Genomic DNA, 72089 nt, shown 5'->3' on the forward strand with positions numbered 1-72089 from the left:
AAGTTGTGATACAAATTTCGATATGTTAAGAACATTATATATGTGTTCTTGAATAAGCCTTTGTCTGATAAGCGTATTCTTAACAGCTGATACACTTCAACAAAGCTAACGCTCCGATATAGCGCTGCAAGTATAAGTAATACGGTCTCCCATAGGACGTACACCATATATATACACTTTATGCTTCGTGACATTTCGAATTGTCGGAAACAGATGCTTAAGACCGAGTATAATATACATCAAAATCCATAGCTTTCACGTGAAATATTCAAAGATGGTAAAACTCGTACAGACGAGAATCTTAAAAATATATAGATAAAATGTTTTCATCAGACAGCCTCAATTATTTTTAATAGCTTTTATCGGCAAGGATGTATATTCCACGATAAAATCGATGATTCTGTACCGCATAGACTTCTGAATACCTGGTGAAATATACACAATGGGAATAAACGAAGCGTTTCACATATCGTTATAACACTGAGCTGTTTGAGTGCTGTTCTTCTGATCTAGCACAACGCATTGTTGATGAACAGATAAACCATCCAATTAAGTAAATTAACTTTAGAGTATCGTCTACACATCAAAGGGTGATGCATACATCATGGCTGCAGTCCCATTTTGAGCTCATTTTTTAAGGTGTGATAAGGAGATTACAAAAAACAAACGTCAGTAGGGAGACATGTACGTTTGTGTGAAAGCAATCAACCACGGAGATGAAGACACCAGAACACGCCACGACATTTTACATTTAACTGCGGGTTGTGACTGTGAGCTATAGCTATAATGGGAAAGGACAGCTTAGGACAGAATATGTCGCAATACAGGACGATAACAAATTACAGAATAAGTGGTGAAAATAATGCCGCAACATTGCAATATTTAGAATAGTAGTTAGTATTGAATATGTTAAGTCTGCAACTGGAACGGGTTTTTTGGCACTGTTTTGTGATATACACAATCTGCACCTGTATACATTTAATAGATTAATTCTGTCAAATTGACTTTGGGGTCCGCACCCAAAACTCAACTCCAAATATGACCATGATTTCAATTTGTTTCTGTACTACTTATATATACAATCGACACCTAGCTAATGTGTACAGTGCTTGACTATTGATATTTGAACAATTTTCAGTGAATAAATTGTTGGCTATACTCAAATTACAAAGACAAAGATACATTACGAAAAAAAACAGGCTATACTAGTACATGTCATGTCCAATTGTGATAACGAAAATTAAATTAAGGTACCTTTCACAATAGTATTCGGTATCAATGTGCCGTTAATCTCAACTATACGTTTAGTGAAAATAGTTCTATATCAATCCAAAGCTCCAAACGGCACAGTGATTCATAAATAGCTATCAACGCAACGCGACACAACACAACACAACACAACACAACACAACAACACAACACAACACAACACAACACAGCACAACACAACGCAACACAACGCAACGCAACGCAACACCACAACGCAACGCAACGCAACACAACGCGACGCGACACGACACAATAAACACAACACAACACATGTACAACACAATACAAAACGCAACGCAACCCGACGCGACGCGACGCGACACAAAACAACGCAACGCAACACAACACAACACAACACAACACAACACAACACAACGCAGCCAACACGACACGATACGCGTAACGATACAATATACGGCAGGGCACGACTCGATAAAGCATAACATAGTACGTTGTAGAACCGCAACAGCTAAGTTATAGTGTAATTTTATATATGAAAGTAAAACAGTGACCGAACAAATGATCACGATATTAATATGGAGCAAGACGAATTCACAAAATAATGATCCTTGTAAGTTGTAGAATGAAATTCAATACAAATGCAATACAACATAAAGTATAATATATAACATAATCGAGTTGACGCCATTCTTCGTTTGCTCTACGTGCAACAGAACTTCGATCACCACGGTATACGGTGTCTTTTTACATCATGGATACACCGTGTTTTATGCACGGCCAGTTAGTTTTAAAACTTGCCAAATCATATACATACACAATCTTATTACATTTCATCATCTCAACAGCAATTCAAATTTATATAGAGAAGCCAATTGCGTCACGCAAGTCGACAAGAAGGTCCCTTTATAGCCACAAGCTGAAATATTCAAGTCCAAGTTCGGTGTTGAGTAATTTACATTCAAGTCTTATGCTAGTGGTATTAAACAGATTTGGCACGTGTTTAGATAAAAACACATGTCAATTTCATCCAGGAGTCGGCAATGAATTTGCAGACAGATACAAATGTCCTTCTAGTTGACAATCTTAGGAAACAGCTCGCTTTTAGCAGTAATCCACCATCCCTTGGGCTCAAAGACGTGTTCTGAATGCATCGCCCCAAGGCCTGTAAATATACGTATTCAAAGGTGCGCATCAGTCATGTACTCAAACATTTACAGGAGGCCAAGGTTATACCCTCTTTCAGTACATTGAAGGAGGGGAGTTAACAAATTGAAATGTAACACCGAAAGCGATGCACTATAGTCGTACGGTGACAATACAGCTCTGGTGGTTGGTTCCACGTGGCGTGGCTTCACAACAACGGCTATCACCTTCATGTATGACATTTTGAATTTCCACACGTGTTTGCCAATAAACAATCAACTTAATATGATTTATTTAACATTTCTTCACGGCAGAAGAACGGTGGAAATAAGTTTTGTCGGTCTGATTTTTTTTCAGCAGAAAGAAACGGTCGTCACAAAGTAAAATCGCTGCGAGATAACACTAAAGCCTGCGATAAGTCGACTGTATTTTTCATAGTGAAATCTTGGAACAGATAAAATAGTCCACCGTAGTTTGTTTTTTAGGTTATGTCATACACATATGCATTAGCCTAGGGTTTAGACTATATATGTATTACCGGGGTTCATTTTCCTGTCATATACTTGACCATATGTGTTGCCGATATGGATGAACAGCTTCCATAATATTATAAGTTCTTGTTCCGCTCTGTTACACTTAGAATGATATATAACACTGTTGACAATTTGATAATATGATGGTTATCAGTTTCATAAAATACGTACACATCGATAAAATATTGTCTACAATTAATTCATACCCAAGATGCAAGACGCCAGATGAAGGTCGCGCCATACCGCAATTGAAAAATAATAAGGGTAAAGTGTTCATTTTTTATAGACACGATAGAGGTATCTCGTCTACTACCAAAGAAACATCACTTTCTCTCTTCTGTATAGATTACTCTTCTACATATACAATTCCTTAGGATATTAAGTGAAGATGTCTTTATTGCTACTAGTGTACTATGTAAATGAAGAACCTATCATGAACTACTTTCATTGCATTTATTACTTTTCTAATTATATTACCTTGTAACTGTCTCCGCTTCCTGACAGCTCGCTTGTATTTGTGTTAGCAATAAAATGGTTAGGGAGAAATTAGTTGAAGGCATAATACACCGAAAACATAATGATGTTAAAAGTGAAAAACTAACATTTTTCAGGGGTGACGTCTGAATCTAAGTGTATATGTTATCATGCTATGTGTGTGTGCCCATGATGATAAGGCTAGGAACAAGTTTACAAGAACAAATCGTTCCATAACTATCCACAGTGTTATGATTGTGAAGCTCATAAACATATGCCTCGTCAATCCATTATTCAATAGTCTCATATAGCCATAGTTTTCGACATCCTCGACATTATCATTACATACATACATACATACATACATACATACATACATACATACATACATACATACATATAAACATACATACACAAATACATTAATGTGTGTTCGGGTGTTTGTTTGAACGTGTGCGTCAATGGGCATGGTTGGTTTATATACACACAGACGGGCGGGCGTGTTGACGGACAGGGAGAGAGACATAAAGACAGATATGGGCGAAAAGACGGGCGGACAGATAGACAGACAGACTGACAGACAGACAGGCAGACAGACAGACAGACAGACAGACAGACAGACAAACAGACAGACAGACAAATATATACTCATAGATATTGTCTATAACGTGTATACCGATCCATCAGACTTTCCTTAAAACAAATATTTGAGTGGTAATATTCAAATGAGCACAATTATTGTTGTTTATATTGAGTTTTAAACCAATCACATAGCTTATAAACCTATTTACATATGTAAGCCTGTGGAAATTACCGTTACATAATCTAATAATGTAATCCGATAATGCGTCTCAAAGATTACTATCCTTGATTTAACAAAATTATAATTTATGTAACATGGCACTCAAGTATTTATGTTGTGTCACCATACAATTGTAATGCTAGCTAACTTGATAGCCTGGATAACTCCTCTTAAAATGAACTTTCTAGTGTATTATTGAAATGACAGGCCCAGTGACTATAGAATAATGCTGATTTATGTATTCACAAAATCGACTCTATACGTGTGTTGAGTAACATGGTTATTGGATTTCGTGCGTCAGAAAGGCGTTAAGCTAATACTTAGAACACCACATTTCACGTTAAATGAAAATGAATTCTCGTTGTTATAGGTCTTAATTCTTTCCATGTGTGAATATCTCGTATGTGTAAAAAGCAGGTGTAGACGAAGGAAGCAGTTTGTATTATCGTAACGTTATACATGTTACAGGTCACGTGATTTCCTCATATTTATTCTAATTGGTATTAATGGCCTGTGTTGTATATAGTTTGGTTGACAATAAGTCTGCCTCGTTGAATAGAGATGGCAGAGTTTTCTAATTGTGTGTTTATCGTTAAATGTTATGCACCTGCTGGTAGCTAACTGACTGATATCCTTGTTAACAAAACTGCATCGTCTAGCTCTGCGGATTTGTTATCTATGCAATAACAGGTTCATAGACTTAAAACTAGGCACAGTCAAAAAGAGCACGTGCGTCACGCGGTGAGTAAGATAGATATTGATCAACAAATTACTGATTGTATCAACATGTAGTTGTATCTAAAGGGTAATTGTATCTATGATTATTTCTATGGAAACGCTAATTTGAAGTAAAAACGTTCGTTATTGCAGAATTTGCATAAGTTTTGTCAAAGGCACGTAGCAGTATTTATAATCTGTGTTAGACCTTTGTGCCAAATTTTCGTACAGTAATGTTATATTGTCCTACCTTCTAATGTTTATCTGTCTGTCACATTAGTCACTTCTAGAACTTAGCCACCATATATGGGAGACAGTATTTTTTCTGCAGTAGCATTACCTCCTTACCCTCCATCCATTCACTATTGAACTATATATACACAATAATTGGGGTTTGTTGTAGAAGGAATCGTTTTATAGAAAATATTATTGATGGTTATCTCAACAAGGCTTCAACTTAGCATACGAACTCAAGTGCGTCCCCTTATGACAGTTTTTTTTAAATCAATACTGTCATCATTTTTTTTCAGAACTTGTTTTATATCTAAATCACGTAGGAAAACATCTAGAAATCTTTTAATTTTAAATTCGTTTCTTAAAGAAAAAACTACTGAAGTGTGAGGCTCGAACATTCTCCAAATCACTCTATACAGATGTTTTCAAGAAATAACTCAAGTTCACATTTTAGGTCACAACTGTGTTTTAAATAAATCAGATATAAAAAAAAAGACTTCGATGTATGTTTGTTGTTTGTGTTAACTTATGTTCACGTTGATCATTTTATATGCTTTCGCGCTATCAGTGTCTGTATTCTTTGGTTTAATTTGTAATTAAATACGTTGTGCAAGGCTTTCAAAAAACACCATGCCACCTAACGGAAACTCTAAAGTTACATAATGTTCGCAGCGTGTCAAACTAAAACATAATTATCAATTCTTCAAATATCATTTTCCTTCTACACAGTTTTTTCCTGAAACCATATACTAGTATCATATATATATATACGTGCTCCAAAAACTCGATAAAGGTTATCGCTAACTGTGTGGATTATTCATAGTCGATAAATTGCCAAGTGGTGGTTACCAAGAAATCAATATTTGACATCGTCGGCTATAAAGACATGCCTACTACATTGACATCGACTCCACAGCATTCAACGTACGTGTAGATACTTAATGATTACTAAAACCAAAACGAAAGGCAGTATGATATTTAACCTTTGATCTCATGTATACTATAAATCATTTACATACACCGACATTTTCGGTAGACGACGCTCAAATAAAAACAAATATCTTTTAATATCCGGGGCGAGTTAGGACTTGTATTATGCCCAATGTAATATTGCTATGGTATGAAGCCCTTTACATTACTACCACAATAAAAGCCCAATAAGGCATTTATATGTGAAGGATCCACAGAGTTGTCAAATTCTTAGCATGTTTTGACATTATATTATTTTGTATGATTGTACTGTATCGTGTTTTCTTTTTTTTAATTGTTGGTTTCTCTTCTTGTGAAGGCTTAAAAAATAAATTAATTAATTAATTAATTAATGCATGTCCTTGAAATAACTATTTATGTTCTATATTATCTCTTTTAATGTCACATATCATTAAAACCTTGTGTATTTTTTTCCTTACAGGTGTGTACATTCATACAATCTTGATCCAAATCCCGGTGCTATTGAAATGATTGACAACCTAAATAATATATTAAAAATGTACGACAGTCGTATTAGACCGAATGGCGGCGGTAAGTTCCCTCTTCAATGATTAATCTATTAATCTAATTACCATAACTACCAGAACAAAAAAGCAAGACTTAGTGGGTACAAATTGTCAAGATATGTCTATTTTATTGTTGCGACAAGCAAGGTTTAGTGCAGTAACTGTTATATTAGTAATGGTGTCGAGGTCTACTGAATTTCAATACATTATTTTGAAGTAATATAGCAGTACTGTCCTCCTACTAGGAGACTGTCATATCATAACTATCTCTTGTTTAATTCAAAACCAAAACTTTTATACTGGTGGGAAGAAGCACATATAAATAGAGTCATTCGCGGTCATTATGAGCGGGTCCAGTTGTTTTAAGCTTATGATTAGATTAATATAATTATTCAGGAGTAGGATTTACATCATATAGTAAAAACCATGTCCATGGTACTGGTTATCAAGTATTGTGGCAAACGTTATTTCATTTAGCAACTTCAAAGGTTCAGTTACCCCTTGTCAAGTCACACAGTCATATAATTAAGAACCCAGAGGAGATTAGAGTTAATGACTACATGAACTTCAGTAGATACCTCGTAATCGCCTATTGCCAAAGAAGTTAATATATATATATATATATATATATATATATATATATATATATATATATATATATATATATATATATATATATACATATATGTATATATTTTCATATATATATATATATATATATATATATATATATATATATATATATATATATATATATATATATATATATATATATATATATATTGTGTGTGTAATACGTTATCGAGTATCCAGCATCTCCCTCGAACAAAAGTTTGTTTGAAAAAGCTGTCACATTGCCTATCAACCAATGTAGTATACAGTGAACAAGTCACAACGAATAACAATTACACAAAAATGTATTTCGGACATACAGAGAATGCGTTCAAACAGCGATTTTCAAACGATAAGAATACATTTACTCATAAAAGACTTCGGTTTAGCATGAAGTAATGTCAAACACATTTGGAGCCTGAAGGAAAAGAATCAACCACACAATATTAAGTGGGCCGTCACTCAAACAGGGGCTTAAACAAATTAGACGAAACGCTATATTTTTTGTTTAATTGAAAACTATGCATAATCAATACTGAAACAAAAACTGCTAGGAAAAACCCTCATAAGGTGTAGTTTGGTCCTACCATCTTGTTATGCAATGAATAAGTGCATAATGCTTAGCTACTAATGTTATATTGAGCACTGTTCTCTCACATGAGACACTTATATATACATATAAGTATATATATATAAGTATATATATATATATATATATATATATATATATATATATATATATATATATATATATATATTAATATATATTATATTATACAAATGTCGACTGGCCATGAGGGCAATAGCATACGTCTGTTCACCGCGAGGGCCTGTCGATCACCTCATATCAACCTATTTCCCGAGGGCGAAGCCCAAGGGAAATAGGTTGATGTTGCGGTGATCGACAGGCCCGAGGGGGGAACTGACGTATGCTATTGCCCGAACAAGAGGCCAGTCGACATTTGTTTTATAACACATCTCAAATTACGTAGTAGCGTACACAGTTCTGTAGGATTATCCTCCACTACAGGCAATACCGTTCCTACTTCCACACAGTATTTTTCTAAACTACTCATAGTATTTTTGATAACACATTTTGTGCGCTTAGCATCTTTGTGTGACACCAGTTCTGCAAGATCTTCTTCAGACACTTTCCGAAAACGTGAATTATCGTTTGCCGCCATGGCCATTGACCCGTCTGAATATTTGTCGTCTGCAAGGAAGACGCTCACGCATGCGCAATGGGCGGGCAATAGTCCACTCTACTTTTCATTCATGGAACTATTGCCCTATGGGGCAATAGATCGTCATTTCCCGGGCAACAGTATTCAAATTACGCATACCACTTGACAGGGCATTGACCAATCGCAACACGACTCACGCAGATGGTGTGTTATAAATATATATATTGCCTACCCAATATTACAGCATCATGAAAAAATCCATATAGTTTTAATCAAAATGTTTACTTGACAGCCTTAGCGGATGTAGCTAAATGAAATAAGAATGTTCCTGTTTCCGGTCGTCTGCTATATCGGTCTAGATCTACGTATATCAGGTTCATCCTCGGAGTTGGTGATATAAGTCGAGTTTGAAATCGCAACATAGATGGACGCCATCTTTAATACGCTGCTAACGCAATAGATATGCATACTGTTGATGAGAAACTATTCTATAAATAGTTATTGAAGCCAGGAATCGAACGTCACGAATGACTATAAGCAGGCAGCAGGTGCACAAAGCCCACATCATCACTACTTTGTATTTAGTGTTGTTTATTCCATAGGAATATGAATATTACCTAATCAGGTAGAAAACTTATGTTTATTAAAATTGCTGCTGTACATCAATAATCGATTTTATTAGATTTTCTTGTAATGTCAATAAATTGTGAATTCCTAACTATCACCAACTAGCTTTAACCATACACATAATGCAACATCAAGTTTTATCAGGTTTAAAATGTGTTAATAGAAATAGCTATTAAGCCTACAATTTGTCGGGTTACACTGTAGTAAGGTACTTTTTTGCCATCAATCGATGTGGTTGACATATAGTGAATCTTTCGTTATATAAGTGTATCGATGTCGCATGCACATAAAGGTTACTCATGTCAATTCTTTTTTTTACGTTGAATGCCAATCTATCATTTTGCTCAAATTAACTCAAACCCATTCTAAGATAAAATCAATGGGAGAAATGTAAACGATTAGCCTCCCAAATGTCAGTTATTATTTCAAAAAGACCAACAACAAGCCCTTGAGAACTATTATTTTCAGAGGATATTGATTGAAGACGCATTTTACCTGAAATATTCTGTATTCACAAAAAGTCCTTTGGTAATGAGTCCATCCTCTTAAATTATCTATATTGATTAACTGTTTTATTTGCCTGTTTTAGCCAGCTTGAAACCAAAATAACTACAATCATACCATCATAATTCACCTGTCAAACACATGAAGCAGCCAATAATTTATTACCATAAGCCAACGCCAACTTCCGTGTATGCTTTATTAATAATATAATTTGTTAGATTTTATTTAATACTTTGGGTAAATAGTACTTGATGACTCTGAGTGGTAAATTTCAATAAGCTATACTCCTCTCGAACCCGTCTCCATTGTTTCAACAGTGCTTTCTGCGCAGCCTAATACAACAGTAAATGTCCGAGGACGTGTACCATAACGATGTTATACTTCGAATTCGACGAGCTTTTAGGTTTTTCACCTGAAAATCAACCTTGCTATTTACAGCTCTGTTATGTGACCTCTTACCCATTATCTTGTTAATTACAAGATTCACTATAGAAATCCCATCCCGCACATCCCGGCCAAATAATCCGATGTTTTCCCAATTCACGAACCTGGCAAAGACTCGTTCTGTAACAAAATGACAGTCCCAAATCGAGCAGTAAATACCTTGACCAGGTCTTGATCACTTTACCTCTAGTTCTGTATCTATCTATCCAAAGACGTGCTCTATAACCACGTCACTACAAAGTGACTTGTGCTGACAGTGGTATTCATATAGAATTTGTTCATTAACATGACGATATGTGCTACAGGGTTAAACAGAGCTACCGTAGAAAATGCCAACTTTCTTGGAGAGTTATGCCGAGGTATGCGGGATGGGATTACTATAATGATTTTTGTCATGAACACGTGATAATGGGTAACAGTACTCGTTTACATAAACAGGCTGTCGATAACTTTCTGATTGAAAAACCTAAAATCTCGTCGAATTCGAAGATAAATTAACCAAACGTGTCTTATTAAAAACAGCAGATGTCGTCTGACCTGTTCTATAACAATCAGTTGGTCTTTGGTAAATAATAAATACAAGAGAATGTACTAGAGTTAATGATGGTATTGCATAAATACATGGGATAGTAATATTTCACAATCCATAATTGTGTATAATCAAATACCAGATAGACTACCCTGCAAGTTGGTACACAACCCTCTATCGCTAAATCACCTGTTTCTGACTCTGAAAACAAAATTGTAATTTATTTGTTTATAGGTTTATTTACGATTTATCGGGTTGTCATTTTGTTGTTTGACCTTGTGGAAAAATTTTGAGATAATATTATATTTGCCTTTGACAAGTACATTATGCCAGTTGGTTAGCGCCGAAGGTAATTACTTCCGTTCGCTATGCTTTACGGGACTACCTGATTCCTACAAAGAAAGATGTTGAGTGGTGACATAAATTCTGTTGACGTATCCTGATGACAGGAGCCTGCTGCTTGCAGAATATCAATAGGCTGCCGACACTGATGAGCTACATGTGCAGCTTTCATTTTTACACGCTAGGGGTTGCTTGCAAATTGAGATTACACAAACAGATTCACCAATCCTGTCTGTCTCGTGTTTTCCACTTACCTTTCACACCCTTCTTCTTGTTTTATTTTACAAGGAAACATCAACTTATTGGTAAAATAACATTCTGCTCACGTCATGGTTGACGCTAAGTAAATGCATCATGAACATTATTGTTCAAAAATTTATAAATATAGGTTTATAAGAGTGAGAAATCTAGCTTCAATTGCAAGTGGTGCATAACAGGTCTAGTTGTCACAAAACCAAGGACAAGTACGTTCTGTGAATAATATGGACGATGACTTTGATGATACTGTATACAGCCATATTGTATTACACGCGCGTCGTCAACATTGTCACCCAATTCTACTTATCTAGACGACACGAATATTATTACTCAGATGTTTATTTACGTCCTTAGTTACACGCAACATAATGCACACATACATACATACATACATACATACATACATACATACATACATACATACATACATACATACATACATACATCCATCCATCCATCCATCCATCCATCCATCCATACATACATACATACATACATACATACATACATACATACATACATACATCCATCCATCCATCCATCCATCCATCAATACATACATACATCAATACATACATACATACATACATACATACATACATACATACATACATACATACATACATACATACATACATACATACATATCAAAACAATTCTTTCACACATTTATCTTTGTGCCATTCATTGTTGACTCATTACACATTGCCGACCATTATGCTTGTGGTAAGGTTATACACCCACGTCTTGCAACTGTTTAAAACGTCTTCTTTCTTGAAGCAATTCAACGTATGACGCTGAGATATATATGCATGTCCGCAGGTTGTTTCTTTTTTCACGATGTGCATTTGACTGATCTTAACAAATCAGCCTGCGGGGAAATCCACAATCGAGAGAAAATAACCATTTCCTTTACACTGACGAGTACTCAATAGCGTATGCAAATTTTCTACAATTGAATCGATGGAAAAGGAAAATATCCATTGGCATTTTGAACGTTACAGCTCTATATATCGACAACAATATACAATTTAAATCAAGAAATTGAAAGCAGTCCGTCTTTTAATTGACTGGTCCGCCTAACACTTGTAAACACTCAACTCGATTACTGTCTCGAGGAAAATCGAAAATTGACGCGTCTCGAAATAATCTCTTATCACTGCCGGGGGGCTACCGGTAAATCTACTTAGCGTTCGCCCAATTATTGTCAGGTGAACGCCGATTTCGATCTTGTCTTTTTTTCTATTTTTATTTCCATGACGTATTCTTTAAGTCATTTTAATTATAAGACAGGCTGAGATGCTTTGATTTTTCAATCAATAACATTCAATGATGATAGTGGTATAGTGATTTGCAATGAATTATGTTAACCTTTTCACTTCAGACACAACCAAATAATGGTGACACTCTAATTAAACACAAAAGACTGACATCGTTTACTTTGCTTTGTAATTCAAATAATCACTAATCCACCTGTACGCAAAACTAAAAATGTTTTAACTGCACAATCGCCCTTTATTAAAGTACTATTGCTATAAAGTATCAATATATCTAATTTACAACGACTCAATATGTACAAAAATTACATGAATTTAGACTTAGCTATGTGTACATGTTTGAAGGCCCAGTGAAAGGTGATGACACCAACATTTGCATGCTGAAGTTGATTCTGCACGTATTCGTCACTTCTCACATGGGCTGTTGACAGGGAGATAATATCAAAGCCGTAGGTTGTTACCTTGCATTAAATATCACACATGAACGACCAGACCTTTTTGAACACGCAAATATGACCTTTTAAAAGATTTATCGACACATTAAAAAAACTTTTACATGTTTTATATCCCTCGAGACAATGGACAAAATATCCTTCTTTCCGAGATTTTGCATTGGGTCAAATAGTAGATTATTTGTACTTCTTGTTAAAAGTGTATATAACATAAACTTCACTTAATGTATATAACCATTTATACATTCTGTATTTACATGTTACGCTGTGACATGTACCCTTCTATTTGTATTATATCATGGCTGTTTCGCCTTTTGTTTTTATTTGTCTGGTTTATAGGGTATTTTGTAACTGTTTTATCTTCTACTCGTGTACGGTATGGATTAACTCATCGTATTCAGTTTCGTTTATTTTTCTTCTCTTGAAAAATTTGAAAATAGTTTGTCCAAATACTACATATTTCTGATAAACTGCGAAAAAAAGATATCAAATACCACGTGTGTTATAGGTGAGTATATATTGGTCTTCATATCATGCAATTCGAAGCCATGGATCCATCATACAATATACAGAAAATGTATAAAACTAGGCCAACGTCAGTTTATTATTGTATCGATATTTTATGTATCTTTTTAAGTAGGCTGTAATCAATCTACATTACTAATTAGTATAATTCAATCATAATTCAAGATTGCATTGATAATCACATTAGTAATAAATAGCCCTTACAGTCATATTTGTAATACTCTTAAGAACACATTGTACTGTGACAATATGTTACCTTGAGTTTATAGAACTTTGTCACATCAATAATACAACTTAATGTGACCACTTTCCCCCACAAGTAATTTGAGTGATAGTTCAAGTTCAATTCCGTCTGATGGACAGGAACCGCAGCAATAATAATGATATGATTTTGGCATTCATAATTCGAGTTGTATCTGGAAACGCGATATAAAAAGGGTTTATGACATCGGTATTTCGCACGTACCAGGCTTACTAAAATATAGTTGACTCTTAATATTTCAAAGTTTGTGTCATCATAAAATCATGTAAATGAGAGCCAAATGGCGAAGGGGTTGACACAAATAAATATTACGGACTTTTTCAAAATAATATAATTCTAATCGTTATATTTATTGAACTAGTTCACTGAACGTTTCGGGAAGATAAATGGGGAGACTGCAAGGCTAGAACATATGAATACTGGCCGTCGTTTTCGTCATAAATTACTAATCATGAGCAATTCTTCAGACTCTGAGATATGAGCGATTTGTTCATCTACATGTACTTATAACCAACAATACCAATAGCAATGATTTCCATAGGTTATGCATGATGCATTCTACACTGGTTGGCTGTCAAGAATGTTGTTTCATTCCTTTGCAGCAAACGAATACGCAAAGTAGTATGTAAGCACAGCAAGTCTGTTCTCGTTTGTATTTACGTACCGCCTGTATGATGAATAGCAACTGTAACCAGCAAGGTTAATAACTTTTCGCGTTTTACGGCTTCGAAATAAATTGAGAGTATTTCCACTCATCGTACTGGTTATGAATCGTATTATTCCGTTCATGCTAATGACACTGCGGATTAACCGAGCCGGAAACAAAGCCAGCCGTAGCTCAATACACCATCCGTTACACAAGTAACGTAGTTTTGTCTGATTGCATCCTTTCAAAACGTGTGAATTTAACGGTCTCTTTGGTTTAGAACGACTAGAAGATCAATAGATCAACCCACATGAAAAGACATTTGTATCTAGATGTATGTATATATATATATATATATATATATATATATATATATATATATATATATATATATATATATATATATATATATATATATATATATATATATATATATATACGTACGTACGTACGTACATGCATGCATGCATGCATGCATGCATGCATGCATACATACATACATACATACATACATACATACATACATACATACATACATACATACATACATACATATACACATACATACATACATACATACATACATACATACATACATACATACATACATAATGTCATATCAAACCATCTATTCCTGCTTTAATCAGACTGACACTATCATTACGAGAATTTGCATGGAAATCATCTTTATATACGTAATTATTGCCTGGTTCCAAAATGGTTAGGGCGTTTTACTAGCCCAAGTTTTCATTTGTTTTACCTACCAGTTTGTTTGTTTGTTTGTTTGTTAGTGTGTATGTATGTATGTATGTATGTATTGTATGTATGTATGTATGTATGTATGTATGTATGTATGCTTGCATGTATGAATGTGTGTGTGCGTGCGTGAGTGCTTGCATGTATGCATGCATGCATGCATGCATGCATGTTTATATGCATGCATGCATGTATGTATGTATGTATGTATGTATGTATGTATGTATGTATGTATGTATGTACGCACGCACGCACGTATGTGTGTGTGTGTGTGTGTGTGTGTGTGTGTGTGTGTGTGTGTGCGTATCTTTGTTCGACTGCCAGCTAGTCGTTTGCATTTTGTTGAACGTCTCAGTGTCGTAGCCTCTTCTTCACTTCAGAGAAACGCCAATTACAGGATCTACCGCGGACCACAAAGAGCAACCGTTGGAAGATATAACCTATTGCGATCTTTGCATAAACCAATATATTAGCATGGCGTCATGGATAATACTGCACGGCGAAATCAGACAGTGTGTGATATCCCCAAAAGACTACCTACAGTATATCATTTGTACCTGGATTTCAGTCAGACAGTAATACAAGAGGGAACATCAAGTGCATTATCAATTTCATGGAATGATCATCTAGGGAATTGTCCCTAATTAGTGATATCCATTCCCCATCCCCCGATTAAATGGCTGATGTGGATACAAATATGATGCTGATATTAAAGATTTAAATAACAAAAAAATTAATCAGTTTGGTTAAGTAATTTCTCCAAGATGTGTATTAACTATAACCAATCCGTGATCGTTTACACACACAATAAAAAAAAGAAGTTATGACAAGGCGTCAGCTGGCTGTGTATGCCATTTATGAACCCAATATATAACTTCTTTGGATGTGAAGAATTTATGTAGCAAAACGTAGAGTATTTAGGTTCGTATATAAATCTCTTTGGTTGTAAGCTTACGTCCTTTTCTGCTCCAAAGTTTATTATTTGAAATACCCTATGGCATTTTTGCACCCCTGATTGTAGACGATGGATGTGTATGACAGATGAAAGAAAAATATCAGACAGCGTAGTAAACATTGATATATATTATTCAAGTGTACACTGATTTTATTAGGTTCAATGTCGGTACAACTAGAGGGCACCAGTACCAGCTTTTCAAAGAACATACAAGGCTTGACATACGAAAGTATTACTATGTGAACAAAAGTGTAAATATGTGGAACAGTTTGCCACAATCAGTGGTCTCTGCACCAAGTGTCCAGTCCTTTGAGTGACAACTTGATAAACTGTGGGAAAACTTACCGTACAAATTTGACATTGACTCTTGACCTTCAACTCTAGACATTAATACAAACGCAGCTCTGAATATGGCTGACAACGATATGATTTAGAGGCCGAAAAGCCCAGTATCAGATTTTTTCCTGTATATTCCTATATATAACGATTGGCAAAGTAGATACATATAGACATCACATAGCTAGTCAAACAGAGAGTCTACAATTTTCCTAATTGTTCAATGTTTTAAAGCTATTTCCCAGCGTTAACAAAGCCAATGCACCATTTGATGTTTAGCTTCGATTCATCGATTAAATAACTCGTTCTAGTCGTTTGGTCATTGGTCTTGTTGTTATTTCACGAAAAGATAATTGTAGGCAATGAGCCTAGCTATACTAATAGGATTTTGTACGGAACATGATGTACAAGTATGTGAATGGATTGTTTATTGTAGTCCTAGTATATAGTAATGATTAATTTGACACTACCCGTGTTTGAAGTTTAGTGTCAATACATTCCTATCTAATAATACCGTATCTCTTTCAATACTTCAATTTTGGTGAGTTTTTTTTTTGCATATAGTAATACAATATCAGTTTGTGAATATGAATACTTTAATTAAAACTAAAAAGGCAATTTAACTGCCCTGCCAAGGAATTCATTCCGTTCAAAATCTAGTTAAATTGATGTCGATGAAAAAAGGTTCGTGCCTGGCACACTCATTATACATACGATACAATTTATACGGACAAGCAATTACTCGGAATAGTAATGTCCCCAATGCAATATCAATGCAACATAACATATTACCAACACACCGTAAAACATTGGCAAGTTATATTTGATTGGATTGGTTTCTCGGTATTCTTAAATAGCGTATTCTTTTATGCTGATGCAACACTCGTTTTCTTCTCACATATAGTACTTGTGTACGTATGTAGTCGGTTATTCTGTTGGTATATCAATATTATTACTACTTAATGGAAACGACGTAATATATCAAACTGTAGGCGCGTCAGTTTTTAGCAGTCATGAACCAAAGCTGACAAGGTAAATATTGTGATGGTACATGTGGGGAAAACAGTCACTTTACTCGTGACGTTAGTATAAAACATGTAGTGGTGTAACGCTTTAATCTTAAATTACGCACTACTTATGTATGCAGAAAGCATGCCAATCTCACCATCAAGCAACGTGTTCATAGTTTAAACTCAAGCTCAGAGTGGTATGTTGAACACAATAGGAATATTACAAACAAAGCAAAAACTCTACATTAAACCAGATTTATTATTATCATAAATACACTATTTTACATCCAGGGTCGCTGAGACCCATAGCATCATTTACTCACTTGAAATATAATTATGCAGTTGTTATTTAATTTATACTGATAATACTGACAGTTTTAATCATCATAAATATATCTCCTTCTATAAAGCTGTTAATGGGAAGCAAGCTAGAGTTTACATTGTTTTATTTAATCCATGTATACTTAGTTCAACTTGAAGTCACTTCAGTTGTCAATACATTTGTCAAGGATAGTTAACCCTAATAATAAACCTCATTTGGTCCAAATAAAAGTAAATCCTGTATGAAAGTCACAAATCAAAAGTACTCATGACTCGTGGATATAGGTCACTACCTTTAGCTGATGGCATATTTGTTTTGAACGGAAATAGGGAATTGGACTAATTATCAATTTTAATAGAAAAAGACGCCAGGTGCATAATCAGGAAGGCAATGATCAGTTCCTGCGGACATAATTTTCAAGAAGAAAGGTCAACATGACAGAGAACTGACTTGATCCGAAAATAATGACTTATCTAGATTCTTAATGTGTAAGCCACAAAACCATTTCACTTTCCAACAAGAGCATTTATCCCATTACCTCTGTTTATTGCATTAATGTAGAGCTTTGCTAGCTCTGCTCACTTCATTCTCAAAGCTGTCTATGTCGAATGGAATCAAGCAGATTAATTATAAAGATTACAGAGCCGTTGACCAATCTTTACCATAACCTATTGCTACATACAATCGCACAAACATCACGCACATTCTCGCAAAATTGAAAAAGGTTACAATACAGTTTCAGATTATGCTTAACTGTAAAAGCCTTTTTTCACAAATAACACACTTAATGCTTTATATTAGCGCCATAGTGAATGATCTATACAAAGTTCGAAAAGGGAAAATTGTTATGAACTTGTCACGTAAATCTACCATTCATTGAAGCTGTTCATATTGTACATTCCGTGTTACTAATCAAATTTATCACATACGGATAAAGTCTTATAACGGAATGGTATAAAATTAACTTCATTATACGCATACGTGCGAATACCGACGATGCCCACATTTAACAAAGGTTAGGATACAAAGATGTACATACACCCGTGGCAGCGATTATAATTATGTAGAAACGATTAACGTTTTACCAAGCATTCCTACTACAACTCTGGATGATCACAATATATGTTATACTGTTCATAAGTGTCCTAATTTTATCGATTCACATAAAATAATTAGAACAATATAGCTATCCACAGCCGTAAGAAAATGAGCAATACTGTATTCAGTTTCACACTTTGTTATTCAAAGTTACTAAGAACAAATGTAACCCCTTGACGTACGACTGTTAATAACCCTCTTTCCTTTTGATTTTCATTAGTGGGTATACCACTAGAAAGATGACATGTGCAAAGTTGAACTAAGGTAATTTCACTGTAATGGGAATAGGGTTAAAAGGAATGTATAATCCCTGAATTTTAGGAAATCACCAAAATATAGCTTCGGCCAGACCTATTTCCATCTTTAAGATCCTCATTTTCTGCACAATTTCACTTCAAAATGATAGAATATCTAAGAAAGGTTTAAGGAAGGGCCAACTCCCAATTCTGTGAACAGATTATGATCTACGACCTTTGACCTTGTAATATCGATACATGGTTCTGTAAATGCCCAAAGTACCTATGACGTCATAGTTAATGGTATTCAATACAGCTGCCATTTTCTATATTCTGGATGTTTGTATATGTCTTACAGAGTTTTGCTAAATTTGCACACATTAGTATCCCTCTAGGTGTGTTGCATATTACTAGGTTGGTGATTTGCTGTAGCTTCATCAACAATATTTTCAGTCCAAACGTGAAATGCTCAACATGGATTACATTGCGAAAAATAAAATCTAAAAAAAAAGGAGTTGTTCTTCTTTGAATAACGAGAATCATAAATATTTCATATTATAATAATTAGTTACCGAATGCAACATATAATTTACTGGAAACAGACTGTAGGGTCATATACCTCTCCATATATAATCTAAGCATTTAAATAAGAAGATTATTCTGTTTAAACGGACTTTCTAATTACTTATCTCACGTGGAAATAATGTTATTACATGACAAATATAAGTTTGCGTATTCGTAATGGTTTATTTTTCAATTTAAAATTGGATTAATACATAACAATGCAACTGAATTAGTTAACTTTTAAATTCCAACACAAATTGAAGTAAAAGTGTCGGTTCACAATTGTATTCAATTTTCATCTTCATTTCATTATATATATATATATATATATATATATATATATATATATATATATATATATATATATATATATATATATATATATATATATAAAGTATTATTGTTATTATTATTATTATTTAATATAGACATACATATACACGTGCACAGACACATACACATACACACGCAAGCAAAACAGACAGACAGATAGACAGAGACAGAAAACACAAGCAAACAAACAAACAAACAAACAAACAAACAAACAAACAAACAAACAAAACACACACTACCAAACACACGCAAAAAAAAACCCGCAAACAAACAAACACACACACACACACACACACACACACACACACACACATAAACAAACAAACAAACAAACACACACACACACACAAACATATGTATAAATTGTTATTCGTTTTAATTCCCTTCAGAATCCACATCAAATAAGGTGATATTCTCAACTTTAAATGCAGTTACATGGCCTAGTATATTGGAACTCCAAGGATAGCCGTAATTAGGGATTTGATAAGATTATAAATGTGACGTTTTGAAATACACAGTACTGTCTACAAAATGTTTCATTCATCTATACCTCAATTAAAAACGAAACGCGATACCATCGTGTTTTAAGGAAATAATAACCCTGTCTCGTAGGAAACGCTTCTTGTTAAAAGTTCAGGCGTCGTATTACACAATGTATAACAAGTTGTTAGCTAATACTATGTTAGGTGTTTTCAATTATGTGGGGCCCTTGGAGATTTACAGTAATATTTTGTAGAATCAACGAGAAATGGCAATATCGGGGGATTCTATCTGCTCTTTCAAATTCATTTATTGATAACTACGCTTGGTGATGTAACATAAACAATAATAGTTATCTTCTACTGAGTGTGAATGATATTCGGATAGCAATCATGGTAAGCGTACGTGTATTAATGAATATTCTAAATAGCGCTATCAAGACTTGAAGACAACTCCTGTGCCTATAGCCTGGGGATATGCTACATCAATATAGGCAGTCTATTACACCTCACAGTGATTGACAAAGTGTGATCTCTTACGTGATCTATGTTCATTAAAAGTAGGTTTGCTCATTAACCATGCCTTTTCCAGGCTTATTTGAAGAAAGTAATTCCTGGTATGTATGTTTGCATGACACCTCACCTTTAAGTTAGATTGAAGTAAGGGAAACATCAATTCTTTAATAAAAAAAACAAGTTAAGAGTGCCTATAATCAAATGGAAACATGCTTTTACGTTAACTTCCATCTGCATTTGATATTGGATGTTTAGAAATATACTTTTAAAAGATATTGATAATATATGCTTTCATATTAGAAATGACAAGTATTACAAGGGCCGCAATCGATATAATGTAGTTCCTTATAGGGATGTGATCATAAAAAGTAATTTGCATATTATTCAAGCCTTTAAGCTTGAATAAAGCAATTTGCACTGTGTAAATTCGTATAACGCGTTCACTTTAAGTTAGATTAGAATTGTTGTTAATTCAATCATATAGAAAGCTTTATTTTGAGCAATGTAAACGGAAACACGTTTAAACGCCGGTTTGTATTGGCATGCATGTACAACTTGTGCGGACGGACGGGCGTACTTAGTTCTATGTTTCTCGTGACCAGACGAAAACTATATTCCTGGCAAAATAACTTTTTAAAATGACGCCCTCTATGATAAATTAGAAACAAAACCACAGTCTCACTGATTGTACGATGGAGACCTAATAAGAATGTATCTGACAATTATCATTTTTTTAGTAATATTTTGGAATATTAATCAAATAAATGATGAGTTTCCTTCTGATTTTATTGTCATTTCTAAGACATTCATTGAGAATGTTACAGTGCAATTACAAAATGAAAGTATCATTTTTTAACAGACCGAATGACCCATCATTTTTAAGATGTTACGACGAAAATTTATTGCGTCCTAGTTTAGAAGTACAGATATTAAGAGATGGATAATGAACACGCATGCCTCCATTTGACAACGTCAATATGACAGATGTTACAAGGGTCGCAATTGAAAATGGCGATTCACAATATATACTCGGTATATCCTAATTAAATATGTGTTTTGCATAATAAGTACTTACATACATACATACCTATGTAGCACTATTAAATTGTTTTACTTTATCAGTAGAGGCTAGGAGAGTTGCAGATAAACTGGTCTGAATTAATGATCATTCACGAAATATTCTGAATTGATCACTAGCGAAATCACAACAGAAGTATGGGTTATCTTTATTGAAGAAACAATAGAAATGGTTCATGTGGCATAATTTGAGTACATTAGCTTTTTTACTCTGGTAAATACCAATATACACCACAGATTCAACTATTTTGATATACTGAGGATGTCAATGTTTTCATTTCACGATGACAGTAATACACGTCTTTAAGCATAACGTGTGGGTTTTCTCGACTATGTACTTTATTCTAAGGTTATCAAATCTCATCTTTAGCACGCCTCAATACAGTGTTTGAAATCTGCCAATGTCAAGTGATAATTCACAATGCACTTGTAAGAAGAATACAATTACTTCTTATTGTGCATAAACATAATCACCACCCCTCCCCCTCCCCCGAAAATACCAACTGGTTATTGATCCTGTAAACGAAATAAGACTTCATTTAGTCTTAGACTTTGCGTATCAAATACATTAATCAGCTGTACTGTAATCTTTTACTATAAGCATGATACAGTTGTTTCCAACCTTATCATGTCCTTATCGTTACATTCACTCATTTATTATTCATGTATATATTCATTCAGTACTGAATCAGTTATTCTATAAAACAACATTTTGAACTATGTAACGTTATGTTTGTGTATTCAGTAGCAGTGTGGTAGTATACCTACCTACACAGCACAAATTACCAGGTTCACCATCATGTGTGATAGAAAAGGTAGTTTTGTCTCTTTAGTTTAAGATTTCACATCGTTTGGATTGTACTAATAGTTCAATATAATCATTTTGCTAAAGGAAGCAATGTGAGAGTACGAGGCACCAGATTATCTACTAAACAGAGTGAGCGTCGCCCTAAGGTCTTAATAGTCTCTTTTTTCGTAACCGCATTCGTATATGTAGAGTTACATTATTCCTTTAAATTTACTCCTAGAAGGTGTGGGTGTAGGGAAACTATGTTCATCATACCGTTCTCCATTGGCCCTGCAAAGTAACCCAAACATATATCAGAGGCAACTATGGAAAAGAGGCACCAATGGGTTCATTTTCAATGATTTTACTTTGAAGACTTCTTCCTCGAGGTATCGTGTTTGTCTATGGATGTCAACTCTTAACGCAATAAGCTTTTGCCCTTTCAAGACTCCACTAATGGAGTGATATACGACACGAGTGCCAATCATGTCAGATAAAACAGATCGATCTCTGCAATTCTGAGATGGATCAAATCGGCTTCCACTGAGCCCCCCATTAAATTCCTATGATTTGAGGATTACATAGTTAATTTGAAGGAAATCGCCACACAATCCATATTTGTCCTTCAAATTCATGTAAACTGAGAGAAAAACAAATCTTTTCAGATAATACACAATCCCTTCTGGAACTTTTAAATGTCTTTAATTATGCTTTTAGGATATGAGGTTGTATAGAATGTATTTTTACTGCGTATTATTGTGTGGCTTTTCATTTCAAGGTATTTTCCATTTGTAATAATTCTTTGCCTATCTTATTTGGGGATATCTGTCACAGAAGATTTGTGCTCATATAAAGCATTGAAAATACGAAATAGGGTATTGATATCAGTCTGAGAGCGGAAATTAAATTACTCAAAAAAGCAAGATTTCTGTTTAGTGTAGTTAAAACGTAATGTATCTGACATGTATAAGTTCGTCTTCTAAGTATTCTGAATAGTATCTAGGACAGCAGCTCACATTGTGAAGAAGAAAAAAATTGTTTCGTTTTAGATTTACGTCACGACATGGTGGTTGAAATGATTAACTGTCTTCTGGGTCATGAGCTTCATGAAATACCTAATGGCCATGTGCAACACTAACTATCGGACATAGCTCATTTAAACGTCTATGGTATTAATCACTCCATACCTTGATGATAATTCACTGTCTTGAGTGAATTTAATCAGTCAATCTTAACTGTGATTGTCTGTACCCTATGAGATGTGTGCCTCTCTAACTAACTGATACACCATGTATGAATTTCTAACGAACTGATATTTTTCTTTACCATAATACACACAAGGGTTACTCATCCCTGTATAGAATTCCAGTTTGTTTTTGTTTTCCATCACATATAGAGTTTAATATTACAAACATAACATGGAATAATACAGGATGCATTTAATGTAATTCAGAGTGTATCGATCGTCTATCTTAAATGAAGTCAGCGTATTTCATAGTTGCATAGAATTCCAGATAACGTTTTTACTTCCAAAACGGTGAATTGACGGCGTCGTGTATGTCGAGGAATAGGAATTCGAGGTACGTTATGAATAGAAAGCGAATATGGTCTAATTTAAATACACCAGAAAAGCTTGCTTTACATAAATCATGAAGCTATCAATCTTATTTTTAATCAAAATGAAAATATATAATGCCCAAAAGACATCTTTTTGGTATTGGTACGTACACCACTACTGACACCGTATTCTATACACCATTCATAATTACCAATTTCCTAACCTTTTATCTCATCATTCCAGTTATGGTGCCAAGGGAGTATGAACATCTAAGATACGTTCACATTTATGACATTCATAGACAAACATGCAACGTTGTAGACAATACAAGGCATGGGTCTTAAGTAATCAAAATTGGGTTCATACAAGTTCCCGTGCTGTGCTTATAAATTATCAAAGTTTCCTTGTTGGGCTTATAAGTTATCAACCTTGATTAATGGTTGGAATGTCTCCAATACTTCTACGTTGAGTGGCTGGGTCTAACTTAACATCTTTACGACAACAGATTCGTTTGAAAAAATAATTGAGTAGAGCAAGTGTGTATATAACATATGTTTAATATGATGGATATTCATTTTATTTCGTTTCTGCATACGTGTTAGACATATTTGTATGATTACGGGTATCGTATTAATTTAGAAAGGTGTTTGTCTTGTAGGATCATTTCAAAGTTTTACTGAATTAGTATTGATTTGCAATCTATAGTTTACGCTTGTCTCTTTTTACCTCCCGTAAGGGTACGGGAGGTATTAAAAGGTGAATGTCTGTTTGTCTGTCTGTCTGTCTGTCTGTGTCATCATTTTCTAAAAATCGGCTGGCTCAATTGTAATGAAATTTGAAATATATAATCTTTAGGGTAATAGCTAGACCTGATAATGTTTTGAGCCAGATCTGTTAATGTTTAATTAGAGAGATTTGCATATTAATGAAATCAACTAATTACGCAATATCTTAAGACTGCATACTTCAATTTCAATATAATTTAGTATATTCGATAAACATAACAACATACATTTGTCCTATAAAATTCGTTGATGTATCTCACAGCGTTAATGAATAATTTGCAAAATTAATTATTTTTGGTAATTAGGCTATATCTTAAGAATACATACTACAAATTCAACATAATTTAGTACATACATTAACCATAAGAAAACACATATGTCCTATCAAGTTTGTTGATGCACCATACAGTGTTAATGAATAATTTGCATAGTTAATATGGTCATACATACATACATACATACATACATACATACATACATACATACATACATACATACATACATCCTTCAAAGCGATAACGCCTCGTATTTATTTATTTTATTTATACAACCAGGAAATAAATACACACAATCACAAGATGATACGAAGATAAAAGAGGCGCATATTTCTGAAACTGTGATTTGGGAATGGCAGTAGGAATAAAAAAAAAAAACCAGTGTCCAGTCTCCATTCAGAGAGTACTGAGTAAACTTGGCCTGGGAAATCAGTGTTGCTCTATAGTGTACAATGTGAAAGGCAAAGTGGTCAATTACTTATTCATACATAAAGCATTTTATCTCACATTCGTCAATTATCGTAGTTGGTTGACATTAATTCTCAGCACTGTTCTTGAATTTAATCAAACATTTGTGTCTGTCCTCATTAATAAAGAAATGATAACACATTTAATGACATACACTCACTCTGAGTACAGTAATTATCTCATCAAACATGCATTTTTATTGTCAACAAATTGATTTATTTGGGAATTAAAATAATCTTGGTCAGCACGACTTGAATATTTGACTTGTTTTAGGTTTGAACTAACTTTAGTCGATGAACCTGTATCTGTAGATTCATATTGGTGCTCAGTCAGACGTACTCAAGAACGATATTTTATATAGAATGTTTACTCTGATTCGGTAGTTTCCTTGATGTAATAATATAAGGGGGTTGGGAAAGTATAAAAAGGGCCGTTGTGCCGCTATAGATCCAAGCCAGGGGTAATAATTGTAAAGCGCTTTGAGCACCCAGATTGGGTGGGTAAGCGCTATATAAAAACCTACATTATCATTACTACATGTATTTACATAAAGAAAACGATCCAACTTTCGGTCTAACGTACCAGCATTGATATGACCAATATTGTTAGGTTTACTGTTTTAAGATCTACTGTAGTTGTTTTTACCATATTACCTGCCAAAATGAAAGTCACTACACTTCCTAAATGTTCGGTTTAACATTCAATATAATGATATAGTTAATACGCACAAAGTGTTTGTTTCTGTAGGTTTGTGATTAAAAAGAAAGAAAATATTCCGAATATATTCTCGATTTCCTTCATCATGGAGAAAAAGAAACGATTGCCTCATGTGTTTGTATAAAGAGTGCCTCTAAGTCCCCTCCATGACGAACATTTAAAGTCATCTAACATTCAGGGTATTTAAATAAAAAAATGTCGCCGACATCAATTCCTCTTACAATGCTGAGAACACATGAAGACCTTTAAACATAGAGGCAGACGCGGTTCATGTTTGTACAAATTCTGATTTACGATCAACAAACGGTCGGAAATGAGAAACGGTTACCATGGTGCTCAGTCAGACGTACTCAAGAACGATATTTTAGAATATTTACTCCGCTGATTCTGTAGTTTCCTTGATGTAATAATATCAATATTCAGCCAAGCATACTGGTACATGTCATTTTATTTTATTTTACAAGCTCATAAGCACATCGTATATATCTAGACCTGTCTAACAGTCAAGAAAGTGAAAGATGTATTGTTTGTTTATAAAAGTTGGTATTAGTTGGTTGTTGCCCTCTACAGTAATAATAAATAAACCTATTTCATTTATTTATTTGGTTAAAATCGTCATCTACTCATTCATTTAAAATTGTTCCTCCAAGTTGTTGTAGTTTAATGTCATGTTTACTCATATTCATATTTCCAATAGTGAATAAACTTTCAAAAAGTAATATCATACAACCTGTTACATGTAAATCATCGGTAGGCCTAACACATATTGTAAGGTTCCGAATACGCTCAACTTTAGAATAGATGGCTTAGGTAGATTTTTATTTTACTTTTTATATATATATATATTTATATATTTCATATGTGAGTGTCTAGTTCAGGTAGTTATGTGTTTCGTTGTTTTCCATATGGTCTCTGTGTTTTTGGTTTCTTCTCATCAGATGTAGAGCCATTAGAGATTAGAAGAACAGTTTTATATAATTGTCTTTTTAAGTCAATGCCACTTTTCGCATCCACTATTTCTTGCGAGATCCAAATTTTCGCGATTTTTTTTCAAATACGAAAAAAAATAGTTAGGGTCGGCGCTAAGAACTAGGTGGAGTCGGGTAACCGGAACCAAACAATATTTTTAGGCCTTATCTCTGTGTGTATTCAGAATACCACCCAATAGCAGAGTTGGTATACTATTTTTACGTATAGTATAATTCGATTTGTTTCGAAAATTCAACTATAATCTATTCCATAGGGCCTAGGACGTTAATAAAATCATAAAAAGTTGTCACTTAATATTAACAAATCGAAGTGTATATTCCATAAATATTCATTGATTTTATCTATCAAATTTATTACATCGAAGTACCGAAAAAGGCTGAATCCGAAATCAAAATTTCTTCTATGAAATATCAATGAGATAATAAATAAGGTATACTCTCTTGGGACTAAGAACACATGTAGTTCTGTGTAATAACGTGTAGTTATTATTATTCTAATCTAAGAAATTAGATAGTGAATTTCTGTTTAAATTCTATGTCAGGAAGTTATTAATATTTTTGTATTTGTCATTCTAAGATAATTCGAAAACCTCTTAGAGTTATATGACATTTCACTCTCATACATTTCTCTATTTTCTTTTTATACAAATTGTTTTTGAATGTACTATACACATGTATCTAGATACATCAAATGAGCGTAATCGTTCGGCCAGACTGTGAAATCTGTGCTTTGAATGTTGAATTGCATACGTGTGTCTGAATTCGTGATATACAGCTGTTTTCGTAGACATTGTCTAATCCGGCTTTTCACTGTTGCGTTCTGATAGTCTGCAAGTAGCAACAAATAATCATATGTATTATAAAGAAATCGTGGTTTATAGTAGAACATGTTTTGATATGTTAAAACGTGTGTATTAAGATGGCGTCGAGACATGCTTTATGATTAAACTCAAGAGTATAGGAAATCCAGGTAAGGTGTGACACGTTATGTACTAGATAGATTTTAGGTGAGCTGCTACACTACAGAGACCAGCAAATGTATTACCATCATTGTTCTAAATTGACAACTGAAAGATAGCTCGTTAATTAGAATTTTAGACACTCAATTTTTTTCTTTTTCGATAAGTTTATCTTTCGATTAATTCAATAATTGTAATTGCATCACGGTGGATGATGGGACTTAAGTATGTTAAAGTGTTGTCACCCAAAGATGATATGTTGCAAGTAGAACACAGTATGTAATAGTCAGTATAGAAATAAATTCAATAGAGTGTATGTGTTAAAAAGATTCTTGTCGTTGAAAGACAAAGAACGCTGTAGCACAACACGGGGGAATCACTGCTGACAAGTTAATTTGAATAGTATTTTATTGGACATGTATTCTATGATTACATTACAACTGACAAATGACTGTCAATCACTCCCTGATATGTTGTCATGGAGATTTCCTTGTGCCTAGACGATGCGGAAGTGAAATATTATGAACAGGAAAGGAAATTGGCGGTACATTTATAGATCATAATCATGAAATTAATGCAAAAAGACAGGCGGAGAAAGATAATACACCGCAGGCAGACAGACAGACAGACAGACAGACAGACAGACAGACAGACAGACAGACAGGTACAGACAGACAAACACACATATATGACAATGTGCTTCTTGGAGAGATGAGCTGCGGTCAGAATTTACGACAGGGTTAGCTGGGTAGGAATTAGAGGTCATCAAATAAAATTAGGGATTGAAAGGGTGCCTCAACAAATTTTGAAACCAAAAGGGATTTTATTTGTAAGTGTAATGATGGAGCCATGGAGGCAGATACTATCACTAGAGGTAAAATTGACGCTGTATTATAAACGTCAGAAGCAGCCGTTTACCTTGTACAGTGTGCGGCTTCAGCGGAACACTAGGCGCCTCACTTAACTAATCATTAGGCAGTCGATAGCCAACCCCAACCTCACACCAAACCACACCATCCAAAATTATGACTGCAGTCTTAACTATGGGGTCGAATTTTCGAGTTCAGCTACGGGCATTTTAGCAGCGGTTGAACTTATCAATGACAGTACAGCAAATGTTTATATCTTGAGTGACAATTTATCGATTTCGCAATCTCTTTATTCTTACTTTTTCGAACGACAACCTGCATTCTCGATATTACCGTGTTTCCATATGTCTAGGAACACAAATGTCGATGTCAGTCAGAACCGTACTTTTTGACATTTGTTCCTGTGTCCATTGACAAGTGTGTACAGTGTTGACCCCAATGGTCAAAATCTAGTCATTTCAAAAGATTCAACGGGACATGATTATTTTCCACGACAAATGTTTACCTGTGATGTAGTATTCCTCAAGTGTAATCAGATAGAGTCTAAGAGCTGCAATTGACTTGGCAAAATGGAGGTTTACGCCACTAAGAACAGTTTTACATTAACAGGCTTAAATATACCAGGAAGGCAATTACACTCACTTCACAGAGGTCAGTTGTTGACGAATAATGTTGATGTAAGCTTTTGTAATGTATGTATTCTATATATGGTATTGATTTACATATAGATTATTCAATCTAAGAAGTTGATTGAAATAAAATGCTTTGACTCTAGTGAAATTACTTGAACTTTTATGCGTCTTTTCGGCTGACATATTTGCTGGATTGAAGTATTAAAGTCTTGCCAAGTGTCTCAACATATTAAAACCAGTGGATTTTATCCAACTTGTGCATAACTGTATTTACTAGATGAAGATTTGAAGAATGTGATATGTGGTGATTAGTCGAAACCGTAACACGTTACTACAAAACCAGAGTGAACACAGAGTTTCAATTAGGCGTTTTTGTATTTGAATCATTCTGACTCGTCCAAAGTGATCTTGATTTGTGTTTACAGCGAGATAAAATGTATAATGTTATATGCTAGCGCGCTTTCACTATTGTAGTTGTTTTACATATTTTGTAACTAAAACGTAGTGTGAGACATAAAAAAACATCGTGCTGCCTAATTGAAACAAACTCTATAGTCACTCTTATTTGGTAGTATATAATTTTAGACTGTAAATTAAAGAAGGCGAAAAAGGTGTTTCTAAATTGACAACATTTTCAAATTGATGTTATCTTCAATAGTTATAGCAACATTTCTTTGATTGTTTGATATTGTGAATTATTCATCGGGCAAGACATGTTCCTATTTATCAAAAATCACGACGGTGATATCGTACATGTATATCGGCTCATCAAAAGAAATGCTTTGTTCCCAAAATGTATTGACCACAGACCACAAAGCTTTAATACTCCATGTATTTCCTCAAGAGGTAAGCGAACATTACATTAATAGTCAGGGGAGCTGCTTTACTTTGAAATTGTTGGAGCAGTCGTGCCTGGCCTTGTTCTATACGAGGGACGTTTACGCCACTATGATGTGTAGTCTCAATATTACCGTATATGATCAAACCATGATTACTTGTTTATAGGGAACAATTATGTGTGATTTTAAACATATTAGCACATGTGTAAATGAAACTAATCACTATTTAGAAAATACATATCACTACGAAAAGTACATATCTGAAATGGGAATTTGCATCATAATTGTATCAGATTTTTAACTTATCATGTATCATGTACACAGTTTGATTCACATTATTAATCGTGTTTTAGGGGGGGGTTACCTCCCGTAAGGGAGTGTTATTGTTATGCCTTTGTTTGGCTTTGTGTCTTTGTGTTTATATGTGTATATATGTCTGTCTCTCTGTCTGTCTGTCCGTCCGTCCGTCTGTCTGTTTGAGGACACGATATCTATAACACTACAGCAACGATTCTAATGAACTTTGCTACACATCTTCCATACGCAAAACACAAGAACTGATTAGACTTTGAAAAAGATTAATAAGTAATTTGCATAATTAATTATTTTAGTAATTAGGCTATATCTTAAGAATTCAAATTCCAAATTCAATAATTTGGTATATACATTAGGCATAACATAGCACATCGTTGCTGTAATTCTTGTTGATGTAACGTATAGTTTTAATGAATTATTTGCATAATTGATGAGCTTTGGTAGTGAGACTATATTTTAAGAATGCAAGCTGCACATTCCATATAATTTGGCACATACATCAACCATAACAAACCACACGTATACTTTAAAGCGTGTTTGTATAGTGTCATTATGCTTGTTGATGTAGCTTATAGTTTCAATGAGAAATTTGTATAATTAATGATGTTCAGTAATTAAGACTATATCTAAAGATTGCATCTTTCAAATTTGTTATATACGTCAACCATAGTTAGCACGCATGTCCTATCAAGTCTGTTATTATAGTATTTACTTTTAACGAGTAATTTGAATAATTAATATAATTTGGAATTAGGCTGTTGTTAAGAATGCAAGTCAATATAATTTAGCACAGCCATCGACCATAATAAATCACACATATCCTCTAAAGCTTGTTAGCATAGTTTTTATTTTTAATGATTAATCTGCATAATTAATTATTTTCGGTAATTAGGCTATATCTAAATAATAATGCTTTCCAACGGTGTGTATAGGAGCAACCTATGAGAGAGAGAAACTACAGTCAAATGGACAAATGAATGATACAAAACGAAAATGAATACCGATGGCTTTCATTTTTAACCAGGTGACAATACGTGAATACACGATTTGTACAATGTATACTTCTTAATGTAGAGATGCGAATAACTTTTTAATCAAAGTTGCGTGATCAGGCATATGGGAGAAATTACGAAACAGTTTAAATCGATCAAAGAAAGCGAAAATTGAATTGAAGTTGCTTATGAAGATAGTCTTGAAGGTAATAATTGTTGAAACGTGTATGCATGTATGTGAATATAGTGTATGAGTAATCAAGTCAATATCTCTCTGTTTGTTAGTATGCAAGTTTTGTCATTCTCCATTGATCAATACGATTCACAGTATATCTATCTACAAACAGAACACGTGTACAGTCACATAATCGGCAGTATTTTTTTTATTTTGGTGAATTGTCAACTCTTAATCAAAGGGCATGAAAACAAATATGCAAAGTAGCCACAACAAATGAACGTCGATAGGATTTCTGCATGAAAGCGTCTCGGAAACTGTTCATGCGACATCTTAGTATCGCATCATAACGTGTCCCAATAATCTATTCCAGTCTATGTAATGATATGTTATTTTTGCAATCGATTACAGTAACCAAACAGCGAGTGCCGTATTCGTTTGATCAACTCCCTTGGCATAACATTGACAATGACATTTAACCAAAGGCTTACTTTTGCCTTATATATCTTCTCGAAATCGTAGCTTAGGGAAACGTATATGTCGGCTTTGACCTTGTACAATACAATGACAAATGTTGAGTACTCTTTTGAATGATCCCGTCTCAAACTGTGGTTTGCGTTATTTGTAACCATCAATGACTATCAGGTGTCTACGTAGCTGTGATTACATGTATATCTGCTCTGATATCTGTTAATCAATGTCTAAATATAATGTACTCTGGCAACGAATGTGTGTGCTATAAATCAATCTTACACCGTATTCTGTTAGTAGTATTTCTAGTGTGCTTATTCTCTAGACTTTTATAAGGTTTAAAAAGGTCAAATTTGAGAGATAGTGTTACATGGCCATTTAGGACTAACGATGCAACCTCAGGTGTGTGTTATTTATGACGACACTTCGTACATATAGAAAAACCGCAAGAGGCAAGACAAGATAAAATAGGAGAGATGAGAAGCGCGAAAAGGACAGAATTTTCCACCATTAAACATGGCATGCGCACAACGATACACATGACAAAACAGAATTAAACGCCAACGCAAGCTTCCTTTTTGAACGATCTATCAAAATCATTTTTAATCAGCATATATGTCGTAAAATATAATAACTGCCTTCCAGTTAAACATGTTTTTATTTCATAAAGTGAATTGTATCAAAGCTTATTAACATTGTTATTATAATCGTTTACTTAATATGAGCAATTCAAGTTGGCTCGGCCTTCGGGGAATCAACTGTTTACAATTGTACCCATTAAAACAACAATATTGTTGTCTTAATCGACGAAAACATAGGTAATATCGTGTAAATACCAATACTGTATATGTAACACGTGTTCATAAGTGTTTCCTAGGTGCAATCTATTCATTTCATATATTCCGAGTACAGAAAACCAATGGTACTTTAGTCGAGTAAATAGCACATCAATTTGTCTTTGAGGACACTCCAAGTCGGTATGGACTACTCGATGACACAAGTATGTGAAAACTATTTGAAGCTTGTTTAGTAGTGTGTTCAACTAGCAGGAGAACTAAAAGAAACTCAACTAATAGAGTCAGTTCTTAATAGTTTGCTTAGTGATAAGCTGTGACGAGTAATAGCAAAAGCCGTATGGGAGATCGATAGCTTCCTATGGAAATGTCAATTGTTAGTTTTTGTTTGACGTTTGCATCCCTTTTAAAATTGAAGTGCATGTATGGCCAGAATTAATCGACTCAAGCCTTTTTTTTTACTTTTTAAATGCGTGTAAGACTCAGTTGTTTATATTCAGGTATACTGTGTTTCCTCACTCAGAGATGTCATGTAAAATTTCGAAAAGCCGTTTGTCTGAAGCCTTCCTACTTAGGTTTTTTTATCTCGAGAAATCATTTAGTTGTGAGACTGTGCAGGATTAAGGACGCCGCTATTTCTGAATTCGCATGCTTGTGTCAAGACACAGATTATCTACTTTAAGAAGGATGTATTATGTAGTCCCCGTCAGGGTTTTCAGTTTTTATGCCTGACAGACTACTAAGTCGACGAGAACTGTAGACTCTCTCATAAAGAAATATAGCTACACCAAAAGAAAGAAAGGGGACCCATAAAGCGATTTACCGCAGGCCCTCATATTTATAATAAGCAGGTCAGGTTGGCTGAAATATGTTAATTAACTAAGTAGAATTATTGAACAATATTAGTATTAATATATTATTACTTCAAGTGCTACGTTGATGTTGTAATTCTTTCATCTTACATTTTAATCTATGGAAATGAAACAATGTTTCGTGTTACTTACTTTCAGTTTTTTGTTTAAGAGAGGAGATCTTAGCAATGATTAAGCTTATTGCTATTTCCTGAGGCTATAGCAGGAATATTAAATGTAAGATAATATGTGTCTTTTATACAAACGAATCTCTCCATGGGATATAAATTCATTGGAAAGAAGTGAAAGAAGAAATGTCATATAAACATCAACGATTGTCCTTTTCTGGAAAGAATCTTACCAGAGGAAATCATAGACTTTATAGAAATCATAGACAACACAAATATACATCCTCTCTTACTTATCTCTAAAAAATCAATTCATTGCTTAATGTTTAGTTTCATTCATTCATTTATTCATTCATTCATTCATTCATATATTCATTCATTTATCTATTCAGTGAACAACAAATGTCACATGTTTCATCGGGAATAGAAGCTGTATTTCGCTATATACGAATTCCTTTCAATACAATACAATTACTGTTATATAATTACGACTTCCTTCATCAAAGATCTGACACACAATTGGTAACACAACACATGCGTTCATACACAGTACACTGTCGCCTTCGGGTACTTATATGTAAGCAGCTGCGCGGAATTACTAAAGTTTCATTAAATAATTGCACAGTGTGAATCATAACTATTTTTCCAAATGCCCGTTGAAATAATTTATTGTTTATTGTTTTATTTCCTTTGTCAATCATCCATCCCAGTTAATAAATGGGGTTTATAAGGTTGCTAACACACTTACACTTTTGTTAAATGTAGCTGTGTTCGTCTTCTAAAATCAATAATGGCGTGAAAAGCTTGGAAAGCAAAGGCTTTCTAATTACTGGAAGACTAGTGAGGTATTGATCGGTCATACAGCATGTCTTATCAGACAAAGCCATAGTTTATGCTCATCGGAACTAAGGTGATAGATAGCATCAGTAATAAAAACAACCATATATTGTTCACAGCCAAGGGGTGGACAATCATGGGTTTACAATTACTAAACAGTGTGAAGTCTAAACTTTCTATATACGTGTATCTCATACACATGATATGTGCTCACTTTGCACATAATAGTTCTTTTTTTACTCAAAATGGCGGTGTGACATAACACAACCATGTCATATCTATGTATTATATTATATTATATTATATTATATTATATTATATGTGTATGTATGTATATATATATATATATATATATATATATATATATATATACAATATAATATATATATATATATATATATATATATATATATATATATATATAATATGATATAATATAATATAATATAATATAATATCAGAAATTAAGATATCTTAAGTCATAACTCGGAGTTTCACGCTACTGCGATCCTCAGCTGACTCGGTCAGAATAATAAGGACTGTGTGTTCAAGTAGATTTTGGCTAGAACATTATATAACAGGATGGACGGACTAATCTACTATTCATGAGGTGTTTTTCTGATGTAATTAACTGGGAAGAACTTCATGTCTACACATTGATACAAGCTCTGATTTTTATTCAGGAGTTTGACTGTCTGTTTCTGTAATCAACTATTAGTATGTCCCATAAACATTTCCTTGTATTGCCAGTCTTTGACAATGCGGCGTAATTTATGAATACCATAATTAACCTTTATTAATTTTAATAACCCCTAAGACAAATTATCAACGTTTTTTCCACATTGCATTTACCAGGCCCTGAAATAGTTTATAGAAGTCATACGATTTGTATGTGTCATCTGAAATTATGTTCGTCGAACGCATTTAGTAAATAAAATTATATCAATTTTCTTTGTAGGAGAACCAGTTGTAATCAATGTCAGTCTGGACATTATTTCATTCCATTCAGTTTCTGAAACTGACATGGTAAGTAATCATATCTATCATGCTGCTTCCAAATTTGATTGACGTGTCACTTTTTTTCTGGTTTTGTAATAGTCTATATTTTTTAAACGTGATTTCAGCACGTATCATTGAATTTATGTCAACTCGTCAAGAGTTATTGAAACAGCGTATGACCATCAAATTACGCATGCGTGTTACTACGGTAACGTTCTATATTGACTAATAACGGTTTTGACAGATGTGTTTCATGCTATAATTTTTCTATTAAAATTTAGTTGATGAAATTCAAAGGCAAGTGACATATCCTAACCTGATTACCATTGACTGGTAATAGTACCTTTTTTAATGTGTACTCATTGGAAAATTGTTTACCGCTTTTACATCGCTTCTGAAATTCGCAAGTCAGCATGTTCTAATCAAGTATAAAACGCTGCCACGCCTAATGTACCTGCCCTTGCAATTAACACGACAGTTTTATAAAATGACTTGGAATTTGTTATTTCATTATATTGCAATTGTATGAATGAACAGGGGTCATTGTAGCCTTTGCACAGAAGCGACTTGAAGAAAGCACAGAATATCAAATAACATCGAAGTGGGATGAACCATAAATATAGAGTTACCATCATCCGTTATGTTCATAGAATGACTTGGAAGTCGATGAATTATCACCACAGTCCATTCAGTGTGTGAATGTACTCGTTAAAAAGTATTCAAATTATCCCCTACTGAAAGGAATCGTGAGCAACGTTACAGCGACATAATTATGACATTTCAGGCCTCGGGTGATAGTAAGGCGGATAGATTTCAATGCATTTGTCATGCCATTTTCTTCCGATAGTTTTCACACAAGCCATCATATTTTTCAAAGCTTGAATGTTCAATTCAACTGAAAAAAATCTGCTGGAAAAATGCCATGTTTGAATTAAGTTAGATGGTTCGATCGGTTGCGCGTATTTGAGCGCACGTTGTAAACAATTCTGTAGTTTGTAAATTTCTATATCCCCAGTGTATCTCTTTAACCATGTAATCAGTTGTAATTCCGAAAACAACCTCACATATATTATCAACAATTATATTACGTTTTAGAAAAGAATGTTGATAATGTAATATAATATGGCAGTAGGCAAATGTTATAACGTTGTTGATTAAGTCTTACAAATAAGACGTCAACAGTATTTGAATTATTCATTTCCCAGTAACCTTTCAGTTTTTTGTTAAGTATGTGGATGTTGTTATGCTATGAAAGCTAATGGACAACGATTGACCTCTAAGTTGCTTTTGGTATAGAAATCCGTTAGTAACTACGAAGTAATGCAATGTCGAAAGAGAAAAAATGTTCTTGAACAGAAAGTGTAGACTTTATCATTCTACGTCACGCTATTATAGAATACACGAATATATTATTGTGTTACGAGTCACATACCTAATTATATCCATTCAGAATAGTATACACGAATGAATTAAACGTCACACTTTGGATGAAAAAACTACCAAACTTTGCAGTTTGCCCATGATCACTTTCTTCATTCAACTCGCTTCACTTGTGTAATTCTACTCAACATTTCAAACGGTGAAAGATCCATGCTTTGTCCGTAGAATGTTATTACTACCAACCAGACTATTTACAGCGTTTGAATTAGGTGACACGATGTTTTCTTCGTCCCCAACGGGGACTACTACGTTGGATCTCGTTCGCTCGTCTGTTCGTCCGTCCGTTATCACCTGTATCTCATACATGCATGGGCCAATTTCATCAAAACCTGGCACAAATGTCAGATGCTATAGTCACCTTATGCACGTCACTTTGACTTTGTTTTGCTACCTTCGCGATAATAGCCGAATGGTGGCCATATTTGTTGCAAAAGTTCATGATGATGATGATGATGATGATGATGATGATGATGATGATGATGATGATGGCAACACAACATCAACGATCACAACAATGGCGGCGATGACGATGACGATGACGACGACGACGGCGACGATGACGACGACGACGACGACGACGACGACGACGACGACGACGACGACGAAAACAACAAGGAAGAGGAGAAATTATGTTTGTGATGTTTTCATCTTTTATTGTTGTCATGTGATAGGACTGGTCAGTTATGGTATATTTACAACAAGAATGGTTTGAACCACGGCTTAGACACAACGCAAGCCGACCACTCACTTTAGCCGGCACAAATGTCTTCGATACAATTTGGGTGCCAGATACATTCTTTAAGCATGCAAAGACGACGGACTTGCATAAATCTCCTAAGATGAACAGTTTGATCAGAATCAGTCAAAATGGCAAAATATATTACAGCTTGCGGTAAGTAGCCAATCCTCGTTAAAATGTTATTAAGCTCGTCCAAAAAAACTCATGTGGTAACAGTTGTGTTTTAATCCACCATTACGAAGGTTTAGAACAAAATGATCAAGACGAAATGGGAATAATTGGAGAATAATCTGACGTTGTATAGATGTCTGATCTGAAAGGTCAAAAGACGTCTTAAGCTTATCGGGAATTTGTGACGCATATCAGCAAGAAGGGAATATTGACAAAGAAACGTGCGGCTGTACTTTACAATTTTACATTGTGCCTAGTTATATACTAGTGATCAAGATGTATATTAAATGATTCTATAGTTATACGAGTAAAGCTTATTCAATGCATAGGCCATTATGCGTGGTTTGTGGTATATAGGACAGGGTGACATGTACCTAACAGCATGAACAGTCACTCAGAAAATAAAGAGTAAGTCTTCTACTTTCAGAAGTTCATCTATGTTGAATTCGATAATATAAAACATACCGTTTTGATTTCAAGCAGTATTTCATAATTTAAGATTTAAACTTACGCTTAACTTACAACTTTAACAGCATATCTGCATAAGAAGAACTTATTAAACGTGATAATTATTATATTGGTCTCTTTGATTTAGCTATTGAATTGTTATTTGTAAAAAGATGAGATGTCCAAGTGTACCATTGGGATCTAGAGATAACGTTTATATGAAGAAGTTTTCACTTGACAATTAGCTTTATTGTACATGAGGTGTGTCTAAGTATTATTCGAAGCACTGGTACAGTTTGATTTGGTAATGCCGTATAAGTCTGGTGTTCAAAGTAACAACCTCACATGAATGTATCACCGAATAGGTTTAGAAAAAAATACATTCGTAAAGTTGCTACTGTATTAATGTATAATTCCAGTGAGTTCCATGCCATTACTAATAATGGAACATGAACGCCAGAACTTGCGATCGAATCCCCAGCTGTATGTAATCACTCAAGGGGTGATGTGTGTTTCCGTTTATTCAGACAGTGGTTACTCAGTGGCAAAGACCATACCCAACTTTAAAATGTAACTTAACGTATGTTTCCGTTTTTTTCGATCTGCAGAATGAGTATTACATCATCTTGTCATATGGACCTTCATACATTCCCCTTCGATAGCCAATTATGCAAGGAACAAGTTTCCTCGTGTAAGTAAACATCTCATATTCTTGGATTTGCATGACGTAATGTTTCTGACCTATTATATAATGTGAATTACATGTGCAGTTGTGGTAACAAAAATCGTGAACATGTTGAGGAGTGAAACATTCGAAAATATTCACAACAGGCGAATGTATATGAGCGAAAAGAGATACTGAAACAATAGACAGGGAAGTAATCTGCAAAGAATAGCCACTGGGGAATGGATGGATGGGTGAATGAACGAAAGATTACATGAATGACGTCATCAGGTAACTGGGAGGAAAGATGTAGACGTATGGGGATGGAAGCGAGAAATGTTGAAAAAGAGAGAAAAACGGGAAAGGTAGGAGTAACAGGGCGAACGAAAACACGAATGAATGAAGGGATAGGGAATAGGTGGATGTTAGGAGGAGAAGGCGGAGGATGAGTGTAGAAATAGAAGAAGGGAGGATGAGAAGCGTTGATTATGGTGGAGCATCGGATTAAGAAACCTGGAGAGTGCATCATGTAATGAATAATCTCTGATCGAAACAGCTGAATTGCTATCATTCTATTTCGGCAAGTGTCTTTGATATTTTGTCCAGATACTCTAGGAGAGGAATTGATTCTCTCTGTATCCTCTACTAGGTCAGTTTTGATGACTTTTTAATACGACGGTCGACCACGCTCTCTTTAGATGGGGTTTAATTTCGTTTCCAAACAAATGGAATGTAGTTATTACAGTAGACGTATCGGAAAGGGTACGCCATTTACAGTGCGGTATTTATTTACTCCAGTCCCAAACCACTTTGACGCATAGTTTCAAAAATACTACTCTCATACCGCTGGTGCTGAAACGCATTAGTGAAATTGATTACAGCTGAGACATTGAAGGAAGTAGGGTTTCTCGGTGCCGTGTTCCTTTCTTATATGTAGTATTAGACGAAATCTGATCAATGATGCACTTGCTAACCTTGAGGTTGAAGGGTGGAATTTGACAATTTAATGTAACACTACCTCTGGTACATACAACTCCTAGGGTTGATGTGACATGTGCAAAAAAAATAAAACTAAAACCATGCGTTAGTACAACAGGATAGCATAGCATTTTAACCCCGACTATAAATTATACATTTAATTTTCCTATCATAAAAGTGACAAAACTATACAAAAATAGACCGTATAGTATTGATACTGGTACAGTACTTCTATCTATATCGACTATATCAAACGCCCTAAACAAAGGTTTGACCGGCCGTGTGTGGGTAATGAAAGATTTGATCTGTAAGGCAATGTCACGCTTAAAGGTCCCAAGGTTATCAGTTACATACAGGCTTGAATCAGACTTTCATGAAAAATGTGGAATGGTAGCGTGCCGCCGTATTGGCTGACAAAGCCTTAACGACCAATGAATACCTATCTGCAAACCATTATAGTTCCATTCTTTACTCATTAAACCAAATAAAAAAGAAGGACCTAGTAAACATTGTACACATTCTTTGAATACTCCTCAAGAATGGGAAATCTTAATCATATTGATCAAAGTAAACCGCACATAAATGTTTTAATCCGGAACTAAACACGCGAGTAGAAAGAATATGTCGGACGTCATTAAATAGGCCTAACGCAGTCATTAAGTCTAACATCCTTTGCCACTTCTGCGACTAATTCTGTACAAATCTGTGAAAGCCTTATTTTATACCTCAAGTTATACGATTTTCTTAGTGTACTAATGAGGAAGCTTGGAAACAGTGCCATAAATCTTTGGTGTTAAGGCTCACATCTACTTCTCTCTCTCTCTGTTTTTTTCTTTCACACAAGGAAATGAAATGTCGTAAAGAAATCGTAAAGTTGTTAATATGAACTTTGTCAATGTTTGGATGACAAACGGGAATTCATCAAACATAGGAGTGATATGTATTTTATCAAAAATAAAACATCGCAAACGAACGTTTCTAATAATATACTTGCGTAAGTACGAATACTTACTAAAATGCACGTACAATGTACTTTACGTTTATATCTTTGCCATGCGTAGACTCGAAGTGGGTACTTTTAACGGTCTACACCATCCTGTAGGCACGGAGCTCTCGCCAAATAATCACAAGTGATATGACCTCAATAACTTCAAATAGTTTACATATACAGGTATCCAAGACAACGTATTTTACTAGAAATATCATCAAAATTGTCTTTTAATGACAGTTTATTAGAAGAAAACAAACAACAGCTTGGACACTTTTTTTGCTGTTCTCATGAATTTGAATCAATATTTTACAAATAACGTATCGTTTCATAAGGGGTAGACGTCGAATGTTGGATATTACTTATGTCTCACTACGGAATATCATATTATTACTGCTAAAATAAATCAAATCAGCTGTCGCCAGGAATTCAAATATGATTCTATATTAAATTATGACGTAATATTACATATATCTAATGTACTTATTTAGAAGCAAATCGAACCGACAAAAGAGTGATAATTAATAATGATGCTGTAGTCTGCATAAAGGTTTGGTTATACAATGTATGTATGACGTTTGTGATGTTTTATGTGATATTTTGGTACCAGAATTTTATACCAAAACATTGTTCAATCATAATGACATGCGTTTTCCTCCATATCTAAATGCCTGATGAGTTATAACTAAAAAATGGTTCAATGTGTACTAGATGTCAAAATGATAGTGATAGTTCTAAATAAAACTGACATAACCCCTGAAACGCATAAAGGTGCCTACTGTATGCCTGTAAATGACATGTTATCTGCATACTTTAGATAAACCACCGCAGCCATTGTACAAATGCGATTGTTAAACCTAAACAGCGGTTATGACGTAGTATTGGGTCATAAGGATGTACTGTCTGGATATACAATATCTAGATTGCGCTTAATTTTATATCAAATAAAATCACTTTTAAAGCATTTTAATTCTTGTCTCGGGTCATGACCTTCACTTAATGTTTTCGGATTAAGCTGGTTATGTTTATAGAATCTTACAAATGTAAGCATCTGGGATCAGCCAGTCGGCAACATCGTTAGATATATTCTAGGCGTCGCATACGTCGAGAGTATATCAGTTGCCTTTTTAGTATATAGGGAATTTGTTTGTAGATATATAGTGAATTTATAAATATAATTATGCTAGTCATTTCGAGCTTACCATCTGTGCCAACCCAAATAACATTTTGAATATAGTAGCGGTGTTATTGAAAGTCCAACAACCAACAACAATAATCCAGTATCAATCACACGCGTAATGCACATATGATATACACCAACATTGTACTTAGAATTTAAGTGGAGAAATAATCCATAAGAAGTCGCCATATGTTTTAATTTAATTCTCCATATTTGCTAATATGTATATAATTTCCCAAAGAAGACAGTGTGGTCACGACTGCAGTGTTAAATTTCCATCATAATTACATGTGCAATATTAGGAATGATATGAATTGATTGATAAAAAATCACTGTTACTTCCGTACTAATAATATTCAGGATAACCCGGGGACAAGTGATATTCCGTGCACGCCATCCTCCGGTACTGACAATGGATTCACACGCAATGAAGTGAACAATTTAATACAGTCACTAAAAGGGTCATTTCTTGCTCCCATTTCATTACTTATGATTACAATATCTCACCATGCGCAATATTTATCGAAAGCACAACTTGTTTTGTAAATAGTATGAGACATTGTGTATACACGAAAACACAAAAGATTTGCCCTTTTCTCAAACTATTGTCTTTATACGCAAATGGATTCTAAGTAATCCGTTGTCATGGTGATGTGATTAAGAAGATTATGGATAGTAGCTTTACTGTTACATTGTTAAAACCAAGTTTGTAAAATCATAAATATTGGCAATTTGAATTTATATTTAGTGATTGACATGTATGAGGTTAATCTACTCTGTCTGAATACGCATACCAATCACATTTTATTGATCACGTAAGATTATGAAGAAATCAGATTTTTTGGAAATCTATAACTAATATTGCTTAATGCGTTTGTTATGCTCCAAGTGACACCGAGTGACATTTTGCTACTTGTAAAAATATGCTGCTATCTCTAGATGAGCAAGTTTCACGACGTAATCGTATTACCTATTAGCCATCGATGTTCAATAAAAAAAGTGAGTAGTGAGTTTTCGCATTTTTGCAAAACATGATAAACGAGCAGATGTTCCTTAATGTACACATAAAGTAAAGAGTCGCCTACATATTCACGCAATGCAGTAACTCAGTGGCACGCGTAAGGGTCAGCCTTAGTTGAACAACATATTAACGTGGATGGGTACAAATATATAGTAATGCCCTAAGCTTGCCTTTGAAAAATGGTAAATATTAACGGACTTAATTAGATTGGTCATGAAGGCTTGAAGCTATGTTCTTAAAAAATAAACAAATTGTGTAATGGTTATATATACGCAGTTAAGTCAGTCACACAAGCAGAGACACATATGCACCCCATATACAGTCGTGCATACAAAACAGACATGTATGTATGTATGTATGTATGTATGTATGTATGTATGTATGTATGTATGTATGTGTGTGTATGTACGTATGTATGTATGTATGTATGTATGTATGTATGTATGTATGTATGCATGTATGTGTGTGTATGTATGTATGTATGTATGTATGTATGTATGTTTGTATGTATGTATGTATGTATGTATGTATGTATGTATGTATGTATGTATGTATGTATGTATGTATGTATGTCATGTAAATTCATGTTTGCATAACTGTACATCATCGTCGCATTGCTTTATGAAATGGTGATCGACTGCATTTCTGCAGTGCCATAAATCACATATATTGTTGGTCATGTTTACAAGATGATGACGTCAGCGATACACCCACGGCACAGTCAGTGATTTAATTTCCAGAAATCATCACCAATGGAGTTTTCTTGAATGAATTCATAATTGAGTATATATGCATACTGTTATGATATTTTCATAACATATCAACGTTGTTCCTTAACTCTCCACATACTAGTATAAAAGGCCACAATTGCCGTATAATTTGTTTTAAGTTCACTACCTCTCTATAGTATCCAATGTGGTCACCTATTAAAGCTCACTTTCCTCTCTCCGTCACTTCCCATTACACTCAATCTTGTAAAAATAGACAATTTTTCGGTGTACTTTTATATCTTATATTAATTTTAATATTAATATTAATACGGTTGTACACACAAACGACACACATATATCTACCCACCCATACATTTGCGCTGAGCTGAAGTCACTGTCACAGTGATAAAATAATGTTTAACTTTTTCCCTAAAAGAGTATAATCTAAGATAAGTGCGTTTCTGTTTTACACCTGCTAACAATCGAACATTGCATGAGCAACAGCATCGTTAACTGACAACCTACACCATACTGCCTTTGCGGGCAAATACGTTGCAAGTCAGAGTCAGTGAGCCTTTCCAGAATGCCGTACCGTTAAATGGGTGTTATGGGATGCCTACGTCAGTCAAACTAACGAAACGCTATTCATCAAACTGATATAAAGCTTGGCAACCTCCGAGATATATCACGATATTTTTCAAACCAAGTGTTTATGACGGTATGAATTCCAAGCGCTCAGTGGGCTTGGTACAACAGATTTGATTTGATCATGTGTCTAGTAGATAATTTACAGCTTTGTTTAGTAGTCTGACCATGGGATCAGTTCCTATCACCAATAGCTTTGATGATAATCGTGGCTAATTTATTACTTCCAGGTGGGAGATTAAATGTCTTACTTTGCTAATCCTTTTATAAATTTTCACGATGCGAGTTTGTCCGTAAAAAAGTGTGGAGGTAAATATTAGACGAACGTTGATGAGATTGTCTTTAGGTCCTTCCTCCTTATATCACTGTCTTGTGAGAAAGACTGGCAGAGTTTAGTTATGATAAGTAGTGAGGCATGCTTCAATCACGTGATGTTCAAATGGTTTGATAAACAGACGTCGTTAATGTGAAAACATTCCTGTCATTGATTCATCATTTTCAAAGTTTGAAGGCTAAAATGATGGTAATTTTAATAGTCTTTAAAAAAAGAAATATATGAAGATGCTATGGACAATTTTAGATGCATCAAGAAAAGATGCCGACACAGTAGTCGCGAAAGTCTTTTCTAAATAAGTCGTAAAAACGAATGCAAAATGGAGACAAATATGGTTATCATTTCCATGAATGTATTGGAGAGTTTGTGCAGAGTAAAATAACCTAGGGGGAGGCGCCCTCACTCATCATGAAATGCATAACAGGTTAAGTACTCCGATATAATCAATCATGCAAATGTTTCGGTCAACACCCTGTCTTGCTGATAGTTGATGGTATATATCACAGTCCTCTCTAATCAACCAAGCGTGTCTTACTACTGTTTGGTCTCCATTTCATTAATATAGCTGTCTATTTGCATACATGCTCGTGCATGAGTTTGAAACAAAACAGAGTTTTATTGATCGTCAGACATTTATGGTACTTCGAGCAAGACAGGTTTATGTTGACATATCGGACAGTAAATGTTATGGCGTCACGATCTACAGACCAACTTACCAACGTTTTCATAGTGTTACAGATATGTGTAACGAAAACAAAAACTGTTTTAGGGCTTCATATCAATACGTTCACATTTTAATCATTTTTTAAACCAGACGAACTGAAAAGAAAGGTATTTGTCTACGTGTAACAAATGGGAAATATATTGAGATTGATTGAGTGGGTGGGTGGGTGGGTGGGTGGGTGGTATGGGGAATGGATGGATGGATGGATGGATGGATGGATGGGTGGATGGATGGTGGGAGGGTGGGTTGGATGGGTGGATGGATGGATGGGTGGATGGATGGATGGATGGATGGATGGATCAGTGGCTGTATTAATTAATGAATTTATCATAGCTTGTCTTGAATGGATGGACGCGGAGGGAGGGAGGAAAGTGGGGAGAGCGTGAAGTCTAGGGTGGGGATAATGAATAGATAGGTGGCGGCAGGTGAATGAATGGGTTATTGGCTTGTCTGTCTGACGATAAGTACGATTATTTGATCTATCACCTGTGTTTCGGTTTGCATAAATCTCCATAACCAGTGATCAAAAAACAACGAAAATGGTTCCATTAAATAGATGTCAGTACTAGTGATAGTATCCATGAAGTGTAATCGAGCGAGAGATGAAACTGGTACTGACAACGGGGGAAAATGAGAGGAGAGAAGTCTCAGTGTAATCTATCTGTCGCCTTAGTTTCATATATGCATTCATGTATACATTAGGTGTTCTGACCTCCTGTGGCAAAGATAAGATTCGTTATGAAAAGTGTCTTGCACACAAAGTACAAATAAACATGCGAAATATAAGCTCCAATCTGCATCCACAGGCAACTACAGCTCCTGTACGTGTCAAACTAAACTATTAACTTTTGCAATTGTCTATTTTCAGATGCATATACGGTAGACGACATTATAGTGAAATGGAGCAGTGCAGGGGTCGAAGTGAAGAAAGATGTAATGCTTCCTCAGTACAGTCTGTCTAGCTGGAAAATAACAGACGGATTCGAAAAATTAGTATCAGGTCAGAACTTACAATAGTACAGCGTTGATTTAGTTTTTTGACAGAACAATTGAACAGAAAATTGTACAATGATAGATCGCGTACCAGAATGAATTAAAATGAATGGTTAAGCATTTTAAATGTATTAGACCCATGTGAATATTTCAAACACATAGGATACATTTTAAAGACTGCTCAATGACTCTCGAGGGTTTCTTTAAAGGTAATCTACAGGAACATCTCCCATGAAAATTAAAAGACCGAATTTTGTGCATTATAATCATTATAATTCGGTTACGTCATTTTCAAAGCTGTGAACTGAGGGTCGAGGAAATGTGGGTTTATTCACAGAAAAGACGGGGGTCTTTCAAACAGTTTTGCAAAAAAACATTTATTAATCAAAATAAATTGAACTTCTAACGTAATTTGCAATATAATCCGTAATCTTTTCAAAGAAGCAACACGGCAATCCAATGAAGACACGTACACGACAGTAAGAAGAGACATTTACATTTTAAGTGTTGGTTAGGGTGTCTGCTTATCATTTTATCTGTATGTGGTTAGGGTGTCTGCTTATCATGCAATCTATACGTAATCTAGACTTTGCCTTGAATCTCTTATATTGAAATACAACATGTGCAATCTTTAAGAAGGGTTTTCTTTCATTTGATTTCATGCCAGCCTTATATAGCACCTAAATGTTATAATGCAAAACAAACCATTCAAATAAATATCAACTATTTTGCTTTTAGTTAGAAGTTATGGTGTTCGATTGACCCTTATCGTTTTAGCGTTTGCCTTTCATAGAAAGCTCCTGAATCTCATAAGGATTCCTATCAATGTACAACACGTATCGGCAATAACACCGGTCAACAGCAATAAACCTTTTTTGAACTGACAGTTGCAAGTGATCTTTATTAGGTTTTGCCTTACAACTCATGCAATTTGAGACTGGCCTTAACAATGACAAAGTCGAAGTATTGACAACTTGATATACTATCTTGTCACAAAAAAACAGACGTTACTTTTCCAACCAACCAACCAACCAACCAACCAACCAACCGATACAAATGACATGTAAACCACGATTCAAATTTAACATCCCTGTAGGAAATGCCAAATCAATGCGGTCATTCAGTCAGTAAATAGTGCAGTTCGCACTGTAACTGCTTACCATGGAAAGTCACACGAGACGTATAAGTATGCATTCAAAGCTACAGAACTTTAGTACAGCGGCAAACTCGCCACAACTCTTGGCCGTGTTTAAGAAGATGTAGGCCCATGTGCTTTCTTATACATTACTTAAGCTGCGACAACAGCTTTGTGTAGAATAATTGCAACTCCACTATGACATGTAATCATTACACTTACCAAGATCACCTATTGTATTGCAGAATACCACAACAACAAATTTCTTTTTTGAGAATAAATTGACAGACGGCCTGTATTTTCGTCCTTTTCAGTTACATCACTACCTCCTATTTAAATTGGTGAATCAAACAGGAATACCATGAATAACCCATTCATATATTTCTAAAAAGTCAAAAGCCTCGAGAAATTGAGGATTTGCACAAATTACAGTAATACTGAGTTACGCTGATCCGGAAAAGTGACTTAACCTCCTCTCTGGAGAAAACGTAAGGCGCCCTCTTGAGACGAGACACTATTTTGTATCGACTTAGCATTATAAAATTTGACATGTAGTCAGGCTTCTATCAGTGACAATGGTACAGGAAACTTTGTAAATTTCACAAATGAAATATTTAGCTTTTTGTATTTTTTGTTCATTTTCCCCTATGTTCTTGATTTTTCACTCGTTCAGGTAACTACAGTGTAATCACGGTATCGTTCATGCTCAAAAGACAACTGGGATTCTACCTGTTGCAAATTTATATCCCTAGCTCAGCTCTCGTTATAATAGCGTGGCTTACACTTTGGATCGATGCATCTACGTCCTCACCAGCCAGGGCATCACTTGGTATTACAACAATCTTAGCACTGGTTACACAGTCTAGTTGGCTTCGAAGTGAAATACCTAAAGTTGCCTATGTCACCGTAAGTTGTCCTCATTATATAACGTCAAATCTGCTATACATGCACTTGAATGTAAACTGACTTTCTTATTCGCCAATAATTAATGACAATAATATTAGTGACTAATAATCAATACGGAAAATATGAGACTACTTAAGAATTTTGTCAGTGCTAATTTTTCGACATTTAGTGACAATATCCTCATATTTTTCTCAAACAGTGTATCAGAGTTCTCAAGCACGTACTTGTACGTTTACCGCCAGATCTGACAGTGCTTAGTAGGAACTGTGTTGCAGTTCATACTTGTAGAACTAAAATAAAATCACGACCAATTGACAAATACACGCTGTGTCCCGTCATCAAAATGGATGGTGCATTGAAACACTCCAAGCTGAATTTTTCGTGCATTTAATTTAAGACAGTCACTTAGATGTGTCTGTCAGATTCTGTCTTTAGATTAAATCAAATGTGCGTTTTTTGTATTTTTTCGAGCACATAATGTAGTATAAAATAATAGTATGGTGTATCACATATATATATATACACATAACTTTCCACTGCGGTTTTATTAATAATACCATGCCAGGAACCATACCCAAATATTTCTCGGAGACTGAGCTCCTCTGATCTTCATCGGTGAATCTCTAGAATAAACAAGTTCTGTCACACTTTGTCTTCAGCATATAAAGTGTGACAGAACTGGAGACCCACTGATGAGGAGGAACTCAGTCTTTTCGAAATATTTGGATGGGAATTGTATAGTTTACGATCGCTCTTGGTTAAAAATAATCAATACGAAGAATATGGAATAGAAACGATAACGTTATTAATGATATTCACTTAGTAGTGATATGCCAGCAAGCAACTGCATCAATGTGAAGCAGTATAACGTTATTAATGTTATTCACTTAGTAGTGATATGCCAGCAATGTGAAGCAGTATAACGTTAGCTTGGAAAGGAATTCACTCTATTTTCATGTCACTTTATTTTCACAGGCTCTCGACGTTTGGCTTGTCACGTGCCAACTAGTGGTTTTCCTGATTCTACTTCAATTTACATTCATCTATTTTCTGAATAAACTTAGCGGTAGAAGGGCTCCTGGTGGTCAATCCTCGAAGAAACAAAGATACGAGGTGAGTTGCCCGATTCTGACCTCATTCCAATTATTAATCCTGGCAACTGCATCAAGTGTACTCACTTTTTTTCTCTCATTTGTTTTTATCTGAAATTAAAACAGTTTTCCCGTAAGGACCGTCTGATTAATCGCTATATCAAGTTCGAAGGGCATTTCGATACACACATGTATATACTTCTAAATTACTCTCAACTACACAATATAGCGAGAGATCAACAACCTACAAATGACCCTTGGCAACGTTTTCTATAGATAAGGTTTCATTTCTAGGGTTACAGAAACGGATTATTAGGTATAGTTCATTGTATTATTAAACCCAAATTTCTTCCTAGAAAAGTAAACGCTACATTATGGCTGCCCTAGGTCCAAATCAATCGCAGTTGTTGTTGACAGGTAGTCGAGCCATCATTGATCTTAATTGACACGAGGATTGCTTTCCTTTCAAACGTGTCAGTAAATGGGTATTTTTACAGTAAGAATAATCGTCATGTGCATAAAAATAACACACAAGTGGGACTTGATGATCACCGCAGTGTCATTCCTTAACAAGGAGGACGATGTTTCACCAGGGAAATGACGCCAATCCTGTTAAACAACACATACTTCTCTACTGTTTATACCACTCAATCAAATGAAAGTAATGTCTGCAAAATGTAAAACTTGAATTTCTGTTGGCTTGTGTACGTTTTTTATAACGATTTACGCCACTGCATATTTAAGAACCAATTGAGGTACCATATTTCAAGCGCAACTTTTAATGAAATACTAGTTTATTGTAACTGAGACTAAAACGTTCTTGACAACACATGAATAACCGAGTACCTTCCATCGCCATGGTGGCTGTCTGTACGTGTTTGTGATTAGCTTTGTCTCTCAATGTATGTATGCACATGTATGTATGTATGTATGTATGTATGTATGTATGTATGTATGTATGTATGTTTGTATGTATGTATGTATGTATGTATGTATGTATGTATGTATGCATGTATGTATGTATGTATGTACTAGGTAGGTCGGTAGGCAAGTACTGATTGATGGATGAATGCGTGGATGCGTGCATACATGCATTTATGTTTGTATGTCTGTATTTCCGTCTGTCTATATCATGTGTGTATAAAAGTGTATGGAAACTGATACCGTCTAACAATCATTATAGTCGTACACAAATATATCGGGAGATTGACCTACTTCATACAGTCTTGTATTTATTTCAAAATGTATCAGATATTTTGCGACATGATACTGAAGGTGCTTTGATTTTCAATAAAACAAAAACAAAACTAGTCATAATAAAAATGTCATAACATTTGTATAAAGTCTGTTTCATAAATTAAAAAGGTTCTATGGATTAGAATTGGGTATTTATTTTGGATATTTAATTGATGCTTGAAAAAACAATGCGAAATAACATATACCAAGTCCTTGTTTGTAATTTAGATAAATCGCGAAACATTTTTAAAATGTGTAAAATGTTTGTTATTTTACGTACAATAACAAAGTTTTTACACTTTTTGCATCTTATTACAATAAATTGTAATAAGATGCAAAATCATATGACCACTTTAAGACGATTAATAAATGTAATGTCTACAGAATTTAAAATTAGATATTCTATGTCATGTGCCTCAATTCAAAAACTTTATTAATGTTCAATATTTCGGTCATGCCCGAAACGAAAATTTTCGCCAGTAAAGCCTCAAAGATGTTTGAATAATTGTATACCCTGTGACTTAATATGACCCGTCTTGGTCGTTATACAGGTACTGGACAAGTTTGGAGCAGCGGAATCTAATATTGATGTGCATCCTCCAGACCCTTTTGAAGAGGCACGTGGTGTGATGCGTCGGAATGGCAACCCACTTCAGCAACCAAAGACTGAAGAAACCTCATTTAGACGAAACACAACAAAGAAGACTATCCTTTATTCTAAAATAGCACACCAGACAGACAAACACTGTCGTGTTATCTTCATGGCTCTGTTTTTAATATTTAACATAGTTTATTGGACAACTTACACAATCGGCTGGACAAATGCAACAGAGGACAATAATTTCGATAACCAAGATTAGTCTTGCCGTTGTCCCATTTCATTTGAGCCGTCGAACATGACACAGTAATTTGCATATGGCAAGGGAACCCATTTATGATGACTCAGTTGTCCCATTGTTCTTCATATTAACATCTAAAAGTTAAATGAAACATTAGAAGAGGAATATTGGGTAATTGATTTTATTTCTTCTCAATATTCTTCACATTTATGTTTTGTAACAATTTGGGCGATATCAGGTTTTTTCTTACTTCACACATTTTGTTAGATCATATAACTGCTTTTTGGAGAATATGTGTGTCATTAGAAGTATGAAGAACATGCAGCACTGCATTAAATATATATATTTATTTCGATATCAAAACTTTCCTATAATCGGATAGATATGAAAATGTAGAATATCAAATACCATAACCGTTTTACTTCTTATTATCATCACTCTGATAGATTTATATAGTCCATAAATTTAAAAGCACGGGCCGATACCTTCCCGCATGTTGGAACGAACTAGAGTCAGATAAATCCACTGTCGGATATAGCAATTAAATGGTCACTTAACGTCATTAATCTGTTGTTGGTTGTCAGAAGCTGACGTGAAGGTCGCGTTTTGACATATTTAAATTAATCTATACACAAAACTAGCTGCATGTCAAGATCCAATCAACTGATCGCATCTCCGTAATGCTGATGGTTTTATGGGGTTAGCTGATAACCACCTGTGCTTTATCACTCTCAATTAGCGTTAAGAAGTGAAAGCAAGATTTCCCTGTTTTGGAAGTTTGTGATTTTTAGTATGGATTATTTCACCATAGTATATATTTTAAAAATACTGATTGATTTTCTACCTTTGTTTTGATATCTCACTAAATAGCCTTGTTTGCAACCAAACTGAAATTTTAAATGAAAAGATGGTAAATATTGTATATTATTGTTAAAAGCACAAGAACTTTTGATGAGATAGCGAAGCCACGACGACCGAAGGAGATTGATTAATTGACTGACTTATCACAAGACATTTTCACTAATTTCTTGATTAAGAATATTTTCTGAGATGTCGAGCACACACACAACTTACTCTATATATCCCATTTTAAAAATATCATTATAAGAAAGCAATGCCCTTGAGGTTTATATAATCAGTGACTAATGCACCTTTTCATCTGGTGGGGGAAAGCACTTTCTTTTTTTACGAGATGCATGACATTATCTTTCAATGTAAGTTCATTTACCTATTTTAAAATCAACCTAAAATTCTGTAGTTTGGTATACTTAAAGTACATGATGCATACACAGACGTGTACATACATACATACATACATACATACATACATACATACATACATACATACATACATACATACATACATACGTGCATACTCGCATATATGCATATATACATACATATATACGTACATACGTACATACGTACTACATACGTGCATGCATGCATGCATGCATACGTACATCTGTATAAAAACATTCTTATTCGGTATAATTATTAGTATCTATACCGTTTTACTTTGGAAGGGAAAACAAAATTACTATTTGGAAAGTTTTTAATGTTTTCAATACCAATACTATACGACCATGATTCTACAGTCATCTTGATAAGTCAAGTTCGATAATAGGTATATTTATTCGGTGTTCAAATGTTTCACAACTGTCTTAATGTTATCCCTTGCCAATTCGTGATTCACATTAAGACGATAGTAGTATATATAAGGATTCATCAGAACTGGTAACATGATACCTTTTCACTAATACAAAACCATCTGGAAGGCTGCTGTTCCTGAAATGTAGGATCTACGTACCAAATTCTCATGTTTCAGGATTAAATGGCTTACGTATTATGTAGTTCGTTCAATACCATGTTAAAGGGGCACGAGCTAAGTGTAAGAGTTATTCTACTTGGTTGAAAATACAAAAACCTCTATAAGAGCAGTTTGATATAATATTATTATCGTTTTATGACCTTGATGGAGTTGCAATAGTCTTCAGACTTTATTGGCACAGTTGATGGCATAGACTTGGTTCTCGATATTTTGCTACACGTGTACTGGATGATGTCATCCAATCGTTTTCTGCCTATACAAAGTTATGGTTTAGTATGTTTCAATAATTGGAATACTAGAGGTAACGCTAACATGTATAAGCTCAACGTAGTCCCCTTTTAGGAAATCATTTTCTTATGTATGTATGTCAATGATCACTTTGCCTTTCATAAGAAGAAGAACTAGAAAAGCATGCGTTATTGTTGTATTGTTAAAGTCCAGAAGATTTAGTATGTTGTACTGCCCCTCACGTAATTCAATGCGTCCAATCTATTGTCTGTATTCTCTGAAAGAAATGCATTTCAAAAATAGTTAGTTCAAACTTTTTTTGGAGGAAATTGTATTTTAATCGTAAGGAGTAGTTTTAGAGTTAATACACTGATCCATTTACCTTGAGATTAACCTAGACATTTAATACCGTTACTTAATTATCAAATCTTTGTTGACAACTAACTAGAAGAATACGAATATAAGGTATACACTTCTTACATGTATGTCATCTCAGATCATATGTTGTACATACAGAAATGACATTACTAGTTTGACTAGCACGATAAAAGTCTACCAAGAACGCATAAGATATTAAACACACATTTCCTAACGCAAAACCTACTATTTACCACATTGGTAAGTTGTACAGAGATGTTAAATTTCGTCATTGTTTTTCCCACAATTTCGATTGTTATAATGTATACAAAATTGCTGTTGAAATGATAGTTAGTTTCGACTGTTATGGTTTTTTGTATGTCAATGACGATATTGTAAAACGAATATTAGTGAGAATGTTGAATACAATGAACACTCCACATGTACATATTCACTTTGTAGGAACTTAAATTAGTATTAAGAACATTTCGTAACATAACCATTTTGCTGTAAAATTTGAATATATTTATGTCATTTTTTTATATTAATTGTTTGCGGATTGTTTTCGTTTAGTATTAAATTACCTTGTGTCTGTGTCATAGTATGTTGCCGTAAAGCTTAAAAGACGCACTTGTTAAAAATAATGTACATATACATACAGCACCAGAAAAGTGTGTTTTCTGCACTACTGGTTCTCACTACAGTAACGTTTACTTCAAATATATATAAACCATGAGTTCCGATTACAGGTTACAATCTATGTTATTTATTATATTTACAACTAGTGCCTCTTTTCTGTTTTCCTTGTAATGTAACAGTTTACATTTTATATACATATGAATCGTTAAATCAACACTCCTTTTGAAGACATTTTGTCATTCGAGAGATCAATTCTGATTCATTGGTTCCTTCACATTGTCATATCATTATTATGGTTTTTTTGAGCAGGAATACGCCTATGCAATTTTCAAACTTGATCCATGATTACCAGAGATTTGGATGATTGCTATTTGGTATCCTTCCAAACTGGTATCATGTAACACTGAAATTGCATAGCATATAACGTAAATACATGACGATAAGCTAGATGAAAACAATAATCATCTATATCATATCCATTTCGGAGAATGCTAAGTGCTCATTGACCACTTACATAAGTAGTACCAGTGAATGTTTTAAGCTAAACATGCAGTTGGAAACAGCTGGCCATTTGGTTGTTAAAACATTATACTGTCACAACAAAACAATCTATTCTGCTACAGCTATTTTCATAGATTTGTCAAATATAGTTGTTTGCATAAATTTCATATAAAATTACAATCAAAGAGGAAAAACATTAGGTTTTATGTTTTCATAGTATTACCTTCCGACAATGAGTCGACTTCTATAGATTTTTACATCACTCGTCACATCACATAAATGTTTTCTAGTATGCACCTCACTATGTAAGTATCTTAACAATGCTAACTTTTCATTTTAAATTATAGATCATTGTAAATTACTAAATATTTCCAGATATCTGCCTACTTTTTGAGAGCACGTACAAAATGTACCCTCCTAATCTAACTCAAGATTTTGTTATAGAACATGTTAGGCTTATTACGAGTCTATGCTGTAAATGTATTTTTAAAATTCATGCCTGTAATATGCACAAAGTATGTGTGGTTATTACCAGTAAGTCCTGTTATCGTGTTTTTGGAATCTATATAATTCTACTCAATAAACTTTAGGAAGTCACTGATACACTGATAAAGATGTTTAACGGAATGTTGAGCTGTGGGCTCTTCGATCTAGTAACTGAGGAAAATAAAACTTGCTTCATTAGTTCAATCAGGCATTTTATAGATCAGTGATTTACAGTCACGTGACCACGAGTCGTCTTTATACGCAACATGTGGTGTTTGACTTGTAGCTAGTCTATAGTAACTCTTTTTTGAGAAGTGTGAAAGGTGATTGTAGTTGATAATAAATGTGATAGGTACGTTAACTCCAATATGAAAAGTGTCTTTGTCTATGTCTTTTTGCTTTGAAGATTACACCAGTCGTGGTCAGATCAGGTGATGTAATGTCTCAACCATACATTTGTTCTCCCTGACTAAAACCTTTTACCAGGTTAAGTGCGGTTTATGCACCGTAGTTCACGTCTACATACAATCAAAGTTCGTAGATATTTGTGGTCCAATACAATTAAGATATGTATAAGTTAGTTTGTAATCCACTACAACTAAAGTGTGTACAATATTTGTAATTCACTACAATGTAACATGTATTCTGACATGCTGTCATTAATGCAACAACACCGACGACTTCAATTTTAAGTGCTGCACCTGTTCTGCACTACAATAAAATGTGTACGAACTAGCAATCCACTTCAGTCAATAGAACATGTAACATATAGTACTGTCAATGGCACTAAGCCATCAAATTTTGTACATTTGAGAACTTAATATGTTCTACACTACAAACAATGTGTTCAATTTAATGTTCAGTACTACACAACGACTTTAACATTAAGGTACATTTGTTTTTAGCAAAGATTTATACTATTTGTTTCATACGAAGGTCCGAACTCAATCCCAGATGTAATAATTTCTGATCACTACGTTGTGAAGTAATGTTTTGACAGACTGTTTAACTAAGTTATTTAATATTAATACACAGTCTTAGAGTGTATTGCCCATACTTTAGTCGACTACACTATTGTATTATTGAAATTTTCCTTCGTGGTAAAGTTGGATGATAAAACACTTTCTTGGTTTTATTTTTATTGAAGTCCACCAACATTCGCATGTTTGGAACCCTGTAAATGTAACTCGCCCTGTGGCAAATGTATGGCCTCATGATTTTACCACCAACTCGACTTGCGTGCGTGTATGTACATAAATAACGTGACAGCATTGCATAGTATATACATAATAATACTAAAGTTGAAGTGTGTGTGTGCGCCCGTGTGTGCGTGTGCGTGTATGTGTGTGTCACGTGCACTTTATCAACTTAACAATCATGTTCAACAGTACAGAGTAATTACAGTGTCATCGCTATATCGGCTAACACAGTATCCCCTTGCATCTTGATTGGTTGTCGGTGGCTGAGTGTTTAAACCACTTGCCTCTTACCACTGCGGTCGGGGTTCAATTTACCAAGCTGTAAGTAAGAAGACTGTCGTTCAGTTTGACTCTACCGAACAACGCAGGTTTTACTCGGGTACTCCGGTTTCCTCCTGCATTAACACTGAACCCATGAGGGATGGCCTTCACTGGACTTCTTGGGAGACAAGTATCTATATACTTAAAGAATTACCCAGCATAAATAAAGTTTACTTATTACTTGATCGTACGTCGCCTTTCGTCCTTCCAAGGTTTCAATTATTCTCTACAGCACGGAAAAAACAAAGGTGAAATTCATAATTAGTATTGTCAAGACTGGTTCCTATTCTGGAAACTTAAAATTGACCATTTGTTGTATTGTAGACTTTATATTTGTTTTGCTTTTAAATTGAATTTCTTTCAGACCGCTGCTGCTTTTTCAAGCGCAGAAAATGGCATCTGCTGTAAGTGAATCGTGCTCTGTCCTAATTCCCAACGACCAATCAAGCTAATTACTGAGATATAACTACTAAATACAAACGACTACAGTGCCATGCATCCAGAAGAGAAAGGGAAAAGTTATGCCAAAATCCTAATGTTGGATAGTATTCGCTAAGATTGTAGTTGGGACACATATCGTTACAAAACTGCCTTTAAAAGTACTTTTATTACTTTGGCCCAGCTGCCACAACATTTAACTGAACTCATTTAACAGAAAGTCTGTGGTTTGCGACCGTTAAGAGATCTACCGTTGGCCTATCTATCTAAGTAGGTTACAGGTTACTCACATCTGACAACTGGGACATGTCTGCTTCTACTTGATGGCATTTAATGGCAACCCTGCAATACATTCGACCTTCTTATCTGTCGAGGTATTGCCGATAACTGAATAGTACTTAAATGCACTCATACGATTTGTTAGTGGTCAATCTATCTTTAGTTGGTTATCGTCTACAAGGCTATGTGGCCTGTAGGGGTTATCAATGTCTGTCACATCACAACACGACTGTATAATTACATTGAATGCCGTTCATATCCCTGGCCCTTGACAGGCTGAACAAACGAACACATAATAGATTTCTGCAATAGGGAAGATGTGAATTACGAAGACAAATAGATCACACTATACTGGTTGTTTGCCGGACTTACAAAGCATGCAGCTAGCAGGGGATTCTATATCGCTCTTTAACAGAAACAAAATGTATAGGAATAGTCTCATACTGTATTCCAATATAATGCTTGTTTAATATGAGTAACACATTCTTATGTAAGGCTACGTCATATTCGATTTTGGAAAGTGTTCAGCAGAGCGTTATCAATTAACGACCCATCCCCACAGTATCACTTTATGTATAGAATCATTATTTCTGAAAGTGTGAAAATACCGTAATTTTCGCGAAACTGTCACTTTTACTTTGTCTCACTTACTCAAAGCGATCAGGAAAATTCGTTTCAAACATGGAACCTCGTTAATCGATAGAATTCACAATGCTTAATATATTTACTTATTCCATTTATCATTGGAAAATGTGCAAGACATTATGGGGTTCTCCGAGATCAAGTAATACAAGATATCCGACGAAATTTGTATGTTCGCAAACACAACATTCTTGGCAACTAGAAGAATAAGTTATCACCTTTCTGAGTGATATCATGATACGTATATATTCTCAAGTAGTATAAAACTCCTATTCTTTATTTTTGTGTCGTTTATTGTATATATTTTAATGTTTTTCTCGACACTGTGTGAGAAGAGCCACTGGCTCAACAGTCTATCGAGATTAAATAAAGTCTAATAATAATAATAATAATAATAATAATAATAATAATAATAATAATAATAATAATAATAATAATAATAATAATAATAATAATAAAACTTGGATACAAAGTGTGCTGTGTCTTCACGAAAATCAAGGAAAGGAAGAAGATTACGTTTTGTGTGATGTGCTGAAAATATGTAAGAAATTAAACCAAGGCAACTTAAACCCTCGGCGTCGATTTAAAAACATATGAGAGAAAGTCAAGTAGAGTATCCATGTACAGAATAAATGAAAATCTATGACGTTCCAAGTCCAATTTGTTGACACTCATAAAATCAAATAGGTATCTAAAGTGGACTTTAGAATGTAGTAAACAACAGTAAACCTTATACCATGCACAAGTCAAGTTAAATAAAAACTATGGAATTGTTGTTCTACGTCACGACAACGCGTGTCTACGTCACTGGTTCTGTTGTGTTCGAAATATGAGTCAAAACGTTCAAAATTGCCATTACTTTCCCCGATGTTCGCTGGTATAATTATGTTATTCTAAAACTTTTTTTCCATTCAGCTGGAAATGACACGTGACCTAAGGATTGTTTCTACCCGTCTAGTAACTCGTAGTGACAAAGGCCCCTTAGGTCACTCGTATTTATCTTGACTGGACGAAGAAAAAAATTAGGGAATAACATCTAACTATACATTCTTTTGTAGTTAGTAGAACAACATCCTCTGGTTCGAATATGGCATCATTGAATATTGTATTGTTACTCGTACTATGTGAGTCGAGCTCCTATCCACGAACTTTGAAAACACCTGAAATAGAAATAGCACCAATGATTAAAATAATGAAATGATTTATTATAATTGTAGTGTATAAGAAAATAATAAAATAAATATGTTAAGCGAAATGATTGTCAAGCCGATCCACAGTCGATCCTGCATGTAACATACTTAATCAAGGCAATACTATATGCCGGTTGGACTATGGGATTATAACAGCCCTAAGCAACAATAGAGAAGTGTACGACTACGTTTTTATTAATGCGTCATTTCTATAATCCTTGTCTTCTACAACCAAATATTATGTTTACTTGCTAGTGTCATATCTACCCTCTTAACTGTTCAATGTGTTCACTCACTTGTTTAAATCACAATGTCTGTATTAGAACCATATTCTACAGAAAGTTACACAACAATTCATTCATATCATATCCCCTTTATAACTGCTTAGAGGATTGCAGAATGATATACAGTTGTACAAATCAGCCTTTTGTTCGGGAAATACTATAACTCACATTAGATAAAAAAAGGCCCGTGTATGCTACTAACGTAATTAGATCATTTTCATTTTAATAAGTTAATGGATTAGGCAGCACCTGCTACACAGCAAGCTAATTTGTGAATATTGCAATATATCTTACTTCGATATAGCTTATGTCGAATTGTCCTTTGTAATCTCAATAGATATACGATGCATACAATGACTCTTTAAAATAACACATTGTGAGTGTTGCCGTTGACAGCAATATTCATTGCTTTAGTATACAGCAGGAAATTCTCATTACTTATTTTAAATGGGTTTTGTGTGTATTTTGGGGTTTCGTAATGATCTTTTTCTTTTCCAAAGAATTGATCTACTCACGGGACATGAAATACAAACCAAATTCTACTGGTAATATGTTCACCTTATTTCGGTTAGGTATTTTACTTGCCTAAAACACATACATTGTTAAATATTATTGCTGTTACTAATAGTCCGCATTAATGTTTAAACATGTGTAGGGTGGTATTTTATAAACAATGTATTCATTCATTATCCGCATGTTACTCCAAAACAACCAAACAGCTGAATTATTATTCCCTGTACAGTAAGTTGTCAAGAATTGAAAGCTTGAAATTGTAGTATTCCCATTATGAAATACTGTTACAGTACCAAATAACGATAAATATAGACAAAACTTTATTTCATAATGTAATATAGAAATGAGAATAACAGCTTCAGATGAGAAATATACTGCTATCAGGACAAAGGGTCGAAACTTGTTTTTCAGAAGGTAAATTGCTACATGGATCAGATTGACTTGTACCGTTATGTAACAGCAACTAGTAAGGTAATCAACACTTCTGTAAATATACTAAAATTAATATAGTTGTGTGGATAATACGTGTTCAGAATACATTTCTAAAAAAGGGTATGGGTTGACTTGTTCAGTTATATAATAACAACAACAAATTAGCAAATCAAGATTCCTGTAAATATATTTAGATATTATCTCCAATATTTTTACCAGCGCAAGTAATATCTAAGAAAAATTAGAGAATGTAGTGGCCATTTTGAACATTTTGACTCATAGAACCAGTGACGTAGACACGCGTTGTCCTGACATACACACACGTTGTCGTGACGTGGAACGACCAGAGCACATATTCCATATTTTTGTTCATCTTGACTCGTACATTGTATAATAAAATGAATATATATATATATATATATATATATATATATATATATATATATATATATATATATATATATATAGATAGATAGATAGATAGATAGATAGATAGATAGATAGATAGATAGATAGATAGATAGATAGATAGATAGATAGATAGATAGATAGATAGATAGATATATAACTCGGTGAGTATCAAACTGCTAAGACAGTGCTCTATACCACTGTGGCAGAGCGCAATAGTTTTGGTAGTACTGGAACTCTTTCTTGGTTGTAACTCGGAGTTTCACCATTGTGCGATCGTCAGACATATATGTCTGATGATCGCACAATGCGTGAAACTCCGAGTTACAACCAAGAAAGAGTTCCAGTACTACCAAAACTATATATATATATATATATATATATATATATATATATATATATATATATATATATATATATATATATATATATATGATCGCAATATGCGTGAAACTCCGAGTTACACCCAAGAAAGAGTTCCAGTACTACCAAAACTATTACGCTCTGCCACTGGCGGTATAGAGCACTGTCTTAGCAGATTGATACTCACCGAGTTATATATATATATATATATATATATATATATATATATATATATATATATATATATATATATATATATATATATATATATATATATATATATATATATATATATATGAAATGAAGAATAGCAACAAATTAAGGGAAACAAATACAACATTTCGAAATTAATGAACCTCCTTAAAAGCTGATAAAATATTCACATGTTATAAAGAACTGAATGTTTCTTCAGAGATAATTATAAATGCCATTGAAGCGAGACGTCCAATTCATTGCGAATATTATCTGTATCACTTTGGTCCTGTTCTCCATTGATGTGTTCAGCAACAGAATGTTGTAACTAGGTTTGTGCCTAGTTACCAAAACAACTATGTCTCTGCTTTCAACATATGAAAGACTGCCAATAAGCCAAGTATAATAGATGTTATACATAATACATTCTATACTCATTTTATTTGAATAATGCATACTTTGCTGTCTGTATTTCCAATTACTCTTCCTAATCTGTCACTTTACTTCAAATGAAAATGTCAAATTATGTAACGTCTAGATCTTGCGCTGAATATGACAGGCTTATTCAATACTCTAACGTTAACGATTCAGATCACGCCAGAAGGATGACTGGTTATTATTCCTGTGTATTAAGAACTTTCAATAATCCAGCTAACAATTATTTTATAGACGTTACCTGTACTCTATAGCGTTACTCCTATACATCATTAAAAAAAACAGGTCAGGTTATTCCACCTACATGTTCAGAAGAGGGTTCATCAAACCTTTGCTATTTAAAAGAATATTTTCCACTCAAACTTCGGATTCGGTCTGAGCTAGCTTCATGTAAAATTGACAACAGAATTGTCTTTCCACGTGACTGTTTCAATAGTCTTCCATATTATTACTATATTAGACTATTGTCACTCATACGGCGAAAGACCAGGAATTTGTCTGGTCAAATTTCGAATATTTCACGGTGTTATAATTATTATCATAATCATCGCATAGAATAAGAATAATGCTGATAGAAGAGAAAAGAAGCATTGGATTTAGCATTTAGATTAGACAAGTGTACTATTATTGTAATTCTGTTCTGAGAAGACTGCAATGTATAAGTTGTTTGATTATAAACTCTAGAATATACATTGTAGTGTGGATAAGCTGTATACTTTATAAAAGGTTGTCTTATTAACTACGTATCCGCAACACATTCCAGCTTGTTTTCCTCTCCCCCCCTCCTCCGTCAAATTGTCACCTGGATGTCATATACTTTTCTTGTAATAGTTGTTACCAGATGTACAGTATATATATATATAACTCGGTGAGTATTAATCTGCTAATCCAATATGGCCGCCGACGACGGTGTTAACTCTACAGGACAATAAGAGATCGTAGATTTCCCTTAATAAGGACAGCAAAGTTTGAAGAGATTTGATTTTCATGGAAATTCGTCAATGAGGTGCATTCTACTTAAACTATAGTTCAGTTTATCTTGAACGCAACCTTTATGTATAGATATCGTGGCTGTTGAAAATATAATACCCAACTCAAAGAGGCCATCCTGTTGGTTAATAATTAGTTATCGATTTGTTGTCAACGATACCTTTTGCATATTCCCTTGCCATCCTTGTTTTGTATTTAGTAACATACGTGCTCATAATTTTCAATTTTCAAAATTCATATGAGGGAGACAGACATTCATTGCAGTACTTCTAGTACACTTTTCAAGTCCGAAAAGAGAGAGAGTTTGGTGTATAAAAATGTAATATTCGTGTCATTTCACAATTAAGAAAGACATATCAGTTTGAGGTAATATTTCTAGAATTCACATCTACTCTGTAACAGGAAGATTTCATTATTTCATACTATGGATTGTTTTTATTCCTTATACTTGGAATTGTCTATGATCATTACATCGATCAATATAAATATTAACAATTTGAAGGGAAACGATACAAAAAACCGAGTTGAAACTTGTTTCTCATTCATTGTGAAGTAGATCTTGCTATAGACATTCATTGTTCACATGTAAGAGCTGAATAGGAATATTAACGATTATTTTATTTGAAGGTAATGAGCACTCACGATGTAATGTACTTTGTTAAAGTCTTACTGACAATCAGTTACAAGACTACACGGTAGACATTCTGATAAACATCCCAAGATAATAGCTTTAATCTAAACGTTATCACCTTCCTCCAATCTTACATTGAAATTAGACCATGTCATATATGCAACGCTTGGCCTCCTTAAAACGTTTACACTTCACATATGGGTGTGCAGAATAAATACAATGTGGCAATGTAAGGCAGTGCAATGCAGTATAGCACAGTACAGCACGGCACGGCACGGCACGGCACGGCTCAGTGCAGTGCAATGAAGTGCAATACAATACAATACAATACAATACAATACAATACAATACAATACTATACTATACTATACTATACTATACTATACTATACTATACTATACTATACTATACAATACTATACAATACAATACAATAAAACTTTATAAATACGACGCTTGCAACTGTATGCATACATATACAGAATGACAAAACAGTAACTCGAAAAGAATGTAGTTAAAGACGAATGAACACAGTTTTAAAAATAAGCATGTTGGGCTGTCTGTCTGTCTGTCTGTCTGTCTGTCTGCCTGCCTGTCTGTCTATCTGCCTGTCTGTCTGCCTATCTACCTACCTACCTACCCGTCTGTCTGTCTGCCTGTCTGTCTGTCTGTCTGTCTGTTGCTGGTTGACTTTAATTGTTGCAGGTATGAATGAATGCTTATAGTATGTTGTCATGGAGTTCCGATTCTATCACTTCCATCTATCAGTCGACTGTTATGTTCTGGTTCTGTTAAGTGGATGTGTGTCATCATCTAACATTGTCCCCCAGTCTGCGCGTTATGTGTCTGTGGCATATGTTGTCAATGTTATTCTGCTTTTTTACCCACCACCCTTCCGGCTTATCAAGGGAAAACTATAGCTATATGACCATGTATTCATCAACACCTTATTAAATATCAAGAGAGCTTTAGGCCAAAAGAATGATGAACTCCAATTTCGGAAATCCCAAACGGTAGCACCATAGCTGTGATACAATGCCATTGGCGTTACTTTTATCTTTGACGAACGTATTTCACTTCTGTGATCCCCGCGACAATTTAACCTGAAAGGATTCAATGTTATGATTACAAACACCTGACGGTCACGATCAATAACGATATGGCAAGATATAATCCAACCCAAGGCAGGCTGTAATATTTTAATCAACTCGCCAACGTCATTAAGCACAAGTCTGAGGAGAAAATCTGTTCGATTATAAAATATCCGAGGGCTGAATCCATTCAGCATCTTTTCATCATACAATCGGAATCATAGCTTCTGGATAAACTCACAATAAGGTAGGTAAATGTCCTAACCCACGTCTGTCTGTCTGTCTGTCTGTCTCTGTGTGTGTATGTATGTATGTATGTATGTATGTATGTATGTATGTATGTATGTATGTATGTATGTATGTATGTATGTATGTGTATGCGTGTATGTATGTATGTATGTATGTATGTATGTATGTATGTATGTATGTATATATGTATGTATGTATGTATGTATGTATGTATGTACAATGTATGTTTGTATGTATGTATGTATGTATGTATGTATGTATGTATGTATGTATGTATGTATGTATGTATGTTATGTGTGTATGTATTTATGTATTTGTGTATGTATGTATGTATGTACATATGTATGTGTGTGTATGTATGTATATATGTATGTATGTATGTATGTATGTATGTATGTATGTATGTATGTATGTATGTGTGTGTGTATGTATGTATGTATGTATGTATGTATGTATGTATGTATGTATGTATGTATGTATGTATGTAGACCAATCAACTTGATGTTACCTTTTCTCATTGTCCTATACGTGCTAGCGAGAGCGAGACAGACAGACAGACAGACAGACAGACAGACAGACGGACGGACGGACGGACGGACGGACGGACGGACGGACGGACGGACGGACGGACGGACGGACAGACAGACAGACAGACAGACAGACAGACAGACAGACAGACAGACAGACAGACAGACAGACAGACAGACAGACAGACAGACAGACAGATCGATGAAATGAGGAGTCACTAGTTGCCACTCGCAGATTCAAGCCTTTCGGCGATAATCAGGCAACTGACGATTCAACTCATGAGCTCACTTCACATAAAATATTTGTTAGGCCAAACAATAATTGTTTCGTTCCGGTTACCCGGTCCAACCTAGGTGTTTACTGCCGACCTTAAACTTTTTTTAAATTCTAACATTGACCATAACCGGAACTACACAATTTTTATTAGGCCTTAATATATGTAATTGTATAATAAAAACTACCTATGGTAAATGGACGATTCTACTGTGCAAGGTAATATTTATGGCGGTATTCGAAAACTAAATGCGCTCTTTTGTTGAGTTTCTTGGCGTTGATTATGCACAACTGTTTTGTTTCATTTCTATATACCACTGCTAGTGGTGCAGTCGTGTATGACGTGCTGTTTTGATGTATTTCATGTGTGATAATGTGTTATTTTTGGTGACCCACTTCTTGAACGTATTTTCTGTATGCCCTAATTAACTATTGGTGTCATTGGGTGCCACTACTATTTGTCGTTAATTATGTGTAACTCCCGATGAATGCATCTTGCAGTACATCTCGGTCCTGGAACAAAAATTGTAATTCTTGACATTTTCCACAATAACGAGACATTTTATTTTCAGTTTAAGTGACAACAACAATAGTGTTATGTGTTTCGTGTCTTTGGTTGCATCACGTGTCAACGATCGTTTATCGTTATTATTTCGTGTTGTTTTATGCTTCTTTAAAGAGAGTCAAAAATGGATGAAATGCCACAGAAACGTAATGGAAACTAAACTGATTGGTGTGTCACCCTTATCATTAACATATGGTGCATCTTACCATGATGCATGATATAACATAACATTGTACATTTCTGAGAACAAGCACACATGTATATGGCCAGTTGTCGTCTGATGACAATTGTGAAATTTTTCATTTCTAGCAAATATTATGTTAGGCGTTTTTAGTTATAAGAGACATTTAAACAAGGACACATTTAAGTTTGATCTATTTAATATCAATTACGTCTTTGACCAGGAGCAAATCTTTCATAAAGTGGAGATTATAGTCTTCGAGTACTTTTAACCGTATTTCAACGGACAAGTTAAAAATTCATCTCTGATCATTGTATACTGCCTTATTGAGTAAACAGACTTTTGCTTGTACTAATTGCATTTCATCTGATCAAATCCTTTGTGCAAACTCTCATTTCGATAATTACGTTTTCTCATTTAATGTCTGACTATGAAAGGTGCATCAATATGCCCATTATCGTATCGTAAACTATCTAAGGGAGCCTTCAGTAATTACAAGGGGAGGGCCAGACAGACTGTAGACAGGTAATTTTGCTGTTATAACATCCCACCACATTGATACTTTTTGTTTTAAAAAAAAAAACATTTATTGTTTCCCACTATTATCACCAGAGTGAGTTCGCGCCAGTATAAATTGAATGTCTGTGTTTGGATATGCCAGAACTGTCAACGACTAGATGAGCATATAACTGGCAAACTGAGGATAGAGCACAACATCTCCATTTCAACACGTTATCCCCAACATCTTGCCAATGCTGTTTTCCCTTACTACTGTGACCTGCTCCTCTCCTCACAACAACACTAACAGTTAATTCACTGATGATATGTTATGACATTACCCAGTCCTTTACAGTGGTGGTGGTGGTGGTGGTGGTGGTGGCGGTGGTGGTGGTAGTAGTAGTAGTAGTAGTAGTAGTAGTAGTAGTAGTAGTAGTGGTGGTAGTGGTAGCGTTGGTTGTGGTAGTAGTAGTAGTAGTAATGGTGGTGGTGGTGGTGGTGGTGGTAGTAGTAGTAGTAGTAGTAGTAGTAGCGGTAGTGGTAGTGGTGGTAGTAGTAGTAGTAGTAGTAGTAGTAGTGGTGGTGGTGGTAGTAGTAGTTGTAGTAGTAGTAACAGTAGTAGTAACAGTAGTAGTAGTAGTAGTAGTAATAGTGGTGGTGGTAGTGGTGGTGTTGGTGATGGTAGTAGTAGTAGTAGTAGTAGTGGTGGTGGTGGTGGTGGTGGTGGTGGTGGTGGTGGTGGTAGTAAAATAATGCAGAGTTAGATAAAAATGAGTCAAAGTAAACATTTATTCCTCAGCACCCCCCCCCTGTAATTACTGAATGCTCCCTACGCATGCATTAAACATGAATTTCATATGACTAATACAGAAAACATTGTGCCTTTCATGGCGGTTTTTTATGACCCCAAATTAATGAGATATATATATAAAAGGCGTCTTTTTTTTCATTTTGAGAATGTTTGTAGACCTTTGTTATAGAGATGATATTAATTGGTTCATTATTGTTACAAATAAATTATACCATGGTATACTGGACTTTCTTTTGATTATAATATTTCTTCCTCAAAGAAATGTTGAGGTCGTTTATTTAGCCAGGGTGCAAATTCAAAACGAAAATAACCATAAAAGTGGGTATGGCAGGCGTAAAGATAAAAACCAGGGAATCTAGATGTGAAGTTGTTGTCCTTTCACGGTTTCGCGAAGAGAATTAAGAGAGAGAGAGAGAGAGAGAGAGAGAGAGAGAGAGAGAGAGAGAGAGAGAGAGAGAGAGAGAGAGAGAGAGAGAGAGAGAGAGAGAGAGAGAGACACACACACACACACACACACAGAGGGAGCTTGTGACAATGTAAAGAAACTCAAAGTGAGTGCTGGCGTGGGGGGGGGGGGGGGCGGGCTGTCTCTCGACCTTTTGTGGTACTTACTAAAAAAAAACGCCACTCTATCCGGGGTCTATGCAACTTACTCAGTTTTTTGTGGTCCAGTCGAGTCCAGACGAATGATGGCCAGATTTGTTGCATTGATACAAATTGGCCGTGATGTTAACCTTTAATTTCAAAATTCTGCTCTTTGTTGTGTATCAGAGACTATGCATAGTGTAGAGATTTGCCATTTCTTTTAAACCTGGGAACATTCTACATTTTATTCGACTAGTATGTTTCTCTCTATCACAGTCACATTACCTTACTTGCAGACATTTCCGTTGAAGAGGTATTGCAATCACCTCATAAACAATATCTTGTAAATTCATAAAAAATATCTTGTAAATTGCGATTCATGTAGTGTTGCCTTAGTGTATGTAACCTTACGCCATAATGGGTAGGTTGAACTTGCTGTCAAGAATACTCGAAATTGACCTTCACCTTCATCTCAAGGTCACATGTCAAAATAATACATTTTTTGCATGTCAGAGACTGTGCATAAAACATTCCTGACGATATTCAGGTAAACTCGCCAATTAAACTTCTTCAGGTATCAAGCAATTACAAACTAATAAGTAAATGTAACACACAGAGAGTTACATTAGTCTGTGTATGCAATGTATTATATTGGTGTAGCATGATTGAAAACCTGACAGTGGTATGAAATAATATTGATACCCACCATCGTCTAATTATCCTAAAGTGCTTTCAAGCATTCGACATATTGAGCTCAACAATACATCTTAGGGTGACTCTATTGTCTATGTTTCTCATTACTTTTTCATAGCAAATATGGGTCGATCGCTCGATATAAAAAAAGAGTTAAAAATAAAAAATCATCTTCACGTTTCTCTACCTCTCCTTTTCCTCCTCTCTATCTTCTTTTTATCGGATTCCTGATACCAAGCCCTTTCCCAGCTTCTACACAATTTACATGTTCTTACCAGCCACCCCACTTAAATAACTTCCGTCAATGAAAGAAATGTTCTTTTACTGAACAAGTGTCGTCGCCACCGCCATGACTGTAGATTACGGTGCCAGTCCAAACACTTGCTCATTCTTGCCAGAGAGGGCTGTATTCCGCAAAATAACAAGGGCGGGCAAAAAATATATAGATAGTTTGATGTCTGAGCTGAAACATTGGGTCGGTTGGAACAGAAAAAAATAGGGAAACCCTTATTGAAAGATGAGTTGGTCGCTTATTCATATTCAAATATTGTTCCACTGAAGTTGATTGTAATACAGCCAAGTATAATGTACACTGTAGCATGTTCAATTGACAACTTGTGTACGTGTGTCTGTTTGATTATCCCAACTGCCATTGCTTCCCTGTTTCTCAGTGTCTATATATCTCTAAGCAAGTCTCTCTCTTTGTCTCTGTCTCTGTCTCTATGTATGTCCCTGTCATTTTGACAGTCTGTTTGTCTCTTTCTCCACCTTAATTACTATCTGTCTCTATGTTGTCTAGGTCTGCTTGGACATGCCTGCCTGCCTGTCAGTACCAGTCAATATCTCCCTGTCTATTACCTGAATCTGCCTGCCACTGTCTCTGCCGTCTCTTTCTGTCCTGTCCGTCTGTCTGGGTACTGTCTGTGTATGTCTCTTTCTCTACCCCACTGTCTCGCTCTGAAGTATATTGCGCTAAGGAAAAAATAAATTTCTTGTTAACGTGTATGACAGAAATCATCCTTAGCCTCAAAATGTAACTAAATCATTTCAAAATGAAAAACCCTGACGATACATGGGTTCATAATACAAACACCGGTGAAGCAATAACTCAACAATCTAGCCGTCCTCAATCAACACCCGATACAACCGTTCAGGTTGAGTAATAAGCCTTGCACGATCGCTCAGTCCTACGCAGCGGTGTATCTATTCATCATTGTTTTCTAGACAGACCAGATGTGTTCATTCTTTATGAAAACTGTGTCAATATTTAAGCCGAAAAGTCAAGTGGATTATGAATAATTAAAGCACAATAAATATCAATATCACACCCACTTGACATTTATGAGCATAAATTGAATTTACTCAACAATGCAACAGAAGATACCTTAAGTAAAATTAATAGCTATAATGTGACTTTCTTTGATGACCTGACTGGGTATCCTGTTATTGTAGTTTTACAAACACTAATTTGAATATGCATGTCATCAATTCCAAGGCCTAATTATATCGTCTAAGGGCTAACATACAGCTAACCTCTCTTGGTAGTGCAGTCGCAGGGAACAACTCATCGTACATTTGCAGACATGACTTGTTCTACAATTTC

The 72089-nt window shown here is 34.7% G+C and overlaps 1 protein-coding gene across 1 annotated transcript; it reads left to right on the plus strand.

Moving 5' to 3' along the window:
- The first annotated feature begins 6019 nt into the window (after positions 1-6019).
- Positions 6020-52761, plus strand: LOC144444901 (glycine receptor subunit alpha-2-like). The gene is made up of 9 exons (XM_078134452.1): positions 6020-6057; positions 6545-6654; positions 36373-36440; positions 38525-38745; positions 39819-39901; positions 47323-47454; positions 49256-49488; positions 50464-50601; positions 52367-52761. The coding sequence occupies exons 1-9, from the start codon at positions 6020-6022 to the stop codon at positions 52673-52675; spliced, it is 1332 nt and encodes a 443-aa protein (XP_077990578.1). The 3' UTR covers positions 52676-52761.
- Positions 52762-72089: the final 19328 nt, after the last annotated feature.

This window comes from Glandiceps talaboti, chromosome 13, assembly GCF_964340395.1.
Source record: "Glandiceps talaboti chromosome 13, keGlaTala1.1, whole genome shotgun sequence".
Lineage (NCBI taxonomy): Eukaryota > Metazoa > Hemichordata > Enteropneusta > Spengelidae > Glandiceps > Glandiceps talaboti.

What these genes read in the sequence shown, in the direction of transcription:
- LOC144444901 (XM_078134452.1), top strand. Translation starts at nt 6,020, where the DNA reads ATGCCTACTACATTGACATCGACTCCACAGCATTCAAC. An exon ending in TATTAGACCGAATGGCGGCG is followed by an intron (nt 6,655 to 36,372) that starts GTAAGTTCCCTC and finishes TTTTCTTTGTAG; the next exon opens with GAGAACCAGTTGTAATCAAT. An exon ending in CAGTTTCTGAAACTGACATG is followed by an intron (nt 36,441 to 38,524) that starts GTAAGTAATCAT and finishes GTCATGTGATAG; the next exon opens with GACTGGTCAGTTATGGTATA.